Consider the following 72089-nt stretch of genomic DNA (forward strand, 5'->3'; position numbering starts at 1 on the left):
GGGTTGCACAACACCATCACCGTCTGTAGGGCCATTGATAGAAACATTCGTAGGCAAGATTAAGGAGGGGGGTAGTGCGCGTCTGCCGCTCCCAAAGTTCCATAAATTGGAGCCTGCAACAACCAAAACAAGGACCCAATAGCCTCACTTTCAATGGATGCCTAAACAGCCGCAACAACCACCTAGGAGTCGACGCACCTATCCGCATAAGACCCAGAACTCTAAACCTAGGAGGCCAAGATGCAATCACTGGAAGTGCCGCGTGATTAAGCAAATATGGGTCCCTAAAACCCTCTTGCATGTGCAAGGCTACTATGAGGGAAATGCCTCACTATGGATCCCTAAGGGCCCTATGGCCAAAGGCACCAGTACGACGCCACCCTCAAGCTTGATTAGCCTACATCCCCCAATACCTCAAGACCATAGGCTGCAGTGCTCTCCAGAGCCCCAGCCATTCGACTCCTCTTCGGCCCAAGGGAGTCGCACAAACCTATCGGCCCAAGCAATAGCCACCGCCACAGGTGGCATCATCCGACCAAGTCAATCCGACTCTCCGCCGCAAAGCTGACTACGGTAGCCCACCAGCCGCTATTGACCCTAACCCACCCACCTTACAAACAACCTGGTTGCAGGCTCAAGAAGAGTCCCAACTGTAACTATGTACTGTTAAAGCCTCTAGTTCTAGCAAACCTCAACCACCCGTCGGCCTTACGCCCTCCTATGAATGGAAGTCATTTCTAGTGCTAGCCGCGCTGACCTTGCGAAGGACACCGGAGATGATGTGGTGGACTACATCAAATGGCTCGATGCCACCTTTGTGTCGCTAGCCCTCAACTATGACTGCTTGGACTTGGATCTATTAGTGGAATCCTTTGCAATAGAAGTGCGCAATATGCCTTGCTCTTGGGAGACTTTTGAATTCGCCTTTGCACAGGCTTCTCGCTCTACTATTGAGTTGCTCTGTAGCAAGGTCTCCAAAGAGCAAGAGATTAAGCAACACCTCAGTATGTCATATGATCCACGGACCACTTCTGCTATCACTGACCAAGAGATCGCAAGGTTATCCCACCTTGCTGATACTGGATCACCCTTCTTGAGGCAGTGGTACACTCTTAGGTTGCAATGGGAGGTTGACGGATGTCGCATAATGACCAACGCCGAACAACGCTGAGCCATCAAAACTGCAAAGTATGATACGTCGCGCCTACCTCGTATAGAGTGTTAACCACTGTTCGGGGCCAACCCATGGACGAGCATATCATGGGGCATCCCTATCTTGACCGCCTCTTAACAGAGGAAGAGCTCCACATCGCAAATCGAGTCGACTCTGGTGACTTTCTCACAGATGTCCTCACATACATCACACATGTAGGAATTTGATCCTTTGATCTGGACCACACCGCTCAACTGGAATATAACCCCAACTTCTACGCTTCGCTCTTGCACAAATAGAGCGACACCCTTTATGCTGAAAGCCCTTGGCCTTGCAACCTCCAATCCTGGGACGAATTCTTCTTTTCCAAAGGGGGAAGGGGTAATAGGGGAATAAGGTGGAATGTAAAAAATAAACAAAATAGAATCTAAAAAGTAAACCAAGTAGGAAATGTCAGTTAAATTTGAAAAGCAAGGGTAAGATGTAATGGTAAAATTCTGGGAGACTATGTTCAATAAAATCTGCTATGCTTTTATTCTTCCAGCAAATTAGTTGTCAAAAGCACTAAAAGTGGAAATGGCTAAACTTGCAAGTGGCAATCATGGCAAGCCAGGACAAAGCAGGCAAGCTCCCCTTCTCGGAGGAGGAACAAGTAAAGTACAGCCCCACGATGGAAACAAGAGCCTTCAACTAGTTAAAGTGCCGCCACGTCTTCAACCTTGAAGATGTGGCCATTGAAGAGCCGGCAGTATGCCAAATCATAGAGCAGTGCCACCTGTAGAAGTACTTAGACGCGGTGGGTCAGAGGGTGGATTACACCTAGTGCTCTGATTTCTTGCGCACCTTCAATAAGAACAGAGGCATCGTCACGGTGTACGACAATGAAGCCACCTGACAGGTGCAGATCCAGCTGACCCCCGAGTTGGTGGAAAGGGCATTAGGGCTCCCAAATAAGGTAGAAAGAAAGCCAAAAAGAGAAATCTATGCCATGTTGGGAATGGACAAGGTGAAGGTCCATACCAATGATGGAATTAGCCTGGCGGACATCCCCAACCCAGAAATCCAACTGTAGGCAAAGATGGTGCACGCCTTGTTCTCAAGCCAGAGGTACAATAGCATAATGAGCTGAATCAATGTACCTCTCCTCGACAGCACTGCGGCGCAATCGCTGGACGAGGTGAACCTCAATGGGTTTGTGAGGAAAAAAATAGAGGATTCGGCTAAGGCCCTGGCAACAGGAGGAAGAGCCATTGGAGGGGAGTCCACGTCGTCCCAATCAACCCGCAAGGCATCATCCTCCAAAGCCTCCACCATAGGGTTTCGAGGTGTCCTTATGGCAATCATCCAAGAAGCACTAGGGGAAGGACGAGCAGGAGAAGACAAGAAGGGATGCGACGAAGGAAGTGACGAGTCACTGTCACAGTCCCCACCTCACACAGAAGAGCAGCAAAGGTCATTAGATGAAACGGAGACTGACGCAGACAAAGATGGAGAATCCCAGGGCACCCCACAGAGGCATGCGGAACAATGAACCAAAGCCCTGCATGGAAAAAGAGAAGAGGAGTGAAAGAAGAAAGAGAAGGAAGATCTGGAAAGGGCTCAAAGGGAGTCAGTCAAGGATGAGGAGGAGAGAAAAAAGAAGATCGAGGAGGAGCTGAGAAGGAAGGAAGAGGAAGAAATAGAGCTGGCCACCCATCGCTCCATCGAGGAGTAGCACAAAAGAGATGAGGAAGGCATAGAGAGCCCGCACCAAACGGAGGCACCTGGTTCCAGTACGAGCGTGCCGGAAATCGCACCCCTACCCCCAGTAGAAGGAAAAGGAAAAGATCCGATGATGCCAACTCTCCCCCTCTTCATACCTTCCCTGCTAGCCACTCCTATCATGATGACATCCCCTGCCACCACTACCCAAGGTTCCACCCCAAAATTTGATGAGAGCAACGCGGTCACTTGGCTACAATTCTTGGTGGAATGGGAGCTGGCAAGAGAAGCGCTCGTGGCCACCCCAGCGTTAGGAGTCAAAAGGGCAGCCACGGCTGAACTGGAGCCAAGGCCGGAGCTGAAGAGGGAAAAAATAGAAGATGTTGTCACCACCACCACCATGCCCCACCCCCACCTCCAGTAGGCCAATATGATGAATATGTTAAGGAGCTACTCTCGTAGTTAGAAAGGGCCAGGGAAGAAAGGAGGACAGCTGTGGAGGAGTTGGAAGCAGAACGAGAATCACGAGCCGCTCTCCAGCTGGAAAGAACAAAGCAGATAACAGAATACCAAAGCGAGATCGTTGCGCTTAGGAAGGAAGCCAACAATAAGGAGACAGAGGAATCAAAGGCCCTGAAGGAACGTGATGCTGCTTGGGAAGGAAGGAGAAAAATCTTGATGGAGCGTCTCAACGGGGAGAGGGAGACCAATGCTCACCTTCAACGCAAGAATGATTAGCTATCTGCAGTCAACCTGGAAGCACAAAGCCAGCTTGACAAGATTAGACAGGAGGCTGCAGAGCTGGAGCAGTTAAGGGAAGAGCAGGTGCCAAGGATGCAGGTGAAGTTGGACCAGCTCAATGCACAGATCGCCAATGAATGCCAGGAGTAGTCCCACCTGCATCGTGAGCTTGAGGCCCAGCAGCAACAACTCATGGCTATGACCCTCCATCAGGGCGAGAGCCTGGAAGACATGGAAAAAAGAGCAAAAGAATGGGCTGATCACAATGAGGGGAGAATACGGGACTTGGCATGCCGGCTAGCCAAAGCCGAAGGAGATAGGGTGCTGGCTGAGAATCAGGCAGAGACGGGCCAACTCTCCATGATAGCCTAGCAGCACACCTTCCTCAATACACTACTACACTCCACCAGACTGGAAGGAAACGAAGCCAATGATTAGCTGCAGAAGAAACTAACCATTGCACCCAGAGCTTTAACAGCAGGCCTGCACATGCCGCTGCAACTAGAAGGCCCGCCCCGCAGAGCCTAGAGGAGCAAAGAAGATATCTTGCATAGGTAGGCCTGATGGCGCAGGAAATAGATGAAATCGGTTTCACAGAGGCAAAGGTACAAGAAGACGTGCAAGCAGAAGGGGGAACCAGAGTTTGATCTAGGATCTCAGAAGGAGGAAATGTCCCACCACCCCCTCAGTCGCAACAAGCGGAAGTGCAGCCCCCTGATACGTCTATGGAGAGAAGAGCAGCCGAGGCTAACTGCAGGAAAGAAATGGTAGAGAAGGCAAGGAAAAAGTTGAATGTTAGACCTATTCCAAGACAGCCTGCCCCTCTCCTACTGCGCCCTCAAGATCCCCATGTTGAATTCCATGCCGAATTGATTATCTGGGAATAGCAGGAATATAACTGCGACCCCTTCGACTTGAGTTTTGAGTTTTTCGCTACCTTGAACAAAGTGCTACCCATTCAACTTGTAAATGACGTCATCGCTATGGCTGCAAGGCTCAAGGTCAAGTGGTTAGCAGAGCGCGAGGCCCACCCAACTGCTTGGGGAGCTGAGGACCGCAAATTTTGGCAGGATAAAGTCCTCCAGGTGCCTAGATTGGTGGAAGGCTATAATTGCCAATCCACCTGGAGAAGACGCATTTTTGACGTCAACCTTGACGCATGGATGGCATTTTGCAACACTCTTCCTTCTGAGAGAAACGACCCTACCTTCATGTCGTATCCTCGAAGGGTAGGGGTCAACTTTAATCCGTCCATCCACGGCAGGTTCGACTTTCCCATTATCTATAACACCAATAGCACCTCCCATAGGGACACCCTTCTCTTCACCCTCCTCGATTTCTACAGCTCTATAGATAGATTTCTTAGCGAGTTCACCTCCTATCCTAACCCCACCTTCATAACCACTTGTAATTATCTTAGACTAATTAGGATCCTAGTCCACCAAGAACCCGCACCTCAAGAACGCCACCTCCCACCCCTCTATTTCAACCCCAACGCCATAGATAGTAGCACCATGACTCGCCTCATGATGTGCGCTTCTCTTTTGCCATCTTTCTGTGTTGCACTGCTCGAAGATATGAGCAATAGAAAATTCACCCAGTACAACCACCCCTTCCTTTCTACCACCACTCTCAAAACCCGCCTCAACCTCAAGGGCTACTTGTTGAGTCGAAGATTCCTTAACAGGGCCCCTTGCCCTCCCCCATCCCCTACATGCCATTCAGATGACGAGGAGTAAACTCCCTTCATGCCCTTGTATCACTTGTCTCCATGTATACACCTCTTTATGAAAAAAAAAAAAGGAAAAAGAAAGAAGCACGACAATCACTGCACCTAGGGTTCTCCCTAGCCCCCTGCCCACTTCACACTTAGGGCACATCAAGGGCAGGACTTTTAGACCTGTCACCCTAAGACTTGCACCGCACCTCCAACGAAGCACGAACTGGGTCCTCAAGTGTGGGACATTATCAAGGGCTTGCCCAAGGTTAGACCCATCTCCCAGTTCCACTGCCACGGGCACCACACACTACACGGCAAGACAGACACACCCCTTAGGAAGTGCACAACGTTTCTTGCACGTTATGTTCGAGTTTCAAGAAATGGCTACCCACGGAAGAGGATCACCCACGGCATCCTTTAATGATCAAAACTTCTTTTCAGGTGCCGGCATCCAGCCATCTGCTTGCTGATGGCTACCATGATTGAACCAAGTCAAGGTAGAATTGCCATTGGCATAGGTCTTGGAACCTCATCGTCCAATGATCCATGCCCAACACCTCAAGATCTACAGATCGCTTATTGATTCCACAAGCCTAAAGACCTTCAACTCAAAACTGAAGACCTTCAACTCAAAGACAAGGATCTTCAATCAAAACCACGGATTTTCAAGGCAAACAGCGTTTGGGGGGTTTCTCCAGAATAAATCCCTCCAATATGCCATCCTCCTAAGGGATTTCTTATTGCTTCAAGCATTTCAGATACTCAACAGATGACCAGCTACATAAGGGGTGCCACAACAGTGTGAAAGTTGCTGAGTATCTTTATGGAGCCTAAAGCACGCCGGAATCTTTCTTGTTCATCGTCCTTAAACTCCTTCACCTATCATTCACCCAACCACCTTGGAAGCAGTGTCACCCACCTCCTTGTTCTACCTAGCAGCCGACCTAACTAGCCACTACGTCCCACCGCAGTGCCATGGGACTGGCACTGTTGAGAATCAGCAATCACACTCAAACAGCCTCTTTGTATGGAGTCTCAGGGTCAAGGACATGCAGGCTAACTTATCCCATATGCACAATGGTGCCTACTGCAGTTTCCTACTTTCCTATAAAGCATTGTACTTGCTTCCTTTCTTAATGCAATGATAGTACTCTTTTCATTTCAGTAAAGTGTCAATGTCATTGTCCACATACACAAGATTGTGTTTATGAGTCCAATTCTCAATCTTGGAACCTAATTCACTTGTGTAACAAACAGTGTCCATTACATCATGAGTCTACACTTCTCCTTCCATCCTCCATAGCTTCCGGTTATGTCATGCTCTAGATCCCGCAGTTCTAACATGGTATCAGAGCCCCGTTGGGCATGGCATTGCTTCTCTAGCCTCTCTTGATTCTTCTAAACCTCCATCCAGCTCAGTGTCAGTGTATGATTTCTTTTCTCAACTCTACTCTCACTGAAGCTTCCATGGCAGCCATAGCCAGCAGCACCCTGTCAGATTGAACTGCTTATATCTCACTCCACAGGTCAAATCTCTTGGAGCTTCCTTCTGGAAAAGTATTCTCCAACTCATAAAGCTTCCGTGTATCACATCAATCCAGGACATTGGACCATCTAGAGCTCAGCATTGTGAAAATCCCCAATCTCTGTTCTGTGTCTGCCATAGCTAGACAGGACCTACCTTGCTTGGAGCTTCCATAACTCTTCAACCAGGCAGAATTTCAACACGATTTCTTCTGGAGAAATGTTCCTTGGCTTAGGGTGCAGCTTCCTGTCACTTTAAACACCAACATTGATGATCTACAACTCCAGCATTGCTCAAATTGGACCTCGTTGTCCAGATCTGCGCCGATTCTGTTCGTGGCACCTGTACGCTGTATACTGACCACGATGTTGACAATATCCATGGGGCTTTGGTAGCCCATGACATAAGCTTCCTAGATATGTAAAAAGTTTTGAAAATGATGCACTGTAGCTCCTGCAATCAGCAAAAAACCAGGCTCCTGTCTCAGAAACCCTAATTCCACCATAGCCAAAAGCTTCAAAATCTTGACATTTTTCACTGTTTCTCTCACTGAAGCTATCAACAGTGATTTTAATCACTGAGCAATACTCTCTGAAGTTCGTTAAAGTACTGTCACTCAGATCTGAAGGCATCAGCATCAAATCAAGAAGGGGAAGATCACTTGGAGTAAAGTGATCTTCCCCTTCTTGATTTGATGCTGATGCCTTCAGATCTGAGTGACAGTACTTTAACGAACTTCAGAGAGTATTGCTCAGTGATTTTACTCCAAGTGATCTTCCCCTTCTTGATTTGATGCTGATGCCTTCAGATCTGAGTGACAGTACTTTAACGAACTTCAGAGAGTATTGCTCAGTGATTAAAATCACTGTTGATTTCTATTGCTCAAATCTAATAAAATCTGAAGTTGATTTGCTACTGTTCCCGTAAATCTAACATGGGCAAAGACTCGCCAAATGCTCGATTCAAAGGAGTCGGATTCCACACTTGGCAAACCCGCATCAAGCTCATCCTGATGAAGAAGGGTCTCTGGGCCATCACAAATGGCAAAGAGAAGAAACCGCGGGACGCGGACCTTGCAACTACTTGGCAAAAGAATGATGACAGAGCCCAGGCCATTATCAAATTGGAGCTAGATGACAGTTATATCCATCACGTGGATAACTGTGAGACCTCACAGGATACATGGAAAAGACTTGACACCCTGTTCGGTGCACAATCTAAATCATCAAAGTATGGTCTCCTAATTGAATTCTTCAGGCTTGAAATGAAGTCCAGCACATCACTTTCCACACATCTTAATTACATGGAAGGACTCCTAACCCAACTTGCAGGAATCAACATTAAAATGGATGAAGATGTTTGCATTGGTGTTCTACTTAAGAGCTTGCCTCCTGAATATAATAACGTATCAACAACTTTAATCAACATGCCAAATCCTGAACTTGTTGATATCCAGGCATCACTGTTAGAAGAAGAAAAGAAGCTAAAAACTAAAGAAGAACCAAGTACCTCTAGAGATGAGCATGCATTATATGTTGGCAACAGGTACAAAGGCAAGAAAGATCGGCTCTTTTGTGACTTCTGCAAAAGGACCGGACACACCGAGAAGTTCTGCCACGCAAGAAAGAGATCCCAAAAGGCCTATCTAGTCGCAGTCAAAGAAGAAGAAGAAAATGAAGCAAAGGAAGAAGAAGATGAAGATCACCAGGATCGGAAGGACAAGACTCATCAGTCCTTGTACTCTCATAATTCTGATAGACTGTTTTAATAGCCTTGTATTTTTCCTTGCCCTTATGCTTCCTGCCATAAGCTATGTAAACTCCTTATGTAACTTGGCATTACAGTCCCTGTACACTTTGTGAGGCCCCTGTTACAGCCTCTGGATGTCCACCATGTTTATGGTACCCACACTTAGCTTTTTTCTGCGACAGCCTCTGGTGTTTTGCCATGTCTGTGGTATACCCACACTTTGCAGGTGGTTCTCATTACAGCCTCTACACACTTTGTGCCTTTCCTAGTTGTGATTGAGGAGGGGTATTGAGAATCAGCAGTCACACTCAAACAGCCTCTTTGTATGGAGTCTCAGGGTCAAAGACATGCAGGCTAACTTATCCCATATGCACAATGGTGCCTACTGCAGTTTCCTACTTTCCTATAAAGCATTGTACTTGCTTCCTTTCTTAATGCAATGATAGTACTCTTTTCATTTCAATAAAGTGTCAATGTCATTGTCCACATACACAAGATTGTGTTTATGAGTCCAAGTCTCAATCTTGGAACCTAATTCACTTGTGTAACAAACAGTGTCCATTACATCATGAGTCTACACTTCTCCTTCCATCCTCCATAGCTTCTGGTTATGTCATGCTCTAGATCCCGCATTTCTAACAGGCACTTGGCTAGGAGGGGAGTAATGTTGCATGTGTCCCGCAGTACAGAGGAGCGAAAAATGGAAAAAAAGAAAAATAGCAAAAACGGCACAAGATAAAAGCAAAAAAAGGCGCGTTGACCGGTAACTAGTCCCTGAAAAATTTAAATGTTCAAGCACGACCCTCAGAAAGCCTCGGTGTCGGCCCGAGACAACAAAAGAGAAAAAGGGCGCACCATTAAAATGCAAGAGCACCCCCAAATCTTTGTAAAAGAGTGCCAGGCTCGCTCCTGTGCAAAGTGTACGCATTAGTTGGGAATATGATAAATTATAATGGTGGAAAATGGGAAAAAGGGCCTAGGGCCATGTAAAAGAGGGAAAAGGGGATGACCGCCCAAAAAGGATTTAGGGCTTTGTATATAAAGTTGAAAAGTGAATGAGAAGCTCATTCTTTGGTGTTTGGCAAAAAGAGTCTTCTTCTTCCTCTCTTTTTCTCTCCTTCTTGCTTGTGTGTGCTCTTGAGAGAGGGAGTGTGAGAGTGTGAGGGAGTGAGTGTGTGTCAGAGTGAGGAATCAAGAGGGTGAAGCTCTTCACCATCTCCTCTTCTCTTCTCTTCTCTTCTCTTGCGTGTGCGACTATGGAGGATGAAGCTTGGAGATGGAGAAGGCTTGAGGATTCTTGAGCTAGCATCAAGAATCGTGAAGCTACTGGAGTGCAAGAGAGAGGAGGGTACTCGATCAAGCATCAAGGTAAGCTCACTACACTCGTAGGATCGACGGCGCATCGGCTAGGTAAGAGATAGCCATTAGAGCTCGGTTGGAACGCTTGAAACAATAAGTGGTCTGTGGGTCTTGGTGGTTGAGCGAAAGTTTCCACACACACACACACACACACACGCACGCATGCATGCAGGCACACACACACACACGCATGCATGCACGCATACACGCATGCCCACACTCATGCACACAGTCTATTAGAGGAAATATAAACTGTAAAGGCCCTTTAGGTTTATGGATTAATAATTTTTCTAATTACAAGAGATCAAAAGGAACTTGTTTAACATTGCTTTTCTATGTCAAGTGCCATGATTACGTGAAGGAACTAGTGCCTAATGTGTTAATTAATGAAGCTAATTAACGCATGTCCAACTAAATATGTTAGGTAATTAAACAACTAAAAAAACTTGAGGAAAGTGCAGAGGATGTGGCCACAGGTCCGTCCTATGGATGGGTGGTCCCGGTTGGCCGAGAACTTTTCTCAATCAAGGTGGACAGCATGAAGATCGCTCAAAGAACACGAACAACAAGAGCATTGACCTAGAATTATAACTAATTTTGATTTATGTTGTTTTAGGGGAACGGAATGGGACTATGCTTTATGGCAGAGAGGTTGAGCTTCGCATCCCTCTCATTTCCCATTCTCCTTGAACCAAGTGCAGCATGAATCTGCTTCTGACCTGGCATTTTTGCGTAAAGTAGTTCGCTCGGGTTCGATGCTAGTTGCCATTAGGAAATGACCAATAGGAAAAACCATAATTCAGGTCGGTCCTAAGTGGAAACAACTGGAATACTTCCGCTACGTGGCAGACACGGAAAGTCCTAGATCGCAAACCCCATGACATTCCATGGGAGTGCCGAGCGGAAATTTCTAGACATCCTTTTCGATGGATTGCTAAGATGTTTCCTGAAGATAACAGGTGGACATGTTACACCTCTCCAGAAGTATGATGTGAAGAGAGAATTAGGATCACTAATGATTCTTATGGGTAACCCATGTAGCTTGAATATCTCCTTAATAAACAACCTTGCAATGTCTGAGGCTTTATAGTTTGTTTTTACTGGAATAAGGTGTTCAACCTTAGTAAGCATGTCAACTACAACCATGATGGAGTTGTATCCTCCCTGAACTTGGGGTAGGCCAACAAAAAAGTCCATATTGATGAAATTCCATTTCATTTGGGGAATGTCAAGTGGTTGTAACTTTCCCGGCATTTCGACATGTTCAGCTTTGATAGTTGACAAGACAAACACTCAGTGTCATATTTGAGAATGTTACCTTTAAGCCTCTCCCAATAGTAGCTCTTCCTAACTGCATTGAGAGTCTTGGCATAGCCATGATGTCTTGAGAAAGGGGAATCATGAGCTTCCCACAATATCTTCTTCTTAAATGACTAGCTTGCTGGTATACATACTCTCGTTCTATAGTAGACAAGTCCACTATTGATAGACAGTTCATGATACTTAGACTGTAGCTTTTGATTTTGATCCTTGATAGAGATCTCCCTGAGCATTGTTTGGTAGGATGGATCATGGCATGCATCCTCTCTAGCTAACTCAAGTATTGGATTGTTTGGCATAGATACCATTGTAGCTAGAGATCTAGTTGTTAATGGATTTTGCAAGATTAATGAGTTAAGGAATGCCTTGCGACTGAGTGCATTGGCAACTACATTCTCTTTTCCTGGTCGGTACTTGATTTCAAAGTCATACTCCTCCAGCACTTCAATCTACCGACGTTGCCTCATGTTGAGCTCGTTCTGGGTAAAGATCCACTTGAGACTCTTATGATCAGTTACTAGAGTAAACTTGTTACCCAACAAGTAGTGTCTCCAAAGCTTTAGAGCATGGATGGCAGCTAACAATTCCAGATCATGGGTAGCATAATTCTTCTCATGACTCTTTAGTTTCCTTGAAGAGTAGGCTACCGGGTGACCTTCCTGCATGAGCACACATCCTAAGGCAAGCGTGCTAGCATCAATTACTACCTCGAATTCCTTATTGAGGTCTGGAAGTTTTAGGATAGGTGCTGATACCAAACTTTGCTTCAATCTGGCGACCATGCAATGGAAGTTTGCTTCTTCAATAAGTCCGTCAGAGGTGCTCCAATCAAAGCATAGTTTTTTATGAAGACCCTATACCATCCTGTCAATCCAAGAAAGCTGTGTATTTCTTTGACAGATGTTGGTATTGGCCATTCTAGCACATCTCTGACCTTGGATGGATCCACTGAGATTCCTTCTGCTGATACTACGAATCCCAGATATTCAATCTGACGTTTGAAGAATGCACACTTCTTCATCTTAGCATGCAGTTTATGTGCCCTCATTGTCTCAAGGACAATCCGAAGTTGGGGTTTATGATCTTCTTCCTATTTAGAATAGACTAAAGTGTCGTCGAAGAAGAAAAGTACGAAATCATCAAGATATGACCTAAAGATATCCTGCATTAACCTATTGAAGGTGGCAGGTGCATTCGTAAGCCCGAATGACATAACTAGGAACTGAAAGTGCCCATATCTTGTATTGAAAGCCATTTTGGGGATATCTTCTTCCTTAATCCTTATCTGATAGTAACTTGACTTGAGGTCAATCTTGGAGAAGATGTTTGCACCCTAAAGACAATTAAGAAGCTCATCTATTCTAGGAATAGGGTACTTGTTCTTGACCATTGATTGATTCAACCCTCGGTATTCAATACATAGTCGAAGCGTTCCATCTTTCTTTTTCTGGAACAATACTAGAGCTCCCCATGGTGAACTACTAGGCCTGATGTAGCCGTGATCTAGCAGTTGCTTGAGTTGTTCCTTCAGCTCAATTGCTTCTGGTATGGACATCCTATAAGGTCTCTTTGCAATTGGTGCAACTCCTGGTACTAACTTAATCTCATGATCCACTTCTCTTTGAGGCGGGAATTCTGTTAACTCTTTAGGGAATACGTCTGCATATTCCTTTAGCGAAGAAAGTCCCTCACTAGACTCTTGCTTCTGATCTAACTTGTTGAGCTTGATCAAGTAGACACGTAATCCTTTCTTGACTCCTTTTATGATCCGACATACTTTGGCCAATTGGATTTTTGGCACTCCAGCCTCACCTTGAGTTGTGACTAATTCCCTTTCAGAGTTTTGAAAGGAAACTTGGCCCTTTCAACAATGAATGTGGGCGTCATTAGGCTTAAGCCAATCCATTCTGAGTAGACACTCATGGATACCTAAATTCATGACTCTGAATTTGACTGAAGTCTTCTTTCCTCCCAGAAAGAATTCCACCTTAGCAGTTTGCCTGGTACAAGTAACCTCACAACCATTTGCCAATTCCACAAGCAAGATAGGTGCTTCTATTGTGGCTATTCCTAATCTTTTTGCACAAGCTGGTGAGATAAAGGAATGTGTACTGCCACAATCAATCAAGGTCTTGAAACTTTTACCTTGATAGTCCGACGGTGTCTGAATCACCGAGAACTGGTGCTTCGGGCCTTTCTTGTGTAGAGCGGCATGGACTATCGCCTTTTCAAATTCTACTTCCATGGTCCGATCTTCTTCTTCTTTGCACATTTGCCTATTGGCAATGCAAGCGGTTCTTCCTCTGCCTCTGGTAGCAGCTCCTTGATCATGGCTCGTTCCTTGGAAAGGTGCTTGGTGATGTCTTCCTCCAAGTTTGGGACATTGCCTCTTGAAATGACCGGGCTCGTTGCACTGGAAACAATAGAGGTTTCGGTCATTTCTTGGAGTAGGAACAAAGTTTTTGACGTTATTAGTTCGTGATTTCTTTCTTTGTCCCTGATTTTGACCTTGAACTCTCTTCATCTGAGGTCTGAATGCTCCTCTATTCGGGTCATTATAAGACCAAAAAGTATCTGCCTATGAGAGATTGAAAGAGAAAACTATGAAGACATTGAAGGTGAATACTATGTGATTGATTTATATTTAAAAATGGTGTAATATTTTATATTATTTGTTTTATATATATATATATATATATATATAGAGCCAGAGATAGTCAATGCTATGAAAACAATGTATCTGTCTATGAGAGATTGAAAGAGAAAACTATGAAGACATTGAAGATGAATACTATGTGATTGATTTCCATTAAAAAATGGTGTATTCTTTTATATTATTTGTTCTATTGATGAATTTTATGAAGATGTTGAAGATTATGGCTAATTCTATCAAGTCCGTTGTCGAAGGGTTTTCGAAAGCAAAGTCGCGACCACAAAGGTCCTTGACAAATTTCAAGATAGAAGATCAATCATGTGAATAAGCAAAATGAGAAAATGATGCCAACTAACAATTGTATTACTGCCAAGATGTTTACAAAATTCAAGATGAATTCCAATCTGATCAATCCACTAGTTTTAGGCCACTCAATTTAATTCTGCAGCATTTGTAGATCCTTCTGCTATAATGATCGTATGGTTCTTTGAAGCTCTTTCTTGCATCACTCGAGCGTCGTCATCTTCTTGTTAGATATGATCAATGCCCCACCCTCATTAGGTGCTACTAATGATCCATGGTGTGTTGAGATATCGAGCTCTACTCGTGATACGCCAGGGTTTGAGGCCATTTCGGGGCCTGTTTTTTGATTTGAGGCCATTTTGGGGCCTGTTTTGGAGGCGGAAGTTTTCTGCACGCACTCAAAAAAAGGCTCAGTTTTATGCTATTCAGCCACTGTTCTACAGGTCGGTGAAAAGTTACTGTAGAAATTGCATCGTATGCTTGTGCGCAGAGACATTGGGAGTTTCAGAATCATCCTTGGTTCCTGTTTATGCAAAATCGTCACTAGGAAGTGACTGTGTGGTCAAATACCACTTTCGCCAGTTTTGCAGATTTGCCCTTGTGAGGGTGAAGCTGTGTTTTTGCAGTGACAGAATTTTTTCGCAGTGTTCTGTAATGGCATCTAATTCTCTTTCACAGATTGTCACTGAAAAGCTTGACAAGAACAACTTCCAAGCATGGAAGTTTAGAATGACGAATTTCCTTATGGGAAAAGGATATTGGGAATTTGTTGCAGGAAATGAAGAAGAACCAGTTCTTCCTGATGTTCCCAATCAACAGCAAATGCAGGCATTCAAAACATGGCATGAGAGAGCCAGGAAAGTTATGTATTGGCTGTCTATCAGCATTTCAGACTCTATGATTGTGCATATTCAGGATGCAAGTACGCCAAAGGAGGCATGGGATACTCTGTCAAAAATGTATAGCACAAATACACAAGCCAGGAAAATGCAGCTCAAGCAAGAGTTGCATAATGTGCAAAGAGAAAATATGAGCATCAATGACTACCACATGAAGGTGAAGAAGATTGCAGATGCACTTGCTTCCATTGGGTCGCCAGTGGAAGATGATGATTTAGTTTCCGTGACCTTGAATGGTCTAGGAAAGGATTATGCACAGTTTCGAACATCCATTTCCGTTCGTGAAAGATTTCCTGACTTTGAGGAGTTGATTGCTCTTCTAATTTCTGAGGAGCAGAGAAATGGTGGTGCATCTTCTTCAGGAGGAACTTCAAAAGAAGCTGTCTTCTACTCAAATGCTGGAAGAGGTAGAGGCAGAGGTAGAGGAGGCCGATTTGGAGGCCGTGGTAGAAATCAGAATATGCAGCAAACTCAAGAAAATCAGTCCTATGGAGGAGGACGTGGTAACTCTAGAGGCAGGGGGAGCCAAAGAGGTCGTGGTGGATGGCAAAGAGGCCAAAATGCAAACAGTAATGTTGAATGCTACTACTGTGGTAAAATGGGTCATATGGCTAAAGACTGCTATAAAAAGCAGAATGACATTATGAATGGAAAATTGCAACAAGGGAATTATGCATCTTCTAGTAGACAGGGTGATGACAAAAATGAGCATTTGTTTATGGTGCAGCACATGAACAATTCTGTGACAAGTGCAGAAGAAAGCAATGATGTATGGTATGTTGACTCAAGTGCATCAAACCACATGACAGGTCATGCAGAATGGATGGAGGATGCAAGGAAAATGGAAAAACCAGGATTTGTGGAGACTGGTGATGATACTGCACATCCTATTGTGCAAATTGGAAAAATTCCTTTGTCTATGCAAGATGGGAAAAAGAAATACATGTCCGATGTATTTCATGTCCCGAATATCACCAAGAATCTGGTTTCTCTTGGTCAAATGGTTGAACAGGGCTTGCAGGTCAGATTTAATCCTCATGGATGCTTTGTTGAGGATATGAAAAATAAAGGTCGCTTGATAGCAAAAGGAAAGAAGAAGGGCAGAATGTTTACGTTGGATGCAGACATGTCTAAATTGAGTGCAGCAATGTTTGCACATGGGACCGGTGTAGTTGCAGATATTGATATCTGGCATAAACGCATTGGTCATGTTAATGTACAGCGACTTAAATCAATGCAGGCCCAAAATATTATTGCAGGATTGCCCAAATTCAAGGTTGCAGAAATGCATAAGGTATGTGAAGCCTGTCAGTTTGGAAAACAGGCAAGGAAACCATTTCCTAGACATGTTCAAGAGAGTGAGAAGCCATTGGAATTAATCCATTCTGATGTGTGGACTACTAAAGCTGCATCTCTTGGAGGCTGTCATTATTTTGTCAGTTTTATTGATGACTATAGCAGAAAAGTTTGGGTGTATTTTATGAAAAAGAAAAGTGAAGTTTTTGGGCATTTCAAAACTCTTAAAGCGATGGTTGAAAAAGAAACAGGCCTGCAGATAAAATGCCTAAGGTCAGATGGAGGGGGAGAGTACCTCTCAAATGAGTTTGCAAGGTTCCTGCAGGAGCATGGCATAAAGCAGCAATATTCATGCAGTCATACCCCACAACAAAATGGAATTGCAGAAAGAAAAAATAGGCATATTGGAGAGGTATCTCGTGCCATGCTCAATGAAAAAGACTTGCCAGATTTTTATTGGGCTGAAGCAGTTGCTACAACAGTCTACATAATGAACAAGACTCCCACTGCAGCAATACATGGAATGACTCCAGAGGAGAGGTATACTGGTAGGAAACCAGATATTTCTCATTTGAAAATTTTTGGTTGCATTGCCTATGTACATGTGCCAGATGAGTTGAGATCCAAGTTGGATCCAAAAGCTGAAAAGTGCATCTTTATTGGTTACTCTCTGCAGCAAAAAGGGTATAGATGCTATAACCCTTCTACTCGTAAGTTTACAGTGAGCAGAGATGTTGTTTTTGATGAGATGAGTAGCTGGTATAAACCAGTAAATGTGATTGATGATGTAGATGCACAAAATATTAGTGGACCTGGAGCGTCCTCTAGCAGTGGTTCACATTCTTCGCCATGGACAGGCAGATTGAGATCAGGAGAATCTTCTCAAAGCAATGCAGATAGTGGTATGCAAGTATCACGAAAAGGAAAAGAGAAGGTTGATCAGCCCATGGTTGATGTGAATGCAGGTCACTCTTATGTGGATGGTGAATCCAGTGGCTCAGAACAAAGCATTGATGATGAGTTGGGTATTCCTTCTATTGTTACACCTGGAGTAAGGAAGACCAGGGATGTTTTGAGAGCACCTGGGAGTGAACCCACTTTGCGCAGGTCTACCAGAGTTAGGTATCTTGTGGATAGGCTGAAATATGATGGATTTACAGCCATTCACTATGCATATATGGTCAAAGTGATACAGGAACCGGAACCCACTTCTTTTGAGGAAGCCACGGGAAAAGAAAAATGGGAGAAAGCCATGGATGAAGAAATGGATGCCTTGGAAGCAAATGCTACATGGGAATTGGTACCTTTGCCTAAAGGTAAAAATGCAATTGGCTGTAAGTGGGTTTATAAGGTGAAGCACAATGCAGATGGTTCTGTGAATAGATACAAGGCAAGATTAGTAGTCAAGGGGTATGCACAAACATATGGCATTGACTATGAAGAAACATTCAGTCCGGTTGCAAGGATGGCAACTGTAAGAGCAGTCATTGCTATGGCTGCATCAAAGGGATGGTCTTTACATCAGATGGATGTAAAGAATGCCTTCTTGCATGGTGATTTGCAAGAAGAGGTCTATATGGAGCAGCCACCAAGTTATGTGCATGCTGTTCATCCTGAGTTTGTTTGCAGGTTGAAGAAAGCCTTGTATGGCTTGAAGCAAGCACCTAGAGCATGGTGTGACAAGATAGGACAGTATCTTGTCACTATTGGCTTTCAGATTTCCAAGGCAGATTTCTCACTTTATGTGAGAAAAACAGAGAAAGGTATTATGCTACTTGTCATTTATGTTGATGATTTGATTATGATAGGTGACAGTGATGAAGATATCCTTCATGTGAAAATGCTATTGAAGCAGAAGTTTGAGATGAAGGATTTGGGAGAGCTGGGTTATTTCTTGGGCATTGAGGTGATTAGATCACCAAGTGGGATACAGCTCTTGCAGAGGCAGTATGGATTGGACATGCTATCCAAATATGGGATGACAGGCTGTAAGCCTATTTCAGTTCCTTTGGAGCAGAATGTGAAGCTGAGCACATATGCAGGTGAGCTTCTAGAAGACCCTACTATGTACAGACGCATAGTAGGAAGTTTGATTTATATGACTATTACTAGGCCAGATTTGAGCTATGCTGTTGGATTGGTAAGTCAGTTTATGTAGGCTCCAAGGAAACCACATTTGGATGCGGCTAGACGCATACTCAGGTATGTGAAGTCCACATTGCAGTATGGACTATTTTATGAGACTGGGGTTCAGATACAGTTGCATGGATACACTGATGCTGATTGGGCTGGTAGTATTTCTGATAGACGATCTACCAGTGGATATGTGTTCTCTTTTGGGAGTGTTGCAGTCACTTGGAGCAGCAAGAAACAGCCTACAGTTGCCTTATCGAGCACAGAGGCTGAGTACAGGGGTGCAGCAATGGCTGCATGTGAGGTAGCTTGGTTGCATAAGCTACTTTATGATATGCATCAGTCTACAGATGGGGCAGTTGTCATTTATTGTGACAACATGAGCAGTATACACTTGGCAAATAACCCAGTCTATCATGCTAGAACAAAGCACATTGAGGTGCATTATCACTATGCGCGAGAGAGGGTTTTACTAGGTCTTATTGATCTAGTTTATGTCAGCACAGAGGATCAGGTAGCTGACATATTCATGAAGGCATTGGGCGCAGAGAAGCTGCGCAAGTTCAGAGACCTGCTTGGTGTGCAGGAATTGGGATTGAGCTCGAGGGGGAGTGTTGAGATATCGAGCTCTACTCGTGATATGCCAGGGTGACCGTTGTGTATTTATGTCACCGACTTGTCAGTTGCAGACGCGGTTGGTACACTGCCCATGAATAATAGCTACATGATAGCTATCCTTATCTACTCTAGTTCGTGGCTCAGTTAGTATGCCACCGTAGTTAGTTGAGTTTGGTTTGAGACCCATATAGAGGGTTCTTCTATTTCTTTGTAATAGAGTTCTTTTGGCTTACACAACTAAGAAGAGGAAAACTGTTTTCAGCCTCCACCCTTGTGTGTCTTCCCCCATTGTGCAAGCAAGAAAGCTTCAAGCGAGACTCCTTCCTTCTCTCCCACAATCTTGACATGGTGCTCAAAGTTGTAAGGCCCCCATTATGAGGAGAAGCCAAATGTGAGCCCGGACATTGGTTGAGTCCTGACTTGTATATCAGATGAGGTCTATGTGACCGGATGGCAAAAAGGTGACTGTTGTGGGTCTAATCTTTGGGTTAGACGGAGTGGTTAAGCTGGTAGCAACTCGAGGCACATTGCATTGAGTTGCGTGATGGTAAAGGGAATATTCCCTGGAATATTCCCTGGCCGACTAGTGGAGGCTCATATGGTAGGTCGGTCAGCATGCCGACCTAGCGACCTTCGCAGGCTATAAAAGCTAAACCCCTTCGCAGCCATCACACACTCATCTTTCACCCAGTCAGAGTTGTTGTTCCAGCTAGCCTTAAGCTCTTCACCTATCTTCTGTCTAGATCGCCATCTAAGCTTCACACAGTGGAAGCACACGAGTGGACAGAGCCATCTTTGTATCAGTTGTTTGGAGTTAAAGAATTTACTGATTCTCCTCTTATCTGTTGTGTACTCTCTATCTCTTTCTCAGATTCTGTTCGCTGCGCCGTGTAATATTTTACACTTCTACCCATCCACACTTGGTTAAAAGCAGTTTCCAATCACATCAGCTTGCCAACAGAAACTTTGAAAATCCTTAAGATGTGCTTCCAGCACTCTATTTATCCAATTCAGTTGTTGCCACTTGAGTCACAGTGCCAAGCAGCTGAAGCAGTGATGTCTCCACTTCATCAAATCCCTTTTCTTCTACAAATTGATGAATTCTAGATATTAACTTTTCCCTTACAAGAAAGACATTTGCTACGTCCAGATTTAAAATCATGTCTACATATCGCAGTGCTTTTCAATATCAATGAGACCATGCCATTTGTCAGGTAGTGGTAGAAGTGATTTTGTAAGGATACAAACATCCTTAACCTTCACAGACAGTTCACTGGTACAGTGGACAAATCTGATAGAGATTAGAGAGCTATGGGTAGATATCTATCAATCTGAGAGCTCTATAGAATGACTTCTGCACTAATACTGATTTATGATCAGTATATTTCTTTTCCTCCTCTCTGTGAGTCTGAATACATAATGTCTTCTGTACTAATATCGAATTGAAAGATAAGTAAACTCTTTCTCTTGTCGCTCTAAATGTTATTGTATCGCTTCTTCTGTATCAATGACAGTATTGTCTATCTTCTCCTCGAGTTTCGTGTTGGATGAACTGGACCATTTGCAGAACCTGCTTGGAGACCTCTGATTTGTTCATCTTCCATGTCATATGGTGTTGGAGCTTTTTCCCTCTGCGTAGTTTTTTTTTTGTCTGGTTCCCCCTCTTTTTTTTTAGCATACAACACACAGTTTTTGCATACAGAAAAGCGGCCTCTTCCTCCGAGCAACCATAATCAGTGGTCCAGGCATGCCCAATAGTAAACTTATGAAATCACAACATATTCATCACTCCAACATGAGCAAGGGCACATCTGAAAAGGTTTGGTCTCTAATTGATGGAAGCAGCTACCAGAAGGCCTCCGTTGCTATCTCCCTCGATAGCTAATTTCTTTGATTGAGTGTACCCTTCTTTAAGTAAGAATTCACCACATGATATAAAATCATCAAAATAGTTCTACTTGTTGGCTAGAGAACCTGCTTTCTGCCATTCTTCACCATACTCCCCACCTCCACGAATGTTTGCAAAAGCAAGTACCTCCCCAGAATGTCTAACAAAAACTATACGTGATACACTAAATGATAGTGTTATACTAATATTGAAGCCTCCATAACCATATAATAGTGCAAGATTCTCCCACTAGTGAAAGAGCACAATGTTTAGGATTTAATTCTTCTGTCAATCAATCTTCTTTGACTCCTGGTACACCTTTCATTTGTTTTATCATCTTGATGTGTTGATCTAGTGCAGCCTCAATAATTTCACTTAGATCATCCATTTTCCTTCTAAATTGTTTGTAACAAATACTAGATTCACTCCCAAACAACACTTGTCTCTTCTATGAAATTGAACATGAATCAACTGAAGGAAAAATGTTCAGGCAGAGCAAAGCAAAGTGTCTAAGTATGTACAAAGTAACAAATGTGACACACAACTTTTTGGTGGATTTCACAGCTCGGATACGCAGCAGTACGACATCCATCCCCTCTAATCATGTGCATCCTTCGGATGGGCCAACTACCCATGATCATTATCATCAAGATCCATGAACAGATCAATCTCTACATTATGTATTTTTTATATATCAGCAAGGTTATTTGTCATATCATCTGTCTCTTCTATTGGAGTTTCTTCTTGTTGCTCTTGTCTTTTAAATTCTTCCAATGGATAATCCTCATCATCTCTTTTCTTAAAAATCTTGATTCTTTTTCCTGCAATGGGCACTCTAAGCACTGTCCCATCCAATTCTCTTAGCTCATATGTTGCATTGTCAAAGACATGTCGGCCCAAACCATCTTTTCACCATCTTCCAAAGTGCACTATGCTGATTTTCAAGGCTGCTATCAAAGACTAATACCGAGTCTCCCTCTTCTATTGCTCTAGGCCTTTGAATATCATGTGGTCTTCTCTCCAACTACCAGATCCAAAGAGCTAAGAACTCCTCTCTCGTCAAATCCTCTTGCCAAGGTAAAACAGACCAAGTCAAAGCACAAGTCTCAGTCGGCATAACCGGTTTTTGATCATACATCAACTTTGAGGGTATATATCCTGTGGTAACATTGTGAGTCATACAATCAGCCAACAAAGCAAATGGTAGAAGTCTCGACCATTCTCCAGTCCGTCCTCTACATGCTTTGGCTAATACTTTCACTATCGGCGGATGCCCTCTTTCACTCTTTCCATTTTCCTCTCGATTGTATGTTGCGGTTAGAGCCAACTTGATTCCTAGTTGAGAGAAAAACTCCCTAGCTTCATCTGCATCTAATTCACCGCGATTTGCAGTGATCTTACCCACACAGGCATACCTACAAAAAAATTCTTCCAATAAGAACTTACACACTGCACTAGTTGTCTTTGTTCTTAAAGGTCTGCCCTCAACATGATTGGTAAGATCCTCTCTAGCCAAAACAATATATCTCATCAGCCATAGACCCATCGGCATAGTAACCAAGTCAACTACCCACTTATAATGAACGCATAGCGGATAGGTCGGATGAAGCTCATCTTGATGACGCACTACAGAATACATCTGATAGTCTTTGCAAGTCTCTACAAAGTGAGAAACATCTCTGTACATGCCTTTCCACCAATATTTTTCCTTGATTTTCTCATAAGTAGCCCACATTCCTCTATGACCAGTCGAAGGGTTCTCATGAAACTCTCTCATCACCTGTAACTAGGTCTCTTTATTGCAGACAATCCGCAAGGGTAATCCACCTCTTTTCTTTGGGTGCTTCCAAAGAAATCTGTCCTTGAGAAAATAACCATAGGCTTTTCTTCAGATCTTCTTAAACTCTTCATCTATCCATTCATCTCTTTTGCTTAGTGTACTAAGTTACTTACCAATTTGCAACATAGAGTTCTTTTATGAAAGCCACAATATCATAGACATGGCAAACATGATCAACCATAGCGATTGAAATTTCTGCATCATCCTCTTCTACAAGTAGTGTCTCCTCATCATCATACCTGGCTCTAGATAGCATAACTGCCACTCGATTATCCTTCCCTGCTATGTGTTTAAATTCTGGATTTAATGACTTGATGTATGCAATCCATCTCAGCATAGCTATATCCGGAGTAGAGCAACTCGTAATCATACCTATCAATGGCAAGCAATCTGTCTCTACCACAACTAGGGCTCCAATAAAGTACTCCTTGTCACATTTGAGAGCCGTAACAATTCCCAGTAATTTCCTCTTGATTTGCGGATACCTCCTCTATCTCTCGTTTAGGACTTTCGCCCCTAACCGAATAGCGTACATGTTTCCATATGTATCATCTTGATCCACAGCCCAACCTATGCCAATTAGACTAGTGTCAAACTGTCAATACAATAGGCCTTCCGTAATTATAATCTGCTTTCCTGAGAGTAGGAGCAATCTGCAATAACTTCTTCAATTTCCGCATGGCTCTAGTGTGGCTCCCAATAAAATTTCTGCCCCAGCTGATATAAACAATCTGCTATGTGTGCAAAATGGGGTATCCAAATCATGTAAAACACACAGGTTCCAATGAATCTCTTCTTAGGTGAAGGTTTCCTGCCATAATACCCACATATATGTCCAACAATGATGACCTCATTTACTCTAAAAACAGATTTCTGCCCTGATAGTGTCAAGTTCACTTCTTCTAACCTAGCCAAAAAAATTTCACAAGCTGATATATGATCAGCCACAAAGTATCTACATCCCTGCTCATTTAGACTCTGATTCTTCTCTTCTTTTGCACACCCCTTAATGGGCACATCATCCAAGAAAGGCATGGTAAGCTGACGTATGTATTCACAAAGGACCTTATGCATGGCATTCATCATATGCACGACAGAATTAGTGGCACCTTGAGGCAAGGTATACGTCCTGATAAGCCCAATAGGATTTCTCATAGTGGTTAAGTCCCTGCTTTCCAAGGCCAGCTGAAACTGATCATATCCCAAATACAAGTCACCTAAAGAATAGATGGCACGTCCAACAAATGCTTCTGTAAACTCATCCACAGCTGGATCTATACCACCATTCCTGATAGTAACTCTGTTCGCTGGCTGCATGTCCTGTATAAATCCAAGAGTACCATTCTTCTTTGGAACCGTAAACCACCTATTTGAGCATGGTGCAGATGACGGTTCTAGGATTCCCATCCTGATTTTCTCATTCAACAAGTCAACTAGCTTTGGCAGGTGTGCCCTAGGCACTGGAATAGGTGTAACGTGTCCACTAGAACCATTCCGGACACGTCTTAGCAGTCCATCAGGAAGGATGTCTAGAAAGCTCCGCCTGGCACTCCCATGGAATATTACGGGTTTTGCAATCCAGGTCTTCCCGAGTCTGCCACGTAGCGAAAGTATCCTGGCCGTTCCCACTTAGGATCGACCTGAATTTGGGTTTCCCTATTTGGTCATTAGCTATCAACAACTAGCGTTGGACCCGAGCGAACTACTTTACGCAGAAGCGCCTGGACCGAAGCGGATCCGCGCTGCACTTGGTTCAAGGAGAATGGGAAACGAGAGGGATGCAAGGCTCGACCTCTCTGCCACAAGGCATAGTCCCATTCCGTTCCCCTAAAACAGCGTGAATCGGATAGGATGCAACTCTAGGTCATTTTCCTCGTTATTCGCTTTGATGCTGATTATCACCCTGCTGTTCGTCGAAGACTTTGAGAAAAGTTCCCGGCTAACCGGGACCACCCATCCGTAGGACGGACCCATGATCCATCCTCCGCACTTTCCTCGGTTTGTTTTAGTTATGTAATTACCTACCACATTAGTTTGACATATAACAAACAGCTTCTTTGATTAATCCTGTTAAGCACCGGTTCCTTCACGTAATCTTATCACAGGACATAAAGAAAACAGTGCCAAACAACTTCTTTGTTATCATTTTATCATTTTATCTTTGAAATACAAGGAGTTTCCCGCCCGTAGGCGTATTCATAATCCGCCTGAAGGCTATCCAGGAATCCACCAGGGACTTCCAATCCAAGTTTCCGCCCGTAGACTAGTATGCGGGCCTCGAGATCCAATCCCGAGTCACGTTAGTCTCTTGTGCAGGACCCGGAAGGCGAGGGATTTACAGCCAGAGCCCCCCCTGGCACCCAAGCATCCTCCTGCTCCAAGCAGAACTCAACGGAGAGACCTCTCACGGCGGGTTCGGTCCACGTTCCCGGCGCGGTTCACAACCCCCTTGGTTAGGGTTAGGCAGGCAGTCGGGGGTAACTGAAGCTGCCTCTCCCTTCAGGCTTCAACCTGAAGTATTTAGATATGTTTTCCTCCTTTAGTTCATTGAGCAAAAAATGCAAACAGTGCTTTTCTAACTGTTACAAGCACAATCAAATTCCAATGGTCGTTTGGCTGGCAAACTGTTAAGGAGTGACTTCTTTCCTCCGAATGCAATCCGCATTCGTTCCGGATTCAATTGCAACTTGGCAAGATTCCTATCATTCTTGGGTTAGGGTCACACCCTACCCATACTTTAGGTTTGTTGTGGTAGGTTCCAGCGACCATGTCGCTTTAGTTTATAGTCTGGTCATTTGCTTCAAGGAAAATACTTAACTTTCCTTTTCCTTGGCAGTTTTTCCCAAGGAAGGTGAGTAACAGGATGATTAGTCATCCTCTTGTGTAAGTTAAATTCCTTCAATAACTTGCCAACCTCATTCGAGAGATGACAAAACTCTCTTGTGGACAACTCTCAAGTCTATACAATGTTGCAGCTTTTTGCACATGTATTGCATCTATTCCATGGGATCATTCTACCCATTGCTTAGCGTTTTTCCGTCACGGAATTACCTCCAACCGAGTAGCAGGGTTTAGGGTATCCTCCAACCCATTCCTAATTAGGTTGGCCCATGGTCCTATAAATAGACAACTCCGTCGGGGTTCCATCATTTTGAACGAACGATCCTTAGGATAAAACCTTAGATCATTTCATGCATAAGTACCCAATTGACTCGACATTTTGAATATGTGTAAGATCTTAGGGTTTGCGGTTCTAACTTGGCATCAAATGTAAAACTAGGTCGAATTCTTGCCGCACCAAACCCTAGTTAGTACTTGGGATACTTATCATATCGACTGAACCATGCCAAATGAATCCCTTGTGGTTTATGTGATTCAGAAAACACAATATACTTGTCTTGCGACAAGGATGAACCTTTCCCAAAGGTATTAAACTGGATCAATAGATACAACTACACCAAAACGTGTAAACATGCAATTCACTGCTTCTACGCATCACGTGGTTCACAATAATCCCATCTTTCCTTAGCAAAGCAAAAATGCCTGATAATCTGGACACTAACTTTCCTAGGTCCTACTAGGACTTACATTGAATAATCATACCTCTTGCAAGTCCATAGATCATGTTTGTGCCCTTCTGTTCCTCTTTGAATAACATCTTATGGATGATAACTTTCCCTCATGACCGTTACAAGGAAGATTTATCTAGAAAGGTGACATGCCATTAATCTTTCCCTGCCTAGTAAAAAGGTGTACCTTAATAAGTTCAACCTTGTAATGAGGCAACAGTTGTTCTCGGCTCGTCACATTAGAATGCACAAAAGGAACTTACTAATAAGGTCCTGCGAATGCATAGACACCTTATGCTCTTTTCATTAACTCCTTTGAACGTACCAATGATCAATTTCCATATCTTAAGCTATCTCTAATAATGTTCAAATAGCCAATTCATTTTCCAATTGCATTTAACTTGACTAGTTGCATTTGACATGCATGAGTGCCTCCTAATCCATGAAGTTGTCGTGATTAGTTCAATACTTCTGTGTGGAATCCAAATAGATCAAACCTGGACTTGCGGACTCCGGGAAATATCCACGTATGCTCGGGGTGAACCTCCAGCATCGCACCTTGTGATCTTCCTAGAGACCATCGCAAATTCGATCTCCAGTTAGCCTTTGTGGATTTCAACTTTTGGCCTTGGCTTGCAATCCTATGACCTTGGCCCGTCTCCCTTGTATGCGCAATTCTCTTTGATATATGGCTTCCTCGTCCGAAGTTCCGATTTGCGGAATTTGCCTTGGGAAGGCCTTAGGGTTCTTATGAGATTCCCTTGACAATGGAGATTTGAGTGCTTCAGTCCACCTTAAAAATCCGGTTTTTAGGAAGGATTGTGTGGGCCTTACGATGATGTCCGCGGAAAAGGGCTCTTGCGAATGGGCCTTGCAAGAATAGGACATTAGAGTTCTTCTTCTTCTTCCAAAAATCCAAGGACCGGCCTTGTAAGTGATTAGTGGGAAGGCCTTTATGGGCTTCCTCTCTTTATTCTTCAAAATCCGAGGATTAAAGATTGGACCTTTGGAGGATCTAGCGGGACGGCCTTAAGATTCGAGCCTAGAAGGCTTATGGGTGATCGGTGAGAAGGATTTTGTGTTGGGCATCCGCGAGAAGGGCTTACACCGGCTAATACGGCTATGTGGTGATAAAGCGGGAAAGGGAAATTGAATTCCGGGGAAAAAAAAACGGGCTTATGAAGGCCTCCCCGTGTCACCTCCTTCTCTTCTAAATCCTCGGGGGGGTGTGGAAAGACTCATGGGGAAAAGGTAGTGGGAAGGGGGGCTTAAGAAGCCCCCCCCTTAGAAGCTTCTTTAGAGAAGCTTCTAAGAAGCTTCTCTTGACACGTGGGGGGGGAAAATGGTCGTGACCAGGCGGTGGCTGACGGCTGGCGTGGCAGCTGGCGTGGCGCGGTGCTCTTGAACGCTGGGGCCCTTCCTCCCTTCACGGCAGCAGCAGCAACGACCTCCATCCACGGCCAGCCCCTTCACACAGCGGCCTCCTACAGCACACGGTCCGCCCTCTGTCCAGCACCTTCCCACAGTCCTTCTTGCCCACGTCCGTTTTTCCCCTTCACGACCTCCCTCTGCCGCCTTGACCTCCTCCACCTCCTTCAGCACGGCGACATGGCGACCCCTTTCCCCACACGGTTGGCCTCTCCCTTCAACAGCCTTCTGCCGCCCATTGTTCCTTCCGTCCACCTCACGGTCCTTCTTTCCTCTCACAGCCCTTTCCTTCACAGCCGGCCTTCACACAATCCTCCCCCCCTTCACACAGTCCTTCTGTCCAGCACCTTCCATACACAGCCTTCCCACAGTCCCCCTTACTCACCGTCCCTCCTTCTCCCCAAGAGGGCGTTCTTATAGCCAAGGGGGGTGAGGGTTCCTCCCCACGTGGCCCTGCATGTCTCTCTCCCATCCTTCCTTCCCATGCTAGCCCATCTCCTTTCCCCAAGCCATACATCGGCTGGGGAGGGTAATAAAAAAAATTTGCAATAATATCACCCTTTATCCCCTTATCCTCCTCCCAAGAGGGGGTTTTCCCGCGGCTATGCCGGTTCGAATCCCCCGGCCCTATTTTCGTAAGATGGAGTGTCTCTATTTCCCGCGTGTGGCTATAGATCAACTACTGGCACTAGTGATAATCCTTGCGCGAGATTCATATGACGTGCGGAGAGTTAATATTTACCGTACGCGGTACGCGGAAATATTACAATAGGTCGGAGGTTTCATGGAATATGAGGAATAGTAAAGATCACCATAGGAGCAACAATATCTGGATTCACACATCCAGTCTCATGTGAGAAAAAAGAAAACCCCCTTCCATGTTGCTCAAGCATGTCCTGAAAGCACTGCTTCTCTAAGGGTAGCAAGAAATCACCATTTCCAATTTTTGATTAAGCAAGAGCCTCTATTGAAAATTTATGGCCTATATGCTCTGGATTCCTCAAAATTGGCTGCTTTTGGTAGCCCTCTCTATTTGTTGATCACTATCAGGTGGAAGCAATCCAGCTACCGGCTTCACCTTCTTATCCACAGTCTTGTATTTTGTGTCAACCCTGGCTTCATTATGATCCTCTGCATTACTCAAACCTTGCTGTAAATTAGCAATTCTACCCTCTAGTGGTTGAATATCCTCAGCCCTCTGCTCTATGGACTGCATAGGAACAGCCCTAAACTCTAGATACTGAAATATTTCAGCAGTAAACTCTGTTGGCTGAAAGTTTTCAGCCCTCTGTGTCTTCGTAGGCTAATCATAATTAGCTGGAAACTTTGTTTGCTGAATTTCTTTAGCTCTCAAAACTTTTTGCTGAGTCACCTTAGCCGCTGACTCTATCTATGACACAAAATTTGAAATTTCATGAAACATATCCAGGGACTGTAGTGATACATTACTTGACAACACTGCATATCAGTTTTCAGCATATTTTCCATCTCTCTCATCGTATCTGCATAAACCATACTATCATACATCCCATCTATATACTCATCATCCTCTAAAATACCTGCATTTTTCAAATCTTTCTCCTTCCTGCATATGTACTGCCTGGCAACTCTAGGCAACTTAGAAATCTTCTGATAACTCATCGAACTATTTGCTAAAATTCCAACAAAATTGGAGGAGAAAACACTACTGCCAGGAGGTGAGAACTCCAATATCCTGTGCTCTGTACCACTGTCGCCTTCGCGGGACAATGGTACCTAATGAGAACCCGAATACCTCACAGTGGGCAAAGGTGCATCTCGAAGAGTATCCATGTTTCTATCATGGTTTACACACACAGTCATAAACTAGACTGCTCCATACCATCTTTACTGTGAATCCGTGCATAAGCAGATCCATCATCCATTACTTTCGTCTCCATGCACATCTCTGTTATGAATGGTTGTCCTAGGATTATGGGGTAAGAGCATGAATCCTACACAAAGAAATGGAAATCCTCCTCTACATCTCCAATAGAAATCTTGACACTAGGACAGGCAACATACAAATCACCTGCAGTGTTGTTGGCGGCTCTCATACGCCACCCATGCTTTGCATCCATAGGCCATCTATTACTTTCATAAACTCCACGAACTATGAGATTAATCTCTGAACCATGATCCACCAAAGCAACATAAGGCACCTGTTTCTCCCCAATTTTTACCATTGTTTCTGTAGATTCCCTAGTCCAATGACTCCATGAAAAATGACTACGCGGTACCAAGATAGGCTCATCAGTTTCAGCATAATGCATAGGCTGAACTCTCTTCTCTGTCTGCAGAAAAACAGAAGCATTATCAACCATAACCTCATCCTCATCCTCATCCAACTCCCCAATCAAAACTCCCTATGTATCAGTAGTAGGCAATGTATGTCTTTTCCTCCTCAGGACTTCTTGGAACTCATCTTGAAACTCTCTTTTAGAGATGCCCAAAACCTCAGAAATAGTAAAAGTCACCTCATTGCCAAGTATTTTGTCATTAAAGATTTTCTTCATGTCCATAGATGTCACAATATCAAAAATTAATCTAAATCCTAGCTGCTTTCTCTATCTAGGCTCGTGCCTCTTTTCTTTCTTTTGAGCATCTTCCATTTGTCATTCTGGCCCTGGTCTCAAAGACGGCCCTATAGTAGGTGGAGTAACAAACTCACCCCCTCTAGTCTTTTTAGCTGCATTTGGATTCTCTTCATCTCTCTTACGCTTCTCCTCAACAAGTACATCTACTCCCTGAGATTTAGCCAAGTAGGCATAAATAGTGTACCTATCAACAGGCGAATCCCAACCTATCTCAGATCTGATGCTAGAACCTGCACTAGTCAAAACAGTCTGCTAAATTTTCCCCTTGTTTGCCCTCTCCATAGCATAGGTCCATAATGCTGACTGACTCTCTGAAACTTTCTCAATCTAGACTCCATATGTAGAAGCATCTCCTCTAGCTGCCACATAAGAAGTACACGTAGCCATGTCATCTACTAATTTCTTCATTCTGCCTTTCCCAAAATTGGTAGCAAGTTGAGCTCCTATTTCAGTCAACCAGATCTTGCCATCTTGTCCCCAAAATATCAAATTATTCCTTCTTGCGTCTTGAAAAGATTCGCAATCCCTGCAATGCTGATGGTCCATATTATCACACAAAATACATCTTTGATCTCTCCTAGGTGCACTAGGAGCACTCCTAGGTGCACTAGGAGCACTCCTAGGTGCACTAGGAACACTAGTAGAAATAGTAGGCACAGTCGAGGAAAACTGCTCTTTCAATTTTCCCACCAATTTTGCTTTAACTCACTCCAGTGTCAAATCTGTTATGCCTTTGATTATGTCATCAAGAGAGGAAGGAACCAAAGGAGCGGATGAATTTGGAGCAGAAGGAGCCAACATCGGTCTTGGAACAGGAGGAACAGGAGGATTAGAAATAGTAGGCAATGGCATAGGCCAAGTAATTGGCTAAGGAAGAGAAGAAATGATAGGGGTAGAAGCAGACATAGGAGCAAAAGATGACATCGGTGTCATAGATCCATTCTGTAGGCAGGTCTTCCATATCCGCCTCTTGGTCAAAGTCGACCGCATCCTGGGCATCTTGCCAATCTATTTTAAGACCCATAGGTTTTGTGCGATCCTCAAGAAGCTCTCCTAATTCTTCTTGAAGAGCAGGATCTGTAGCTTGCAAGAAAAGCTCAACTTTCTCAATATCCAATGCTCTTTGTTCAATGGCATCAAGCTGACTATATCTCTCTTTAAATTCTCGTATCAATTCTGAAGCAACTAGACCTTTGTTTGGCATGTAGACCCACTCTTGGAATGACCGTTGAGTAGCCATCCCAAAGTCCTCAAGGAAATACTCCTCTTTCAGGGCCTTCTTAAAATCTTGCCAATGCGAATTTTGAAGGAAAAGATCAGTCACTTTTACCCTCAAGGCAGGTGTGACAAGGCAAAGAAAATATTTACTCATAAGTCCTGTTGGTACTCCAAAAAATTCCATCTTAATCTCATATGTCTTCAAATAAGCCGATACATTACGGCCATCAAATAGCTTCTTTTCATTTTCAACTCCTTCAATTGCCTTAGTCACGCTGATTGCATTCTCTTGCTCTGAATATAGTTGCCTTTGTTGAGACAACTGTTGTTGATGTAACTGCTGCTACTGCTGCATATACAATTGTGTCTGTTGATTTTGAAGTTGCATATACATAGAAATATTATGTAAAATATGCTTTAAATCATCTGTAGAAGTACTTGAAGAAGAATTCCATAATGAAGCTGAAGTAGAGGACAAAGCAAAAATCGTAGAAGAGGCTAAATTTGATGCTGAAGTATCTCCCATCCTTAAAATTTTTTTAATACGACGCTTTCACGTCAAGTTCACCAAAGATGTCGAAGGGTTTTCGAAAGCAAAGTTGTGACCACAGAGGTCCTTGACAAATTTCAAGATAGAAGATCAATCATGTGAATAAGAAAAACAAGAAAATGATGCCAACTAACAATTGTATTACTGCCAAGATGTTTACAAAATTCAAGATGAATTCCAATCTAATTAGTCCACTGGTTTTAGGTCACCCGATTTAATTCTTCAACATTTGTAGATCCTTCTGCTATAATGATCGTATGGTTCTTTGAAGCTCTTTCTTGCATCACTCGAGCATCGTCATCTTCTGCCCATCCACACTTTGTCAAAAGCAGTTTCCAATCACATCAACTTACCAACAGAAACTGTGAAAATCCTAAAGATGTGCTTCCAGCACTCTGTTTATCCAGTTCAGTTGCCACTTGAGTCACAGTGCAAGCAGCTGAAGCAATTCAAGCTTCTTCCTCTCAATAACACTTTTCGTTCAAATTCAGATGTCTTCCCAAGAGTTAACAACCTCCTTCCACTAATGAATATTGTCAAGTGTTGCCTGAAGCCGATGCACGCGATCAGACAAAGATGAAAACTCTTGTGAGGCTCTCTTTTCTGCATTCGAATTTCAATTCCTTAATAATTGATCATATTGCTTTGGATGCATTCTGATGCATATGATGTGATTAGCTCCTCTGCTAAATCCATCATTTCATTGTAATCTACATATGCTTGGTAAATCTCTATACTTGTGAACTCAGGGTTATGCCAAGTTGAGATGCCTTCATTCCACCATTCTTTTTAGATGAAGTTCTGTTGCTATCCTCAAGTACAAATTTCTGTGCAAAGCATTGTGATATGTCACAAAAGGTCTTGCTTCTGCCCCACCAGCTACTCCCAACAATGCTACACCACCGCCTGAAGCACTGATGTCTCCACTTCAACAAATCCCTTTTCTTCTACAACTCGAAGAATTCTAGATATTATCTTTGCCCTTACACGAAATGTTAGATATGATCAATGCCCCCACCCTCATTAGGTGCTACCAATGATCCATGGTGCTCAAAGTTGTAAGGCCCCCATTATGAGGAGAAGCCAAATGTGAGCCCGGACATTGGTTGAGTCCTGACTTGTATATCAGATGAGGTCTATGTGACCGGATGGCAAAAAGGTGACTGTTGTGGGTCTAATCTTTGGGTTAGACAGAGTGGTTAAGCTGGTAGCAACTCGAGGCACATTGCATTGAGTTGCGTGGTAAGGGAGTTAAAAGGGGCCCAGGGAATATTCCCTGGAATATTCCCTGGCCGACTAGTGGAGGCTCATATGGTAGGTCGGTCAATAGGCCGACCTAACGACCTTCGCGGGCTATAAAAGCTAAACCCCTTCGCAGCCATCTTACACTAATCTTTCACCCAGTCAGAGTTGTTGTTCCAGCTAGCCTTAAACTCTTCACCTATCTTCTGTCTAGATCGCCATCTAAGCTTCACTCAGTGGAAGCGCACGGGTGGACAGAGCCATCTTTGTATCAGTTGTTTGAAGTTAAAGAATTTACTGATTCTCCTCTTATCTGTTGTGTACTCTCTATCTCTTTCTCAGATTCTGTTCGCTGCGCCGTGTAATATTTTACACGAAAGACATTTGCTACGTCCAGATTTAAAATCATGTCTACATATCGCTGTCAGTAGCGCTTCTCAATATCAATGAGACCATGCCATTTGTCAGGTAGTGGTAGAAGGTATTTTGTAAGGATACACACATCCTTAACCTTCACGGATAGTTCACTAGTGCAGTGGATAGATCTGATACAGATTAGAGAGCTATGGGTAGATATCTATTAGTTTGAGAGCTCTGTAGAATGACTTATGCACTGATACCGATTTATGATCAGTATATTCCTTTTCCTCCTCTCTGTGAGTTTGAATACATAATGTCTTCTACACCAATATCGAATTGAAAGATCAGTAAACTCTTTCTCCTGTCGCTTTGAGAGTTACTGTATTGCTTCTTCTGCATTAATGATAGTATTGTCTATCTTCTCCTCTAGTTTCCTGTTGGATGAACTGGACCATCTATAGAACCTTCTTGGAGACCTCTGAGTCTTTCATCTTCCATGTCATATGGTGTTGGAGTTTTTTCCCTCTGCGGTTTTTTTTTGTCTAGTTTCCCCTTTTTTTTGGCATACAACACACAGTTTTTGCATACAGAAAAGCGGCCTCTTCCTCCAAGCAACCATAATCAGTGGTCTGGGCATGCCCAATAGTAAACTTATGAAACCACAACATATCCATCACTCCAACATGAGCAAGGGCACATCTGAAAAGGTCTGGTCTTTGATTGATGCAAGCAGCTACTAGAAGGCCTCCGTTGCTATCTCCCTTGATAGCTAGTTTCTTTGATTGAGTATACCCTTCTTTAAGTAAGAATTCACCACATGATATAAAATCATCAAAATGGTTCTGCTTGTTGGCTAGAGAACCTGCTTTGTGGCATTGTTCACCATACTCCCCACCTCTACGAATGTTTGCAAAAGCAAGTACCTCCCCAAAATGTCTAGCAAAAACTATACGTGATACACTAAATGATGGTGTTATACTGATATTGAAGCCTCCATAACCATATAATAGTGCAGGATTCTCCCACTAGTGAAAGAGCACAATGTTTAGGATTTAATTCTTCTGTTAATCAATCTTCTTTCACTCCTGGTACACCTTTCATTTGTTTTACCATCTTGATGTGTTGATCTAGTGCAACCTCAACAATTTCACTTAGATCGTCCATTTTCCTTCTAAATTGTTTGTAACAAATATCAGATTCACTCTCAAACAACACTTGTCTCTTCTTTCAAATTGAACATGAACCAACTGAAGGCAAAACGTTTAGGCATAGCGAAGCACAATGTCTAAGTATGTACACAGTAACAAATGTCGCACACATAACTTTTTGGTGGATTCCACACCTCGGATGCATAGCGGTACGACACCGTGGGAGATATCTACTATGATGCTGCATGAAGAATTGCTATTTTCTTTGTTTTGGTCATCAAAAGAATAAAATAAAAGCTTGTTGATGTTGTAAGATAGATTTTCTTGTAGTAGAATCCCATTTTTATTGGTGTCTCTCTTGGGGCTCCATGTTTTTGGTGCGCAACCGGGGAAACTTGCCATCAACAAGCATTAGAAGAGGCTGAAAATGAAGGAAGTGGCATTGCCAAGAAGAGGAGAATTCAATGGATCCTTGCAAAGTTCCTTCTTCCATTGAAGAGTTGGAGATTCTTATTGCCAAAGCCACTTTCTACAAGAAGTTCATCCCACAATGACAGAAACATACTACCATCATGATACAAGCTCTATGTGGTGGACTATTTCCTCTTCTTGTTGAAGCACCAAAAACTTGCATCTTGGTGGCAAATTGTTTGGGAACAAACTAAAGGGTAGAAATAGAGAGAATGACCATCCATGGAAGATTTGGTATTCATTGAGAAGTTTCGAGACATTATCAAGTGGGAGATCATCACAAGAAGCTTCAAGAGTCGTGGTCAATGGAAGTTCACGAAAACAAGGAAAAGAGTTGGAATTTGTTCGTCGATGCTCAACAATAAGATATGTGGAATGCTTGGTGCACTGATGTCCAATTAGCAATCCACTGGAAGTTAGTAGACATAGTGTTTTTCACAACATACACTGTTGAAACCCTCAGAAGCTGGCATTACTATAATGATGGCACAACAACAATCTTAAGAAGAATGAGTTTTGATACTTTCAGAACAAAATATCTCCCCCTCTGTAGTAGATTGAAAGCTGAATTCAAAGATGTTGAAAAGAAGGAAGTACAAGAGATATTGGCCAGAGAATCCCTCAGAGACTAAAGCCCCTCTTTGATTCTATTATGTTGAGTACTGAACAATTGGTTGGAGCCAAGCCCCTAATGAATGATGCAATCAAGAGGCAAGCGTTTGAGTCGAGAGATACGTGAGAAGAGAGAAGGAAATAATCAAGGTTGAGAATGAACTTGCATCAGAAGCCTCCTTTGATGACCTAAAAGCACTCTTTACAGAAGTTCCCATGGCGACTCAAGGTCCCCTTCCTAGTCAGATTCGTCTTGGAAATATTGATGATAGGCTAGGAAATGTAGTCCCATTGCCAATTTTTAAGGGAGAGCACAATGAAGACCCTGATCTTCATGTAGCAGATTTTATTATAGCATGTGTGGCTAACAATGCCAGAACCCTTGAGCATTGGTTAGTAATATTCCCTGCCACTTTCAAGGGTGTGTAGTTTCAATGGTATGAGAGACAAGTAGATGAACTTTTGGCACATGGGATGACCTGAAGTTGGCCTTCCTCACTAAATTCAGGCATGAAGGTTTTGAAGAGCGGATGCGAGAGGATTTCATGAACCTAAGTTAGTCCTCTGGAAAAAGAGTAGAAGCTTATATCTTGCGAATGGAATCCATCCTAAAGAGATGGACTAACCATCATTTGGACGAAGGTATCCAGAAATGAGTGTTTCTCAGAGATTTACAACCAAAAGTTTGCAAGTTTGTGGAATTGAGAAGGCCAGTCAATCTACAAGCTGCAGTGGAAGATGCAAGATTGTATGACGAAGTTAAAGCAAGGTTGTCAATGACTCTAGGAAGAGGAGTCTTACCTCCTCCCATGACAGGAATGGTGTCAAGATTGTGGGAGAGAAGGAAGGAGTCTCACTTGTAGCTTTCTCACTTACGCAATGGGGGAATACACACAAAGGTGGAGGCTGAAAACAATTTTCCTCTTCTTAGTTGTGTAAGCCAAAAAGAACTCTAGTACAAAGAAATAGAAGGACCCTATATATGGGTCTCAAACCAAACTCAACTAACTAAGGTGGCATACTAACTGAGCCACAAACTAGAGTAGATAAGGATAGCTATCATCTAGCTATTATTCATGGGCGGTGTACCAACCGCATCTGCAGCTTATAAGTCGGTGACATAAATGCACAACGGTCACCCTAGCATATCACGAGTGGAGCTCGATATCTCAACAAATGGTATACCCACCAAATACAGTTTCAGGGACAGTTTCCTACCCCTATCCCTAGATGCAAACTATGCAATAGTATAATGTACCTAATCCACTATGGTCACCACAGACGACAGTGCCTCAAATGATGGTTCAACCACAACAATAGTGGCCTCAAACAGTTCCTCCAATGGCGACTCAACAATAATGGAACCCTACCAATTGGAATCAACAACCCCAAGCCTTAATATGAACTCTGAATCAGAACCAAAACTGAAGACCCTCTGGATCAACCCAAACAGTGTATGCAATAATTAATGAAGCTTCCCAAAACCCTACTATAAGTACTTCAGGAGGTGAAAATCTGAAGGACTACTTATCCAACTCAGTTGCAAGTATCAAGAAAGATCTTATGGATGTGATTACAGAATAGCTACAGATGCTAAAGGTGAATTCCACCAATATATCCACCCCTGGCGGAGGTTGGAGAGATGTGATGTGTTCTAATACATGGTGCGGAAAGTGTCATCAAGCGGGACATTTAGCCATTGAATGTACCCAAAAACCAACCATTCTTGGAGCCTTCTGTTCCTATTATTTGTGGAAGAACCATAGAGAGGATATTTGCTCACTGAAAGGGATGCAGGAATGAAGACAGAAGGATGAAAGTGCAAGATTCAACTTGCTAGAATCCAAAATGACAACACAGGACATTGGACCAAAGCCTAGGGATTTTGGTGCTAATTCTTGTCCAAGGAGGTTTCCCTCTCAAAGTTATAGAGGATGTCACTCTGGCAGTAGTTGGAGATCCAAGGTGGAATGTTATACATGTGGAGAAAAGAGTCATATCTCACCAAATTGTCCAAACCCTAGAAGATCTATGGATTACAAGCCCTTAAGTAGTCGATGCAAAGGAGAAGGCCACACTGCAAAGGACTATCCAAGTCCAGCCCTTGTCAAGGCCAATGCCACTGATAGCCAATAGAAGGCACAAGAGCCTACCTCCAATTTGGTAGAGTTGGAATTTGCCGCTATCATGCATGCCAAGAAGAAGGAGCTAATTGTTCAAGAAGAGAATAAATCCCTTGCCAAGACTATGAAGTTCAACCTGCCAATTGAGGCACAGAGAAGTACAGGACATAACAGTTCAGTACAGAGCACTGCAGTGCCATAGAGAGTAATAGAGACAGTCTCAGAAACAAGACCAGAGGTTAAGGAGATAGATGATGTAGAAGCACCTCCAAAAATAGAAGAAGTGTAGATGCTGCCATTCCTAGAAGAAAAAGGAAAGATGAAAATGGGTGTAGCCCCATTCCCCAGCTGGCTGGAGAATGTAGCCCCATTGCTAGAAGAAAAAGGAAAGATGAAAATGGGTGTAGCCCCATTCCCCAGCTGGCTGGAGAATGTAGCCCCATTGCTAGAAGAAAAAGGAAATATGAAAATGGGTGTAGTCCCATTTCCCAGCTGGCTAGAGAAGCCTCTAGATCCTATCAAATATTATGACTTGGTCAAAGACCTAGACACCTTTAAACCAAATCTAACCTTCCGATAGTTGCTGATACTATCCCCCAGCTACCAAAAGAAATTCAAAAGAAACTTGATAAGAAGACGTGGACTAAGGATTGCTCCTTCAATAGCGACCAAGACTAATAAGGCCCTGTAGCCTGTAAAGAAAGTAGATGTGGCTAACGCCTTCTTGGATCCTAGAACCCTAGAGATTAGTGTATGGATAGAAGGATGCTTTATTTTAGATACATTGATTGATGGAGGCTCATCAGTAAACATAATGACAGATGTGACAATGAAGGATATAGGGTTGCAAGGAATTCAACCTACATAGTGGCTTATATCAAATTGGTAGACCAAAGTAGAATTAAATCGTTGGGCATCCTCCCATATGTAAAAACAACCCTTGTAAGAAAAGATTACTGGTTGACCTATTTGGTGGTTAAACCAAATTCTTATGGGACCTTATACCCTCTACTGTTGGGAAGACCTTGGCTTTTTGAAGCGAGAGCCAGGACGGACTGGTTCAAAGGAACCCTAACGTAACGTGTCACCTTGTTATCTTCAGGACACGTCTTAACAGTCCATTGGAAAGGATGTCTAGAAAGCTCCGCCCAGCACTCCCAATGGAATGTTAAGGGGTTTGCGATCTAGGACTTTCCACATCTGCCACGTAGCGGAAGTATTCCGACCATTCCCAGTTAGGACCGACCTGAATTAGGGTTTTCTCTATTGGTCATTTCCTAATGGCAACTAGCGTTGACCGAACTCGAGCGAACTACTTTACGCAGAAACACCAGGTCCGAAGCGAATTCAGGCTGCACTTGGTTCAAGGAGAATGGGAAATGAGAGGGATGCGAAGCTCAACCTCTCTGCCATAAGGCATAGTCCCATTTTGTTCCCCTAAAACAGCGTAAATTGGGATCATTTATAACTTAGACTCTAGGTCAACACTCTTGCTATTCGTGTTCTTTGAACGATCTTCCTACTGTCCATCTTGATTTGAGAAAAGTTCCTGGCCAATCAGGACCACCTATCCGTAGGACAGACCTATGGCCACATCCTTTGCACTTTCCTCAGGTTGTTTTAGTTATTTAATTACCTAACACATTTAGTTGGACATGTATCAATCAGCTTCCTTAATTAGCCCGTTAGGCACTAGTTCCTTCATGTAATCATAGCACTTGACATAGAAAAACAATGTCAAACAAGTTCCTTTTCATCATGTTATCATTTTTATATTTGAAATACATAAAGTCCAGTCGGTAGGCTTATCCATAATCTGCCCGAAGACTATCCAAGTCTAGCCCGTAGGCTTATCCATAATCTGCCCGAAAGCTATCCAAGTCCAGCACGTAGGCTTATCCATAATCCGCCCAAAGGCTATCCAGCAATCCATAGGAATTACTAATCCAAGATTCGGCCCCTAGACTAGTATGCGGGCCTTGAGATCCAATCTCGAGTCACATTGGCCTCTTGTGCAGGGCCCAGAAAGCGAGGGATTTACAGCCAGAGCCCCCTCTGGCACCCAAGCGTCCTCCTGTTCCAAGTAGCGCTCAATGGAGAGACCTGTCACAGTGGGTTCGGTCCACCTTCTCGGCACGGTTAACAACCCTCTTGGTTAGGGTCAAGTAGGCAGTCAGGGGTAAGTAAAGCTGCCTCTCCCTTTAGGCCTTTGACCTGAAGCATTAAATATCCTTTTATCCTTTAATTCTTTGAGCAAACAAAGCAAAATAGTGCTCTTAAAACTGTTACAAGCACAAACAATTCCATTGGTCCTTATTTTTGGCCAACTGCTAAGGAGTAAATTCTTCGTTTCGAATGCATCAAGCACTCGATTCGGGATTAATTGCTACTTGGCAAGGTCCCCAAGGGTTTATTTGTTAACCCTATATCCTAGGTTAGGGCTGTACCCTAGTAACCCGACTTAGTCAATACCTTAAGTTCATATATTATTCCAATTTATTGATTGGTCTTTTTCTTCCAAGCAAATATCTATTCCCCGTATCTTGGTCACTTTACCCAAGAAAGGTACTATATCAAGACAATTATTCATCCTCTTGCAAGATAAACCCAAGTCTTTAGGGTATAGGAGTTTCAGCTTAAAAAGCAATTAGGTAATCTTCTCAACGAGCTAACCCTAGTTAGCTCTTTGGGATATGTTGCATTGAATTAACCCTTCCTAAACGAGTACCTTGCGGTTTTAGGTGTTTAAGTTTAAACCAATTTAACCTGTCTATTCTTGAAGATAATTATGCTATCATTTCTGTAACCGCATGATTCATTGTCTACGTGTAAGATGATTTACAAACCCTACCTTTTTGGTTTAAGGTCAAGCATAGGTTAAGTTATAGCCTAATTCCAATTGATCATCCTATAACATGCAAATAAGATTCATGCTAAAACATGCAGCCTTTTTCTACTTTCATTTCCGAATAAATTTGTTGTATGTAGAACTTACACCACCTTTCGTTGATTTTGAGTTTTTAGGTCACTTGCCTAGAGTTCAAATCTTCTTCATGTAGTCCTAGAAATTTGCTACGGTTGCTAATAACTTTATTTAAGAATCCTTTTGAAAAAGATGTTCAATAATGCGATATGCGGTTTATTCCTTCCATGCTGAAGTGTACTATCGTAATTCCGTTTTGTAAAGATGGGTATTAATTAATCTAATTAATGCATAAAATCCACTTGCTAGACATACATAGAAATCTTATGCTTGCTTTATTTTGTTCGTTTTATTGCAAAATACTAATGATCAAATTCTTTCATTGTGAGCTATCTCTTTTAAATTAGTCAAAGTATTTAAAACGAAAAATGCATCTTATCTCCAAAAATGATCCATGCACGATTGAATTATAATGATGTAAATCAAAATTAGGAAGAAAAACTTGGACTTGTGGTGAAATGTCCACATGGATGTTAAGAGACGATCCTCCTACGGTTGCGCCTTGTGCTTTCTTAGGAGCCATCGTGAATGTGGCCTTTCCGTCTTGGATGTGGCTTTGTGAAACTCCTTTTGTAATTCCACCGTCCTTTATGAAATTTTTTTCTTCCTTTCGTAGAAGCTCCGGTGCAAATTGTATACACGGAAAGGGGTTTAGCACTCGAGCTAATTGGGAGATCGAAGGAAATCCAAGGGAAAAAGCTTAATGAGCCTTTTTAAAGGCCTTGGATAGGACCCACGGGAAAGGGGGGTACGAACTAGACTTTTAATGGATTGAAAAAGGGGCCAAAGGGTATAAAAGTCCTTAAAAAGGGATATCTCTGTGGAGGGGGGAAAGAAACCCACGGGAAGGGTTTAAATCCCGGGAAGGGGAGGGTAGAAAAACCTTTTGAGAGCAAGGTTTATTAAAGCCAGAAGAAGGGGGTTTTTCTTGAATCCCGAGGGGGAGGGGGTACCAAACCCACTTAGCTAAGGCTTTCTAAAGACCCTCCGGAAAGGGGGAGAAAGGGTATGAAAGAGCCCTTAGGAGGGAATGAAGAGCCCTTAGGAGGGAATTTTGTATGGGGGGAGAGGGTATGAAACATCCCTTAGGAGAGAATTTTTTGTGGGGGGAAAAAGGGGCTTAAGGAGCCCCCCCTTGGAAGCTTCTAAATCTTCTAGAAAGAAGCACGTGGCGTCAGTAGGTGAACTGATAAATGGTAGCATGGCTTCATGAATAGGCAGCAACTCCTCAGTGGCGCTAATGGCTTCTCCCTCCACTTTTGGCGGTAGCGTGATAGCGCTTTGCTCCTCCCTCTTGATGGCAGTGCTTCAATGGCAGCGTTAGAAATCTCTCCTTCTCGACAGCATCCTCCTCTTGCTCCATGGCAGTGACCACCCCCTGGGTATGTCCCCTACATACTTATATAGGTGAGGGGAGGGGGATCCTCCCTCCCCCACGTGGCATCTCACATGCTTTCTTCCTTCAGCAAGCTCCAGCAAGGAGCTTGCTCACCCCTTGCTATTCCCTTCTCCTCTAGCATGACAGTCGGCTGGAGAAGAGAGTGATTATTAAAGAATTTTCCATTAATCATTTAATTATCCTCACGACTTATAGAGGCGGTTCATGCGTGTTTTTGGAGAATCAGAATATTACATTCTCTCCCCCTTGGAGGAATCGAGATGTCCTCATCTCAAGATAAAGTGGGGATATTGATTGTTGAGAGAGTTTTCATCTATCCAAGTGGCATCCTCCTCGGGATAATCTTTCCACTGAACGAGGCATTCTCTCAAGGTTTTGGATCTCAGTTGTCTCTCCCTAACATCTAAGATCCTGTCAGGCCTTAGTTCAAGGACTCCTTGACTAGGCATTACAACTTGTTGGTCATCGAGTACATGGCTAGGATTAGGTACATACTTCTTCAATAGGCTGATATGGAATACATTATGAACTTTTAGGTTCTCAAGGGGTTGCAATCTATAAGCATTAGGTCCTACACTTGAGGATCTTGTATGGTCCACAATACCTTGGACTTAGCTTTTTGCAATCTCCTAAGGATAGAGAACTCTTTTTTGGGCATACGTGAATGAAGACCATGTCTCCTTCCTCGAAGATTCTATCTTGACGCTTCAAATCCACGTATGCCTTCTGTCTATCCTTGGTGGCTTGGATGTCCTGTCTTATTGAGTTTAGTTGGTCATCCATCTCTTCCAACATCTGCCTTGAAGCTTCAACCCTTAAGGTTGGATCTGAGAAGTTTAGGGGACTTCAATAGTCATGACCATACAATGCTTGAAAAGGGGTCATTTGAATGCTTTGTTGGTAAGAAGCATTGCACGCAAACTCAACCAAAGGCAAGTATTGAATCCACCTTTTTGGCTCACGACAGCAGTGTACCGTAAGCATATCCTCAATGACTTGATTGACTCGTTCTGTTTGGCCATCCATTTGGGAATGGTAAGCTGTGTTAAAACAAAGTTGAGTCCCAATGGCTTCAAAGATGGCTCTCCAGAAGTCTGATGTGAAGAGAGAATCATGATCACTAATGATTCTTCTTGGTAGCCCATGTAGCTTAAATATCTCCTTGATAAACAATCTTGCAATGTCTGAGGCTTTATAGTTTGTCTTTACTCGAACAAGATGTGCAACCTTAGTTAGCATGTCAACCACAACCATGATGGAGTTGTATCCCCCCTGAAATTCGGGTAGGCCAACAACAAAGTCCATACTAATGAATTTCCATTTCATTTGGGGAATGTCAAGTGGTTGTAGCTTCCTTGGCATCTTGACATGTTCGGCTTTGATACGTTGACAAGACAAATACTCGGTGACATATTTGAGAACGTCACCTTTAAGCCTCTCCCAATGGTAGCTCTTCCTAATTGCATTGAGAGTTTTGGCATAGCCAGGATGTCTTGAGAAAGGGGAATCATGAGCTTCCCACAATATCTTTTGCTTAAGTGACTGGCTTGCCGATATACATAACCTTGTTCTATAGTGGACAAGTCCACTATTGATTAAGAAATCATGATACTTAGCGTGCAGCTTTTGATCCTGATCCTTGATAGAGATTTCCCTTAGCATCTTTTGATAGACTGGATCATGGCATGCTTCCTCTCTAGCTAACTCAAGCATTGAATTGTTTGGCATAGATACCTTTGTAGCTAGAGATCTAGTTGTTAATGAATTTTGCAAGATTAATGAGTTAAGGAATGCCTTGCGACTGAGTGCATTGGCAACTACATTCTCTTTTCCTGGTCGATACTTGATTTCAAAGTCATACTCCTCCAACACTTCAATCCACCGACGTTGCCTCATGTTGAGCTCATTCTGGGTAAAGATCCACTTGAGACTCTTATGATCAGTTACTAGAGTAAACTTGTTACCCAACAAGTAGTGTCTCCAAAGCTTTAGAGCATGGATGACAGCTAACAATTCCAGATCATGGGTAGCATAATTCTTCTCATGACTCTTTAGTTTCCTTGAAGAGTAGGCTACCGGGTGACCTTCCTGCATGAGCACACATCCTAAGGCAAGCGTGCTAGCATCAGTTACTACCTCGAATTCCTTATTGAGGTCTGGAAGTTTTAGGATAGGTGCTAATACCAAACTTTTCTTCAATCTATCAAAGCTGGTTTGTTTGGAAGTTGACCATGCAATGGATGTTTGCTTCTTTAGTAAGTCCATCAGAGGTGCTGCAATCAAAGCATAGTTTTTTATGAAGGCTCTATACCATCCTGTCAATCCAAGAAAACTGTGTATTTCTTTAACAGTTGTTGGTGTTGGCCATTCTAGCACGTCCCTGACCTTGGGTGGGTCCATTGAGATTCCTTCCACTGATACAATGAATCCTAGATATTCAATCTGACGCTTGAAGAATGCACATTTCTTCATCTTAACATACAACTTATATGACCTCATTATCTCAAGGAAAATCCGAAGTTGGGGTTCATGATCTTCTTCCTATTTACAATAGACTAGAGTGTCATCAAAGAATATGAGCACGAAATCATCAAGATATGGCCTAAAGATATCCTGCATTAACCTGTTGAAGGTGGCAGGTGCATTCGCAAGCCCGAATGACATAACTAGGAACTCAAAGTGTCCATATCTTGTGTTGAAGGCCATCTTTGGGATATCTTCTTTCTTGATCCTTATTTGATAGTAACCAAACGTGAGATCAATCTTGGAGAAGATCTTCGCACCCTGAAGACGATCAAGAAGCTCATCTATTCTAGGAATAGGGTACTTAATCTTGACAGTTGATTGATTCAACCCTCTATAATCAATACATAGTCGAAGTGTTCCATCTTTCTTTTTCTGAAATAGTACTAGAGCTCCCCATGGCAAACTACTAGGATGAATGTAGCCCTCATCTAGCAATTGATTGAGTTGTTCCTTTAGCTCAATTGCTTTTGGTATGGACATTCTATAAGGTCTCTTTGCAATTGGCGCAGCTCCTGGTACTAGCTTGATCTCATGATCCACTTCTCTTTGAGACGAGAGTTCTGTCAACTCTTCAGGAAATACGTCCGCATATTCCTTTAGCCATGAAGGTCCTTCATTGGATTCCTGCTTCTGATCTAACTTGTTGAGCTTAATCAAGTAGACAAGTAGTCCTTTTCTGACTCCCTTTATAATCTGAGATGCTTTGGCTAACTGAATTTTTGGCACTCCAGCCTCACCTTGAGTTGTGACCAAATCCCCTTCAAAGTTTCAAAAGGAAATTTGGCCCTTTCCATAATGAATGTGGACATCATTAGGTTTAAGCCAATCCATTCCGAGTAGACACTCTTAGATACCTAAATTCATGACTCTGAATTTGACCGAAGTCGTCTTTCCTCCCAGAAAGAATTCCACCTTAGCAGTTTGCCTAGTATAAGTAACCTCACGACCATTTGCCAATTCCACAAGCAAGATAGGTGCTTCTACTGTGGCTATTCCTAATCTTTTTGCACAAGCTGGTGAGATAAAGGAATGTGTACTTCCACAGTCAATCAAGGTCTTGAAGCCTTTACCTTGGTAGGCCAATGGTGTTTGAATCACCAAGAACTGGAGATTTGGCCCTTTCTTATGAAGAGTAGCATCAACTATCACCCTTTCAAACTCTGCTTCCATGGTCGAATCTTCTTCTTCTTCACACATTTGCCTATTGGCAATGCAGGCAGTTCTTCCTCTGCCTCGGGTAGCGGCTCCCTCTGCACAGCCATATCCTTGGAAAGGTGCTTGGTGATGTCCTCCTCCAAGCTTGGGACATTGCCTCTTGAAATGACCGGGCTCGTTGTAGTGTAAACAATGAAGGTTTTAGCCATTGCTTTGAGTAGGGACAAAGTTGTTAACATTATTGGTCCTTGCTTTCTTTCTTTGTCCCTGATTCTAACCTTGAACTCTCTTCATTTGAGGCATGAATGCTCCTTTGTTCGGGTCATTATAAGACCAAGTTTTGTTACCACTTGGTCTAGCCTGCACCTCCTCAATTATAGGGGCAGCTTGAATGAGTGCGTCCTGTAGATCCGATGGGCACATAGATTCGAGACGAGTATTCACTGGTGGGTTTAAACCAGCACAAAATTTTGACACCTACTGTGTCATGTCCATCTGTGGCGCATACTTAAGAAGTGAGAGAAATTTGGAATAGTATGCGTCAAGAGTGAGTCCTAGCTGTTTTAGCTTGTAGAACTCATTCATTTTCTACATGCGATACGCAGGTGGTAAGTATCTTTCCTACACGGCCTTCTTCATCTTCTCCCAGGTAACAGATCCTTCTGCGATCCCTTGATCTCTGCACCATTGCTTCCACCAAAGCCTGGCTTCGCCGGTGAGCTTCAGCTTGGCGAGCATAGCCTGGTTGGCGGGTGCAGTACCGATTGCTTCAAAGTAATCCTCCATGGATTCAATCCAAATTTCAGCATCTGCTTGGATAGACCTGCCTCTCTTGTTAAATTCAAGTGGCTTAATCTGATTGAGAAGAAACTTCTTGTCCTGGATTACAGCAGTACTTGATGTAGGAGGTGAACTGGGAATCTATACCTAGGGCTGTGCCTGGATAAAGGTCTCTTAAGGTTATTACTTGATAATCGTTACAATTTATATTTCATCTCGATTTCAGCTATCAATCAAGCAATCTAACCACTTAACTTTTTATCAATTCTCATGCACAATCAAACATTGATAAAAAGAAGTCTTATTATATTTATATGGGCATAGCCCTTTCGGAATACAACATTTCTTGCAATGATAGGGCAACTGTTTACATTTAGTTTGGGGAGAATAGTGTTGTATTACATTTATCTATAGGAGCTGGATAATAGTATGGTTTCGGGTCATGGATCTTCAGGAATTGGTAAGTCACTGGAAGATCAGGATATCCTTTCCTTTGGAACCCATTCTTCTCATGGTGCCCCAACACCTTGATCCTGTCAGCGGGGATTACACGGGTCACTTCCTCATATATATATGAGTTCAGCTCAACCCTCCAACCTCGAATATGTAAAGTTGAGTTTACGTGAGCCTCCACAAAAATGAGCAGCTTCACGACTTTCAGGTCTTCCAACCACTTGATCCCAACCCTTTGTTGATAAACCGGGGAATGCATTGCAGTCATAAACATGACTCAGAACACTCAGAACTTGTTCCATGCTTCGTAATTCTGCAAGACATCATTGAAAGTAAGGAAATATTTAGAACATCAAAATTTTCTTTACTTCATCTTATTAAGATTTTATAAAAACAAATCCTTTGTTGGTTGGCTCTGATACCAACTGTAATGTGTCCATCTGTTATCTTCAAGACACGTCTTAGCAGTCCATTGGAAAGGATGTTTAGAAAGCTCCGCCCAGCACTCCCAATGGAATGTTAAGGGGTTTGTGATCTAGGACTTTCCACGTCTGCCACGCATAGTGGAAGTATTCCGGCCGTTCCCACTTAGGACTGACCTGAATTAGGGTTTTCTCTATTGGTCATTTTCTAATGGCAACTAGCGTCGAACGCGAGCGAACTACTTTACGTAGAAATGCCAGGTCTGAAGCGGATTCACGTTACACTTAGTTCAAGGAGAATGGAAAACGAGAGGGATGTGAAGCTCAACCTCTCTGCCATAAGGCATAATCCCATTCCATTCCCCTAAACCAGCATAAATTGGGATCATTTATAACTTAGACTCTAGGTCAACGCTCTTGCTGTTCGTGTTCTTTGAATGATCTTCCTGCTATCCATCTTGATTTGAGAAAAGTTCTTGGCCAACCAGGACAACCCATCCGTAGGACGGACCTATGGCCACATCCTCCGCACTTTTCTCAGGTTGTTCTAGTTATTTAATTACCTAACACATTTAGTTGGAGATGTATCAATCAACTTCCTTAATTAGCCCGTTAGGCAATGGTTCCTTCACGTAATCATAGCACTTGACATAGAAAAACAATGTCAAACAAGTTTCTTTTCATCAGGTTATCATTTTTATCTTTGAAATACATAAAGTCTAGCGTGTAGGCTTATCCATAATCCGCCCAAAGGATATCCTAGTCCAGCATGTAGGCTTATCCATAATCTGCCCAAAGGATATCCTAATCCAGCCCGTAGGCTTATCCATAATCCGCTCGAAGGCTATCCAGCAATCCAGAGGGATTACTAATCCAAGATTCCACCCATAGACTAGTATGCGGGCCTCGAGATCCAATGCCAAGTCACATTGGCCTCTTATGTAAGGCCTAGAAGGCGAGGGATTTGCGACCAGAGCCCCCTCTGGCACCCAAGCGTCCTCCTGCTCCAAGTAGCGCTCAATGGAGAGACCTCTCATGGCGGGTTCGGTCCACCTTCCCACACGGTTAACAACCCCCTTGGTTAGGGTTAGGCAGGCAGTCAAGGGTTACTGAAGCTGGCTCTCCCTTCAAGCCTTCAACCTGAAACATTAGAGCAAACAAAGCAAAACAGTGCTCTTAAAATTGTTACAAGCACAAATATTGGTCTTTTTCTTCCAAGCAAATATCTATTCCCCATATCTTGGTCACTTTACCCAAGAAAGGTACTATATCAGGACAATTATTCATCCTCTTGCAAGATAAACTTGCGTAAGAATCTGCCAAAAAATTTTCCGAGGAATTGGCCATCCCTTATGATCCAATCACAAGATCATGCGACTCTGCAAGTTATTGTCAAGTATCGCATCAAACTATGGGACTATTCTATCCATCAACAGTGTCTTCTAATCACGGCATTATGATTAGATATAACAATCCATTCGTGATTGCATTAGGCGGACATTGTCGGCCCTACGGTTCCAAGTTTCATCTTTTTAGTGAGAGATTCTTAGGAAAAAACCCTAGATCACTTCTCGCAAGTATGTTCCAATGTCCCTACATTCCGTGAATGTTGGCAAGTCTTTAGGGTATAGGAGTTTCAGCTTAAAAAGCGATTAGATAATGTTCTCAACAAGCTAACCCTAGTTAGCTCTTTGGGATATGTTGCATTGAATTAACCCTTCCTAAAGGAGTACCTCACGGTTTTAGGTGTTTAGGTTTAAACCAATTTAACCCGTCTATTCTTGAAGATAATTATGCTACCATTTCCGTAACCCTAACTTTTCGGTTTAAGGTTAAGCATAGGTTAAGTTATAACCTAAATCCAATTGATCATCCTATAACATGCAAACAAGATTCATGCTAAAACATGCATCCTTTTTCTACTTTCATTTTCGAATAAATTTGTTGTATGTAGAACTTTCACCACCTTTCCTTGATTTTGAGTTTTTAGGTCACTTGCCTAGAGTTAAATCTTCTTCATGTAGTCCTAGCAATTTGCTACTATTGCTAATAACTTTCTTTAAGAATCCTTTCGAAAAAAATGTTCAATAATGCGATATGCGGTTTATTCCTTCCATGCTGAAGTGTACTATCGTAATTCTGTTTTGTAAAGATGGGCATTAATTAATCTAATTAATGCATAAAACCCACTTGCTAGACATGCATAGAAATCTTATGCTTGCTTTATTTTGTTTGTTTTATTGAAAAATACTAATGACCAAATTCTTTCATTGTGAACTATCTCTTTTAAATTAGTCAAAGTATTTAAAACGAAAAATGCATCCTATCTCCAAAAATGATCCATGCACGATTGAATTATAATGACGTAAATTAAATTTAAGAAGAAAAACCTCGACTTGTGGTGAAATGTCCACATGGATGTTAGGAGACGATCCTCTTGTGGTTGGGCCTTGTGCTTTCTTAGGAGCCATCGGGAATGCAGCCTTTCCGTCTTGGATGCGGCTTTGCGAAACTCCCTTTGTAATTCCATCGTCCTTTATGAAAAAAATTTTCCTTCCTTTCGTAGAAGCTTCGGTGCAAATTGTATACACAAAAAGAGGTTTAGCACTCACGCTAATTGGGAGATTGAAGGAAATCCAAGGGAAAAAGCTTAATGAGCCTTTTTAATGGCCTCGGATAGGACCCATGGGAAAGGGGGGTACTAACTGGACTTTTAACGGATTGAAAAAGGGGCCAAAGGGTATAAAAGTCCTTAAAAAGGGATATCTCCATGGATGGGGGGGAAGAAACCCATTGGAAGGGTTTAAATCTCGGAAGGGTTTAAATCTCGGGAAGGGGGGGTAGGAAAACCTTTTGAGAGCAAGGCTTATTAAAGCCATGGGAAGGGGGCTTTTCTTGAATCCCGAGGGGGAGGGGGTACCGAACCCACTTAGCTAAGGCTTTCTAAAGACCCTTAGGAAAGGGGGAAAAAGGGTATGAAAGAGCCCTTAGGAGGGAATGAAGAGCCCTTAGGAGGGAGTTTTGTATGGGGGGAAAGGGTATGAAAGAGCCCTTAGGAGGGAATCTTGTGTGGAGGGAAAAAGGGTATGAAAGAGCCCTTAGGAGGGAATTTTGACGGGGGGGAAAAGGGGCTTAAGGAGCCTCCCCTTGGAAGCTTCTAAAGCTTCTAAAAAGAAGCACGTGGCGTCAACAGGTGAATTGATAAATGGTGGTGCGGCTTCATGAACAGGCAGCAACTCCTCGGTGGTGCTAATGGCTTCTCCCTCCACTTTCGGTGGCAACGTGATGGCGCTTGGCTCCTCCCTCTCAACGGCAGTGCTTCAACGGCACTATCAAAAATCTCTCCCTCTCGACGGTGTCCTCCTCTTGCTCCACGGCAGTGACCACCCCCCTGGCTATGTCCCCTACCTACTTATATAGGTGAGGGGAGGGGGATCCTCCCTCCCCCATGCGGCATCTTGCATGCTTTCTTCCTTCAGCAAGCTCCAGCAAGGAGCTTGCTCACCCCTTGCTATTCCCTTCTCCTCTTGCACGACAGTCCGCTGGAGGAGAGAGGGATTAATAAAAAAATTGCCATTAATCATTTAATTATCCTCACGAATTATAGAGGCGGTTCATGTGTGTTTTTGGAAAATCAAAATATTACACCTAACCTTAGGTAGAGGACCCAACAAAGTGGTGTTAAAATTGTATGGATTGCAAAAAGGCAATGGATCCACATTCATCGAAGTCATAGCTGATTGCTCCAATGAGGTAACAGATGGCACATCAGGAGACGAAGAGGCTCTTAAACAGATCTTTCCCAAGAAAACAAATGCATAATCCCTAACAGTGGGCACTGTAAGACAACTACCAAAGGAAGCAAAGTCTTTGTCCATGGGAGAATACCTCCTGCCTCAAGTAGAATTGACTTCTAAAATCACCCCTGATAGTGAAATAGAAGTATGGATGTACTGTTCTCCTTGTTACATGGCACTTGCAGAGACAGTAGAGTAGAGACAACCAGATACAGAAGCAGAATCAGAAACAGACATAGAGGAGGCAGAATATTTGTTCTTCTCCTACAGAGCCTCCTACAGAAGCAGAGACAGAGCCTCCAGAGGAAGAGGATGAAAATGATGAGGAAGAAAATGAAGCAGGTTATGAAAGTACCATTGAAGAAGATCCTCTGATAGTGGATGGCCTTGTTGATGTCCCTACAGAGACCTTAGAGGCCAAAGATCTCGGGGTGTTGGAGGGAATGACCATGGTTCCATTTGGATTGACCAATGGACCACAAAGTATGGAAAATCTACATAAGCAATGGATCAAAGGCATAAAAATTAAGTTCACCAGTGGCTCTTGTCACCCTGACCATTCATTCTAGAGAAAAGATAATGATGATGTCCCATGTCAACAGAAGCCAGAGCTATCAAAGCCATGACTTCTAGAAGGTCCGTGCTATGTAACATTCCTAGATGCATCCTCTGAAGATGAATCTCTCAGTCCTGAAGAAATCACCACTCACACAGAAGCAAGCAAAGCTTTGATACCCTTCTAGTAATCTCAATAGACAAATGAGTCATCTGTTCAGAAGGAGGACACTGGTTCTAGTGGAACATCAGATGAGGACACTACTCCCTTGAAAGAGTCAGACCTCTATCCAGAGGCAATCCATGGGACATTTATTTGCGAAGTGGAAGGTGAAAGACAAGTAGTGTTCTTGGATATTGACGGTACTCAACGTCATCTGAAAGTGGGTCTCAATCTTCCAGAAGAAGAACTAGTGATCTTGTGAGATCTATTAAAGGAGAACTTAGACGTCTTTGCTTGGTCGTACAAATACCTAAAGGGGATTGATCTCATAGTATGCCAACATCACATTGACTTAGAGCCTGATGCCAAACCTGTAAGGCAAAGACAAAGGCGTATGAATCCTAATTATTCTGCTTTGGTGAAGGCTAAATTATTGAAACTTCTTGAAGCCGAGTTCATTTATCCTGTGGCTAACAGTGAATGGATTTCGCCCATCGTGGTAGTACCTAAGAAGAACAAGAAACTTCGAATATGTGTAGACTTTCAAAAGCTCAATTCTGTATTCCCTCTTGGATGGATTCAGCGGATATAACCAAGTCCAAATCACAGAAGAGGGACAATCCAAAACAACCTCCACCATAGAATGGGGGACCTATGCTTAAAGAGTGATGCTATTTGGGCTCTGTAATGCTCCTACCACCTTCCAATGAGTAATGATGGCTTCTGGATAGAGGTAGACTCTTTCAAGGAAGTAGTGTCATCATTTGATGTTCACTAGAACCAATGTCCTCCTTCATGATCAATATGATCAAAAGACAAGAATATGGGGGCCATGAAGTCATCGATTTCATGTCCATTGTGCAAAGGAAAGAAACCTTTCAAGCTTTGGAAACTAGGATATGTCGACATTGTTAGTAGTGTAATTGTGGGTTTTGCCTTAGGTGCGCTACTAGCAATTGAGCACTAGCCTTGTTTGTTTTTAGATAGCATTCCAAATATCTGAAGAGGATGATATAACAAGAATCAACCAGGTAGCATCTTGACTTCATGCTAATTGTGTTGTGCACCCTTACTTGACGGAAGCTTACACTATTAGTAATTGATGAGTCAAGGCACTGCAATCAACAGAGTCATGATTATTCATTGACCTAATGGACAACTGAGGGTTACGTCATATTCTGAGGGAGCATTCTCTAAAGCAAGGTGGTAATTTTTGAAGGCCCATGATAGCCTAACTTGCTTAATGTTTTTTTAAAAGGGTAATTGCAGTATTCAAGATGTAATCATTGATGTCAATATGTCAAAGAAAACAAAAGATTTGTAAAGCTTTTCCTGAAAAAAAAAAGCCAGCCTAACTTAACATAAACCCGCAAAAAGTATCTATATAAGGGTGAAGCAGGGTGCGGCATATGGGATGGGGTCTGGAGCCACGATCCGGGGTGGATACCTTCAACCTACCTATCATCCTATAGTCATGCAGATGACGATGATGGAGAAGAAGACCTGGTCTTCTATATAATTGCACTCTGGCCATGATTGCCACTTGGGTTGCCACTAGCGATGATCAACATGAAGGGAATTATTTGTTGGGAGGAGGAGTCATCAACAGTTGAAGCTTATGCTTTACGATGGAGTCAACATGTATGATTAAGGTAATTGGATGACTTCTTTGACTTATTTTTAGCGTTGCCCTGTGAGCACTTGTGGAGGAGCTTGCACCTTTGCCAGTGTTGTGTTGCAGTGATATGGCTATGACTATTGGCACACAACCTTCTCTCCGGCAGCAACTCCCAGTACGTCTACATTTATATGGTTGATGATAGGAATATCATGGATTTATTGCGTCAAGTCTGAGCGTCCCTCAGATTTGCAATCATGATGTACTAACTCTGAAAGTGATGTACAGTAAGAAGATTGGAACTTCTGGCCCATGCTTGCCATCATCAGACTTCATCATCGAACTTGACTATCGCACTTCTAGCTCATGCTTGCCACCGAATATTGTTGACGTTGATTGCAGCCCGACCGTTAGAGTTTCCAAGTTGACGCTCTCAAACTAGACCTTTGCCTTCTCTCAGGAAGATTCACTGGTAGGATCGCCTGTGTCCATCTGACTATATCGCTTTGCTATTTACTTCTGAATCTAGTCACAACAACTTGTCTCACTAGCAGACTACCAAAAAGTTAAGGACATGATCAACATTGTGATGCTCATCTGCACCTTTGTGATTTTTGCTAGTTTTACATCACGTAATCACGCTTGACAAGGACATACTATGCCTACTGATGAATTCTAGACATGATCTAATTTAGCATAATTAACACGATTAAGAGTTTGATAATGGATCTCAAGTACCATATACAAGCTGCCAATATGTCCACGAAGAGAACAAAAATATCCTGCACCATCTGCGCTATCCTAGCACGACCTTAATGTATGTGGATATCATGATTAAGAGCTTGATCATCTTTGCCATATCAAAGATGCCGAAGGGAAAAAGCAAGGTTGCGAGGGCTAGTTGTTGCCTATACATCTTTTTTTTGGCTTGAAAGAAAAATCACTTATTGTTGAGTTTATTCTATGGGATTTACTAGACTTGCAAATATCTCTACAGGTGACTTTCTCATGGTAATGATCAATACAGTTCTATCCAAATCAATACAGACATGGATCTTGAAATAAATATTGCCAATGTTGCTATAATCAAAGTTTTAAATGGTTTTGGTGAATATAACTATTAGGAAGAATCCTTCCTCAACCTTTGGAACCTTAAAAATTGGAAGTTTCATATCATCATTGCCAAATACACTTCAATTGCCTCTCTTTCATGCATATTCATGGGTTTTTACTCTCTCTTGTGAATCCAAACTTTGAATATCTTTTTAGAAAAGATACATTGAGCTTATCCTTTGAGTGCATCAATTCATCAATTCTGTGTTTTAGAACTCATGTTATGATGTATTGTGAAGATTGAAATCCATTATTCCCATCTCGCAAAGTTCCCCTATCAATGAGTGACTTTCACGATCTTCTATGCGAAAATGCCATTATTACTACGCAAGCTAGGTAGGGATTCAATCCTAGGCCCATCACAACAATGCATCCCAAAGCCGTGCACATTGCTAGATGTATTATTATGTACTTTAGTCTCATCCACTTGGGAATCGACCATGGTATATCCACTTGGAACTCTTTGCCTTTCATCTAGCACATCATCCACACTTTTAGAGATTTTGGGTCTCCAAACCCATCTTCTTTTAATCTTTGCATGGCTCAATTAGTTGCCACCACTCCTTTTATTTTTATGTTCTTTCATGTTGACGGATCTTTCTGGGCTCACTTGCTACCTATCACTTTCCCTAAATCAGATCCTTCTACCTTGGCTCACTTGCTACCTACCATTGTAAATCCTAGATTTCCTATCACCTTGGCTCTCAATAATTGAGGTAGCCTCTACACAGTAGCATATATCAACTATGTTTTGGGGTGTTATCTAATTAATATGATTTTATTTTGAACTTAGGCCAGTGAGGGGTTTCTTAACCACTCCGCTTCCCCTATTAGGTGTATGCCCATTTCCATCTAGCTCATGGCTTTGGAACATGGGATTGGTTGCACTAGGAAGCCAAGGTTCCTAGGCCTTAAGGTCTTTATATCTAATGCCAAGATTCTTCCTAGTATACTTGTCATTTGCACGTCCAATAGAACCAACAGTCCGTAAATATTGCCAATCCTTATGGATTTCAAGGGTGTGGGAAAAACTCCAATAGTTCTTCCAACACCTCTGAATATATCTCTCATAATCATTTGCTTGAATCTTTTGTCTCCTTCAGTGACTTAGGGTTTGTCATCCTAACTTGGAACTGCATGTTTATTTCCAAGCCATTGACAAAGAGTTAATCAAGCACATCTTCTTGTAATTGACTGACTTTCCTTGGCCAAAGCTTCAAAATGTCATCAAAGGCTCCCGTGTACTCTTTGATGGAGGTATATATTAACTCTTGCCAAATCTGTATAAGCTATCCCAAGACATGATTCATGGAAACCTTCTTTTCATATTCATCTAAAAACCTATCACATAATTTCTCAAAGGATTTGATTGACTCTCTTGGGAGACTCCAATACCAATTTTTGGCCTCTCCCTTTAGGGTACCCGAGAGCACAAGCATTTGATGTTGGTACATACATCGGATGTTGTATGCATAGGTAGTGAGGGTCGGAAGGTCCCCAAGAACAAAAGAACTCTACTTTTGCACAAAAAACAAGAGACAAGACTTGCATAACATGAAGCAAAAGACTAATTGGGTACAATCTCTCCCCATGCCTTGTGTGAGCGCTCCACAAAGCATGTATTTGATATATTATTCATCTCGAAGCTAAAAAATAAGCCCAATTTACAATTAGCACTCTTTAGCTTTTGTGTTTGCTTTTGTCCAACTAAATAATTAAAGTGATTGGGCACCCAAAGAGTCGAGTTGTGTGTCCATGTGCATACAAAATAATGAATAAATGTCAGGCACTTTAATAAATAAGCCCATGAAAATAAATATTGGCACCATCCCTAAGATGCGCGCCCATCAAAATGATAATTTCTTCTAAATAACTTGAATACATGTTATCGCCCACCAGTGCTTCCCAACGCCACCGCTGCTTGCTCTACACATCAACTAAAGCATTCACAATTGTTAGAAAATAATAAAATTAAATCGACAAAAGTGAATACCTAGCAGTCTTTAGCTACAAAATAAATAAATTGGTTAGAACTCAATCCTAACCTTAATTTATTATGAGTGTGCACTCTAAACTCATAAACATCTATTAATTTAAATATGTATTTTGGAGAATCACCCACTATGGAATCACCCACTTGCACAATAAATTAACAAGACGCCCGAAAAGGACAGGCATCCCTATCGACTTTTTGCACAAGGAATCCGTCTTGTGTATGAGCCCTGGAAATAAATACAATTTTACGAAATCCACCGCAAAACCTTAAAGAATCCACCATGGAATATGCCTCGTGGCATCATACCCCCATGGTGGGATAACAATTATCGTCAATTGCTATTACCTCAATGTGGAGCCAGCACTGAGGGGCAAGCACTTAGGTCTCGAGCGTGCATCCATTGGCCCTCTTGAACATGATGATTTTTAAACTTAACCAAATATCTAGAATATCTACGGCTAGTTCTAGTGGTCATAAAGTCAGTATCTAAAATAGTTTCAGGTTCAAGGATTTCAGTTTCTTATTCTAGCAAAGAAGGGTTTTCATAGATAGGACGTACAGGTAATTGGCCTCTAAAAGGTCGTAATAAACTAATATGAAAAATATTGTGGATTTTTCAGTGTTGTGGTAATTCTAGTTTAAATGCATTGTCATTGATTTTGTGCTGATCTTGAAAGGTCCATAAAATCTAGGTGTTAACTTTACAACAAGATATTTGTCAATACTTTGTAATCTTCTCTTTTCAATGCGTAACCAAATATAATCATCAACTTTGAAAATCATAGCTTTTCTTTTCTTGTTAGCTTGTTTTGTGTATGATTGCTGGGCTTTCGCAATGATATCTTTGACTTCATAAAAAATAGTAGCATGCATATTAGCAATATCATTAGCAGCTTGAACTTTGTTTGACAATGATGTAATAGAGGTAGGCAATCTATATCCATAAATGATTTTAAATGGTGCTTTCTCTGTAGCTGTATGTGGTGTTAATGTATGCAAATTGAAGTAAATGTAAATGTGTATCCCATGTTCGTGGTTTTGAAATTGTGTATACACATAAAAGATCTAAAGTTGAACTGTTAGTAGCTTCTGTTTGCCCATTTGTTTCAGGATGAAATGCAAATGAAAAATCAATCTTTGTTCCTAAATTAGCAAACAAAGTACTCCAAAAATTGTTGTAGAATCTAGAATCACGTTCAGAAATAATAACTTTTGGTAAACCATGATTAGTGAAAATAATTTTCAAAAACAATTGAGCAGCTTGAGATGTAGTTAACGTTTTCTTGCATGGAATGAAATATGCTTGTTTGCTAAACCTATCGACAATAGTCCGAATCATGTCATGATTAGCTTTAGTGTTAGGCAAAGTGTTAGGCAAACCAATGATAAAATCCATTGAAATCTGTTCCCATAGTCGTTCTGGAATTGGTAAAGGCATTAATAAACCATATTGTTTACCATGGTGTCATTTAACTCTTTGGTAAATTAAACATTCAGATACAAAGTTAGATACATCAAATTCCATGTGTGGCCAATAAAAATCTTCAATCAGTGTACACAAAGTAGAAATAATTCCTCTATGGCCTTGGTATGGGGGACAATGAATTTCATGCAAGAAAAATGATCGAAATGGAACAGTTGCACATAATCTTTTTTCATAGAACATAAATCCATTAGCGTAAGACAATGGATTAATGGGAATCCAGTTATTTGCAACTAATTTATTCCAATCATCTTGAAAACTAGGGTCTTAGTCGTAGGTAACTTTCATAAGTAGAAGAGATTCAAAAGATATGACAGAGATATTATGAATAGTCGGTCTTCTACTTAAAGCATCGGCAACAACATTCTCTTTTTCGGGTTGATATTATATGAGTGGATGAAAATTTTGAATAAAAGCAGCCCATTTAATGTGTCAGTCAGATATTTGTGATTGACTAAGGAGATGTTTAATGCTTTGTTGGTCAGTTTTGATCATGAATTCAAATCCCATTAAATAGTGTTTCCATTGATGTAAAGCTTGTACTACGGCTAGCAATTCTTTATCATAGGTAGAATACTTAAGTTCAGACGGTTTAAGTTTGCAGCTAGAGTAGGCTATGGGATGGGAATCTCGCATAAGGACTGCTCCTATTCCAAATCCACTAGCATCAGTGACTACTAGGAAAAATGGTCTATTGAAGTCATGTAATTGCAATACAGGAGCATGAGTTAAACCATGTTACAATACATCAAAGGACTTTTGTTGATTGTCGAACCAATGATACACAATGCCTTTTTTTAATAATTTTGTCAAAGGTAATGCAAGCAATGAAAAATTTCTCACAAACTTTCTGTAAAAGCTAGCAATACCTAAGAAAGAATGTAATTCGTGCACATTTTTAGGTATCGGCCAATTCAAAATTGCTTCTATCTTTTTAGGATCAACTTTAATACCTTCAGATGAAACAATATGTCCTAGGTATTCAATTGGTGTTTGGAAAAATTCACTCTTTTCAGGATTAGCATATAATTGATTCTCTTTCAATAATTTGAAAACCAAAGATAAATGTTCATAATGTTCATTTTCATTCTTGCTGAAAACCAATATGTCATCAAAGAAAACAATGACAAAGTGCTGATGCTTCAAAAATATGCGATTCATCATATGACTGAATGTGGCTAGTGCATTAGTAAAACCAAAATGCATAAAGAAGAACTCATAGTGTCCAAATTATATTCTAAATTCAGTTTTGAAAATATTAGATGTGTCCAATCGTACTTGATGGTATCCAGATTTAAGATCTATCTTGCTAAATATTACAGACCGTTGTAGTTTGTCCATAAGATCGTCTACCCTTGGAATCCGATATCTATTCTTAACAGTGATCTTATTTAGAGCATGATAATCAATGCACATCCTATAGGTATTGTTTTTCTTCTTCACTAATAGGACAGGTGCAACAAATGGAGAACTACTGGGTCTAATGAGTCCTCGGGTTAACAATTCTTCAACTTGGGCTTGAATTTCTTTTTGTTCAATTTGGTTATGTCTATATGGTGCTTTTGTAATGAAGGAGGCAGGAGAGAGAGAAGGAGAGGAGAGAGAGAGGGTGCAGAAGAGAGGGAAAGACTGCAGGAAGAGAGCGAAAGAGAGTGACGAGGAGAGAAAAAGACTAGAAAATGAGAGAGAAAGACAGAAAGAGAGAGAGAAGCTATGAGAGCTTGGAGAAGGAGATGAAGATGAAAGGAGACTTGTATTAAAATATGATGGTCAAAAATCAAGTCCCTAACACCTTATATACCAGCCAGTGTAGCTAGTATTTCTCCCTTATTAAATCCCCTTCTCTTACATTCCATCCCCACCCGAAGGTTTTTTCCCTTAAAATTAATTTGGGCACTTATGCTAACTGGGTACGAGCAGATCAGAGTACTACTATGCTGCATTATTACAAGGGTATACAAATGAATGAAGAGGTATTATTGCATATGTTCGATCATTGGGGTATATAGGTTACATGGGTCTTATTGGGGAATTATAAATAGTGAAATTTGACCCATGTATATTGAGTAAATGTGAGTTGTAGACAGTGGACAACAAGTTGTTTATTAAAGGACCCTGCTATGGTAAATTTGTCATAACTTTCTGTAGGAGACTCTGATCGAGGTGGGCCATATATCAAAACAGAGCTCTCGAGGAGTACTTTCAGCCCATGTATGGTGTCCGTTGTTGTCCATAGTGTAGGGTAAAATCTACTTTGAAACAGAGAGTTGTTTGCAACCAATGTGAGAGAAAACAGGGCCATAGTTAGCTAGATTTCAACCAAATCTGCTTCTAATAGGTATGGGAAGTCTTCCAAAACTGAAGTTGGCCTACAAGAAGCTTCCTCAAGTGGTAAACCTTGCCACTTAATCAAGTATTCCATGATGGAGTGAGAGTAAAGCTTCTTTTCCCTTTGTCCTATGATTTTCTCGAGTATGTATTAAATGATGCCTTCTTCATCTATCGGTGGTAACTCCTCAACATAATCCATTGATAATCCAATGAAGGTCTTCAATTGGCTCACATGGAAGACATTATGAATTTTCGTGGATGGCGATAGTGCTAGTTGGTATGCCAAGTCCCCCACTCTTTTGATAATCCAGTATGGCCCATAGGACCTGTGAGCCAACTTATTGCTGGACCCATCCTTAAGGGTGGCATATCTGGACTTGGGCACCTTCAAAAGCACCAAATCCCCTTCTTGGAATTCAACATCCCTTCTTTTGTCATCAGCATAAAGCTTCATTTGATCCTCAGCTTTCTTCAAGTTGACAACTGCTGAAGTAAGGCCTGCATTTTATCAAATTCCTCCTTGCTTTGTGGGTTTATTTTATCATTGAAGATAACTGTGGGGAGGAGCACTTTATAGCCGTACAATGCCTTGAATGGTGAAACTCCAATGGTAGAGTGTATAGAGTTGTTATATGCAAACTCAGGCAGATGCAACCATGAGTCCCAAGAACTCTGCACATCATAACAGAAATGCCTAAAGTAAGTTTCCAGCCACTTGTTAACCCTCTCTGTTTGGCCAATTAGTCTGTGGATGGTAAGCAGTGGAAGGGGCTAACTGAGTGCCCATAGAGCTGAAAAGTGTCTGCCAAAAATTGCTCATGAATTTAGCATCCCGGTCATGCACAATGACCTATGGTAAGCAATGTAATTTGAAAACATGTTGCATGAATTGGCTAGCTACTTGAGAAGCATTATATTGAATCTTTATAGGAATGAAATGGGCTACCTTGGTGAGTCTGTCCAGAACTACATAGATGTTGTTCCACCCCTTCTTGGTCACCGGTAGGCCGGTTATGAAGTCCATAGTGATGTGTGTCCATTTGCCTTCGGGCATAGGCAATGGCTGTAGTAAACCAACTCGTTTTATGGTGTTGTCTTTGTTTTGTTGACATGACACGCAGCTCAAGACAAAATCCTTTACATCCTTCCATAGGCCCTTCCAATGAAAGCTTTTAGCAACTTTTCCATAAGTTTTAAATATGCCCAAGTGACCAGCTATAGGTGAAGAATGCATCTCTTGCTTGATCTTTTGCTTGAATGGGGAAGTATATGGGATGCTAATCCTGCCCTGAAACCATAAGAGACCGTTCTTAAGCTTATATGGAGAGTTTTCTTCCACATGCCCTTGCTATAATTTCTGGAAAATGTGGCTGAAATCAACATCTAACAAATAGGCCTCCTAAAGCTCTTCTATCCAATCACTATGAAGTTCCATGATGGCTGAAACTTTACAAGCCCAAATTCTTGATAATGAATCAACAACTACATTGTCTTTTTCCCGTGTATGTGTAATGTCAAAGTCATAGTTCTGCAATGTAGCTACCCATTTGCGTTGTTTGGGGGTAAGATTAGACTGAGAGAGGAAGTATTTGAGGACCCTATGGTCGCTCTTGACCCTATATCTGTTGCTATACAAGTAGTGGTGCCATTTTTTAATGGCATGAAGGATGGCCAACATTTCTTGGTCATATACATTCATGGTCATCTCATTTTCAACAAGTTTGTAGCTCTCAAATGCTATAACTACGTGCTCTTGTAACAATACAATCCCTATGCCTCTGCCACTAGCATCACATTGAATGGTAAATTCTTTCAAAAAATCTAGACAAACCAAGATGGGCAATGAGGTAAGCAATTATTTAAGGTGATTAAAGCTCATATCAGCTATGGCATTCCAGAAAAATGCCTCTTTCTTAAGCCCATCCGTCAAGGGAGCTACAATAGTGGCATAATGCCTAATGAATCTACGATAGAATGATGAGAGACCAAGAAATCCTCTAAGTGAAGTGGTATTTGCAGGTGTGGGCCAGTCTTTTATACACTACACTTTCTTAGGATCAGCCCTAATTCCATCTTCACTAACGATGTGCCCTAAGTATTCCACCTCCGCCAACATGAAAGAAAATTTTGTCTCCTTGGCAAAGAGCCTATGCTGCCTCAATACATCAAACATGTGCCTCATGTGCCAAAGGTGATCCTTCAGTGATCTACTATAGATGAGGATGTCATCAAAGAAGACCAACACAAATGTGAAAAGAAAGGGCTGAAGTATTTTTTTCATTAAGCTCTGAAAGTTGGCTAGTGCATTAGTTAATCCAAAAGGCATGACCAAGAAATGATAAAGTCCCCCGATCAGTTTGAAATGTTGTTTTGACCTCATCCCCTGCCCTCATGTGGATCTGGTGATAGCCTCACCTCAAATCTATATTCATAAAGTACTTAGCCCCCTTGAGTTTATCTAGCAAGTCATCTATGCGTGGAATAGGGTACATGTTCCTCACGGTGATCTTATTAAGATCCATGTAGTCTATGCACGTCCTAAAAGATCTATCCTTCTTTTTTACCAATAACACAAGGGAAGTATACGGTGAAGAACTGGGCTCAATGAATCTCATGTCGAATAATTATTTGACTTGTCTGACAACTTCTTCTCTTTCGCACCTAGACAATCTATAAGGTGGCTTGTTCATAGGCTTTGACTGAGGCTCTAGATCTATGGGATAATCAACCACCCTATTAGGGGGTAGTGTTGTAGGTACTTGGAAGAGGTCCTTGTACTCTTCTAAAAGAGTTTTCAATGCTGAATTCTTTACTGTTTTAGTGGACTGATCTGAAATTTTTTTATTTAACTGCAATATAAAGATTTGGGACCGTTTCTTGAACTCTTTCTTGAGTTGTTTGCTGGTAATGAGCTGAAATTCACTATCATTTTGAATTCCCTACAAGTGAATGAGCTGTCCCGCACTATTTAATGCCATATACAGCAAGGAAAATTCCATGGTTATAGTGCCCAAAGTTTTCAGCCAATCACAACCAAAGATAACATCTATAGGCCCCATTTCTAATGCAATTAAATCCAATTGCTATCCAAAATTTTCAGCAAGCTGAATGTGAACAACAGGGCATACTTGTGTGCTAATTTCTTCATCCCCATTGGCAACTTGAACCTTCAATGGTTGCTGTAAATCAATGGGAAAACACTTGAGCCTATCCATGACTACTCTGTTAATGAAACTATGAGTGCTACCATTGTCCACGAGTATGAACACATCTTTCCCATGAATTTGGCCCTTAATACGTAATGTATTAGGGCTTCTGGATCCTGTCCAAGCATCCATTGATATGATATAAGCAATGGCAGCATGTATTTCAGCATGTGGTTCGATCTTTCTACCCATACCCCATGATAAATGGACACCGGGGTCAAAATGAAAAGAGTCACTAGGGTCAAAGAACTCTTCTTGAGCAAACTCTTCATCAGATCATTTGTTTCAGCAATCATCATAAAAGCATGTGTATCCTCAGGGTCCTCCTCTAAGTTCTCAAATACCAACATGCTGTGAACACGTGCCTTAGCATTTCTAAAAGCACATTTTGAGGCATGATCAGCTGTATACTTCTTACCACACTTGAAACAAAGCCCTTTTTCCTTTCTTTCTTTATACAAATCCATGGGAATGGACCTTGGACTACCAAGGGCTGAAGCAGTTTTATTTCTGTTGTCTGCTTGCCTATTATCCACTCTTGAGCTGTTTGTTGTTCTTAAATTGCCTTGTGGTTTTGAGGCATTAAAAGTGGGGTATGTGGGGATTTTTGGAGTGCTGAATGGCATCTTACCACCATCATAACTAGCCCCAAACTTCCCCGGCCTTACAACACCTCTTTGCTGTCTAGAATATGACTACATGTGTCCTCTTTACTGCCCTGAGATGCCCCTCTTTGCTGTCCATACTGAAATGAAGCATCCCGGCAATACTTGCAAGAGTACCTCTTAGCAATTCAATAGCTTTGAACAAATCCAATGGGTTTTGAGCTAAAACATCATCCGAAACTTGGGGATCCATCCCATACACATACTTGTGTAACTTGGCATTATCACTAATCAACTCAACATACATGGTAAGGTTGAGGAATTGATTTGTGTATTCTCTAACAGCAAGACCACACTGTTCAAGGCCATACCATCGGCGGGCAAGCTTTTCTTTCTCCATCGGTGAGACAAAGACTTGCACCATGAGTACCTCGAATGCTTCCCATGAGTTCACTTGTTGATTTTCTATTTTAATGTACCTCCACCATGTATGTGCAAATCCTTCCAAGTGGATTGTTGCAAAATGGATCTTTTGGTCATCATTACGTAGCAAGATGTCAAAATGATCCTCAAGCTTGGAGAGCCATTCTTCAAGTTCAGCTGGGAATGACGACTGGCCATTGAATTTTGAGAAGACAATCTTGTCTCTCATCTCTCTTTCATGATTAGGTGGCTGTCCCACATATCCAAACTGAGGTTGATCCATGTGGCTACCCAAAAATGAACCATTGTTAGAGAAATTTCTGCCAAAAGATGGTTGAGCTCGCATAGATGGCATGGGCCCTTGTGATGACTAAAAATTGCCCCTCATTTCATTGTTCATGGGCTCCTCCTATCTATGTGAAGGCTCTCCATGTTCAAAAGTGCTGTTAGGGATGCCCATTCTCCCCAAAATGCCTTGAGAGCTCATATTTGCTGCATTCACTGGTTCAGCATGCATACCCCATCTATCCTCATGTTCTTTCCCTTTCATTTGGAAGTCCATCCACTTAGTGAGTTGGGCAACAAGGGTGTCAATGCATACCCAATCTATCCTCATGTCCTTTCCCTTTCATTTGAAATTCTATCCACTTAGTGAGCTAGGCAGCAAGCGTGTCCATAGTGGTCTTCATTTGACCAATCCCTTCCATCAATTCTCTATGCCTCTTAACATGCCTTGTCTCATGCGAACTCAGGGTATTCGTGAGTACAATGAGGCTATCCATGCCATGAGAATAATCTTCATCTTCCACCTCAGGTTTAGTTTCAGCCTTTGAGGCACGTGCATCCCTTATTTGTTGCTGAAGGTCATCATTTGCCTTAGTTTTTCCCTTATTCCCTGCCATGGCTAGGTGTAGTCCCGTTAGACCACTTGTCACTGTTTTTCCCGTAACTTGAGCTAGGAAGCTCCAATTGACCTAATTTTTTGTTCAAACCAGATCCAAGGATGCCCTCTTCAAACTGACCATAAGCACGCACTCCCAGATTTTATATAGAAAATTCTGTAATAGAAAAAGTACTGTTGTATTGTGTAGTCCAACAGCCTATCTACACCTGTAAGAGACCTGTTTTGACCTGTAAGTTTCTTGTGGAGTGCAAATAGAGTTCCAAAATTGATCAAGGCCCTTAGTAGGACCTGTGGCACTCTTCAAGGCTTGCACCTCACTTCCTGGGAGTAGGTTTACCTCTGTAAATGCAAGCAAATTGCTTACAATACCTTGTGAGGGTTAAGAAAGGGGTTGCAATGGATTATCTTGTCAATGCATGACTGAAGGGTCATCCCACATGGCATAATGCATTTTCTAGTCATCCAATTTCACTATTTTTGGCCTTATTCCAGAACTGAGATGTCATAAGCATCTGTTAGTACAATTTTCCCATGCATAGGCATCTCTCATACATCCCAAGCATTGCATTTACTGCCATTGACTACATATGTATTCCCATGTCTGCAAATACATCCTCAATAAAATTTCCATACATTTGCAGCCACTAATACATCCATACATAAGTTCCAAGCCAATATCTCAGTTCTTCAAGTGGCTACCTGCACCTGCAAGCAACTTTGGGCTCTCGATCACCGAGAGGTGGGCAAAGTTTCCCTTCGGCCGAGTTGTGCACCCCTTCAGGGTCTTTATTGGCAAGGGGGGTCACCCCTATTTTTTCTTGCAACCTCGCTTGGCATCGGGATTTTTCCTCACCCGGAGTATACATGGTAGACATTTATTATTTAAGCAATTAGCATGCTATGCAAGGTGGCTTGGAAGTAATTCTTTTTATGAGGTGCATGGAATTGAATTGGGAATAAGGAGAGGGCTTACCGAGCAGTGACTCACTGCTAAATCACCTCATTTACAATGGATTTCAAGGATTAATATTTGCTCAAGCAATCATTACAAGTCAAGAAGTTAGGGTGAGGCAATGAGGAAATAATAGTGAGAATTTTTAGCATGGAATGGATCATCCTGAATGCAAGGAAGCCTAAGAGAGAACTGAAATTAAATTGGTAGCATGTAAGCATTGAAATCTGGAAGAAAATGCATGATTAACTACTTGAATCTCTTTCAACAATAGGCTTTTTAGGCTCAACAAGAGGATGAAAATAGAAGAGAGTTCAGGAGTCAATTACCTCTTAGATTGGTGAAGAGGGCTAAGAATCAATGGCCAATGTCCCCATGATCGATCTCCAATGCTCCCATTAGCTCCATGATGACAACTTCAGCCAAGAATTGAGTCTTCAAGCTTGATTCAATGGGGAAATGAAAGGTTGAACTCCAGTAGTTCTCAGCATGCCTTGAAGATCATAGAAGAAGAATGCCCCAAAATCTCACCCCATAATGCCTTCCCATGCTCCATAGCTCTTTCCATTGAATAAACAAGATCCATTGATGGCAAGGAGTCCAATCTTGAAGCCTTGGGTCCCAATTGTGAAGGGAACTTGAAGAAATTGAAGGTCATGGTCTATGGCTATGGCTGCCCCAAATGTCCAGCTTGCAATCTTGCCTCCATCTTCAAGTATGGGCCTCTTCATGCTTGCTTCTTCAAGGATCCCTATAGGTACAAGTCCCTGGGACCAAGGAAGGAAAAAGACCTCAAGAATCAGTGAATGCTGAAGGAGAATCCATGGTTGTCCATGGCTTGCACTTGTTAGGGTTTCAGAGGCTGAAGGATGTTGAAGAGGATAAAAAAGAGGCTTCAATCTTGTTGGAATGAACTGCCAGATGATGGGGAAGAAGGCCAAGATGAAGAAGAGGCCTGGTCTACTGCTTGTTTTGCCCAGGATGTAGCCCAAAATTTGCACCGAAAATTACGGGCTACTTTCTAGAGAGAAAGGGAGGATCAAACCAGTCCCTGGACAGCTTGAACTGATGGCTTTGATCCCTGTGAGACTCAGGAAGAGTGATGAAGATCATTGGGGCTGAGGTTGAGAAGATGCATGGTGTTTCTCCTCCATGGGAGCTTGGCAGGAGCTTGAGAATGAGGAGAGAGAAGTCTGCATATGAAAAGTAACAAATACTAACTCTTCCCTACTTCTTGTGACCACTGCTTCTAAAATTTTACCTTCAAATTTGGCCTAGAATGACCCACGACCTGCTAAATGTGGTGTTCCAGCCTCCAATCTTGGTCCAAGGACTCCATTAATGCTCCTGATTTCTGTGCTCTTGGTCCTTGACCTGTGGCTCTTCAGTGCTCCTCCATTTTTGTGCCTATCATTATGTACCTGAAGCTTCTAGGATTTTTAAACTGAGAAAGGATGGTAACTGAGCATGTAAAGTAACTAAATGGATCAAAACTAGAGCTCTGATACCACTTGTAATGAAGGAGGCAGGAGAGAGAGAAGGAAAGGAGAGAGGGAGAGGGTGCAAAAGAGAGAGGAAGATTGTAGGAAGAGAGTGATGAGGAGAGAGAAAGACTAGAAAAAGAGAGAGAAAGACAGAAAGAGAGAGAGAGAAGCCATGAGAGCTTGAAGAAGGAGATGAAGATGAAAGAAGACTTGTATTAAAATCTGATGGTAAAAAATCATATCCCTAACACCTTATATACCAAATAGTGTAGCTAGTATTTCCCCCTTATTAAATCCCCCTCTCTTACAGCTTTGCATGGTGGCAGTGATCTAGGAATTAGATCTATTTTGTGATCTTCAGGACGTATAGATGGTATGACAGGTGGTAAGTCAGTAGCAAAACAATCTTGAAATTGTGAAAGAAATTGTGTGTGCTTAGAATTCATCTGATTTTCTTTAACTTCAATTTCATTCAACCATATTAAGTAGGATTTTCTACCTTGTCGTAATGCACGTTTAGCATGTGTATGACCAAGCAATGGAAAATTATCGAAAGTGTGCATACCATGCAATGTGATTTGTTTCCCATTAGAATGAATCTTCATTGAATGCGTGGAATAATCTATATTAGGATTATACTGATGACGCCAAGGCATTTCTAAGATAATGTCACTAGATTGCAAAGGCACAACTCAGAAATCTCTACGTTCAACATAATCACCAATTTTAATTTCTAAGTCATGGACTTCTACTGTTCCATTGTATCTAGTGCGTAAGAATGTAGCCTTGATGCAATACTGACTAGAAACAGTATGTAAATTCAATTCTTTGACCAATTTTGCAGAAATAAAGTCGTGTGTGCTCCCATCATCATGTAAAACAGTCTTTTCTTTAACATGCACAAGACATTTCATCGTTAATAAAGAATGGGGATTTGGCATACCTGGTAAAGTATCTGAAGTAGTACTGATATCGTCATCGTCTTTCATGAAATCTGGCATTTCTTCATGGTCTTTATCTTCTGTTGCTCCCAAATAGTTGATGTGAGCAGTTAGCTTTTTGGATTGACAATTCACCGCTAGATGTCCAAGTTGATGACATTTGTAACGGACTATGGGTTTGGCCTTAGACACATTATTGGTAATAGCAGAGAGTTTAGGAATGTTGGAATTTGGTTGGAAAGATAGCTTAGGATTTGGATTTGTGTTTGATGGTAAAGCAAGGGGTCATGTCCAAGATTTACGGAATGAAGATGGAAGGACATGGTTTTGATTGAATCTTCAAAAATTTGAATTAAATTATTTTGAACCAAATTTACCACTAGTTTGAAATTGTTGTGGTCACTTCTCTCGTCCTTGAATTTTGTCTTCGGTATCATGGGCCAACAAAATTGCATCTTCGAGAGTCGCTGGCTTGAACATATTCACCTTCGCATAAAAATGTCCAAGTAAGCTAGACATAAACTTGTGTTTATGGGTTGTCTCAGGTACATCTTTGAGCATTCAAAGTTGCAATAAAGCATTCTAAAAATGCTCGGTATATTGTGAAATAGGCTCACGATCCCTCTGTTGCAGAAGATCCCATTGTTTGATTACTTTTTCGTGAAATTTGGGTGGAAGGAAATTCTGCAAAAATTTCTTTTGGAAAGTTTCCCGAGTAGTAGGATAATCAATGCTTTTGTGGACAACAATCCACTATAGGGATGCTATGTCCACTAGATGATTAGTGACACACTTAATTTTGTCATTCTTAGCATATTGTTCTTCATGGAAATAATCATCAAATTGATTGATAAAATCAAGTACAGTCTTTCCATCGCATGATCCATTGAAAGTCCGAAATTTGAAATTTATTTTACTTATCTTTGTTTCTTTCCGAATAGATTGCGCTTCTAGTGTTGCATCGATCGTACGTTATATAAGATCTTTAGATTGCGGTCCATCTTGGTCGGCGGTAGATTGGCCAATTGAGCTTGCAAAGTTTGAGGTGCTCCTCATTCCTCTTGAAGCTGCATCATAATCAAATCCAGTTTTTGCTCCATCGTTGGTTCTAGTAAATCATCTTTGGCCATAAGATCTTCCATGGCTTGATCGGACATCGTGCAAAATTTCAAAATACCTCACACACTTGAAATCTTGTTAGTGGGATAAGTGTAGCTCAAAGTTGGGTTTACAAGGCTTATTTCTCTTTTTTTTTTAATGGCTTTTTTGCAGTATTTATTCTTTGCAGATGCTGAATTTGATGTCATGGTCATCTTCCAAGAGGATACTTTGTGTGTGTAGTCTGCGTGTAGCAATCTGTTTGCTAGAATTGAACTTTGTCACAACGCAGGGTGAACACTAGCTTACAGAGAGGGTAAAAACCGGTTCAAGATTAACTAGTGTAAACTGCTGCTATGGGAGAGATTGAAACCTTTAGACTTTAGGAAACTCAATAACCTTAAGCTTTAGTAAATGCTTAATGGTTTTAAACAATTTGATCAAGATAGCAGCATGCCGTCACCGCAATCATCACCAGCAAAAATGTCCTCCCGTAGCGTTTTGAAAAATTTTAGAAGCTAAGCTTTTTAAATAAAGCTTATTAAGCTTTTAACTCAAAGCTTAATCTTCTCTGCTCTCTGTTAAGGATTAAGGTATATAAATACCATTACAAACAATAAATTAGAGTTACCTATACTTTTCATGTAAAAAATAAAACATACCTCTTCTAGTTGTGGAATCCTCATGGCACAATTATATTGCTCCTCCGTGATGAGTCCCTCCTCATAGAAATGCTGCCAAGTGGACGCCTGGTTATGACCTCGATGGTAGCCTACCTCTCTAGGAGTAGGCATCCTACCAACGATATGATACTATAAAACAATTTGAACATACAACGTATTAGAACACACTACATAATGAAGTGAAACAAATTACAAAATTTAATTTTAAAAAAATCAAATAATAAAAACTCAACTTCCCATGACTCCTTGCCACCCGATCCATAATGCGACGATCCCATGGTTGCCATCTGACTACGGCGCGCCTCTCCATACTGGTGACTTGCCATTTTCTCTGCTGCTCTCTTCTTGGCCTCTTTCCACTCCCTACGGTGGCAATTGGGTGGTTGACCATATCCAGGGCACCCTTGCTCTTGTCTGTGCAGTGACTCCTTGGCGCGCGTCATAAGGTGAGACCTCTTGTTATGAAGCGCATCTCTCACCTTTGACCGTCCCCAATCATCTGAGAATCATGAATTCTCGGGATTAGGGTACCTTCTATGTACTGCCCGCAGCACCTCTTGCCACAAATCATTTTTTTGGTGCTTGAAGGGAATCATACAATCTTTGTATGTGGCATGCACGACACTCCTCAAGTAGGCTATCACTTCCCTCCCCTCAGAGTCATGCAAGATACCACCAATATCGGTGACAGAGTAGTACATTTGTGGAGACTCACCTCTCTCATTTCCTGGTGAGGGTGATCGACAGCCACCTCCTAGGCAACCCCCACATAGCCCTTGACCTCC

Source organism: Lygodium microphyllum, chromosome 8 (genome assembly GCF_053477565.2).
Source record: "Lygodium microphyllum isolate KBCC chromosome 8, Lygodium_microphyllum_v1.1.10, whole genome shotgun sequence".
Classification (NCBI taxonomy): Eukaryota; Viridiplantae; Streptophyta; class Polypodiopsida; order Schizaeales; family Lygodiaceae; genus Lygodium; species Lygodium microphyllum.